This window comes from Sphaerodactylus townsendi, unplaced genomic scaffold (assembly GCF_021028975.2).
Source record: "Sphaerodactylus townsendi isolate TG3544 unplaced genomic scaffold, MPM_Stown_v2.3 scaffold_19, whole genome shotgun sequence".
NCBI classification, from domain to species: Eukaryota; Metazoa; Chordata; class Lepidosauria; order Squamata; family Sphaerodactylidae; genus Sphaerodactylus; species Sphaerodactylus townsendi.
Window position 1 is genome coordinate 1,503,528 of NW_025950352.1, and position 69,885 is coordinate 1,573,412.

The 69,885-nt window shown below is 58.1% G+C and overlaps 1 protein-coding gene across 1 annotated transcript; it reads right to left on the minus strand.

The window, feature by feature from the left end:
• Positions 1-1,636: 1,636 nt before the first annotated feature.
• PPP1R16A (protein phosphatase 1 regulatory subunit 16A) lies at positions 1,637-50,130 on the minus strand. The gene is given in 12 exon segments (XM_048482650.1): positions 1,637-5,274; positions 7,876-8,047; positions 8,288-8,417; positions 10,229-10,304; positions 12,275-12,400; positions 13,358-13,366; positions 13,368-13,483; positions 15,754-15,857; positions 21,853-21,998; positions 26,108-26,178; positions 35,316-36,847; positions 50,056-50,130. Coding segments are annotated over 11 exon segments (1,578 nt in total). The 5' UTR covers positions 35,569-36,847; positions 50,056-50,130; the 3' UTR covers positions 1,637-4,899.
• Between the last annotated feature and the right edge of the window lie 19,755 nt (positions 50,131-69,885).

The window sequence follows — 69,885 nt, forward strand, 5'->3', positions numbered from 1 at the left end:
CCCATTGTCTCTCTTGCGTGGTGATGGCCAATGTGGTATAGTGGTTAGCGTGCCAGACTGGGATACGTGGGACGCAGGTTCTGATCCCCGCTCTGCTATGGAGGCTTGCCGGGCGCCCTTTGGCCAGCCACACATTCCGAGATTAACGTCACGGAGCTGTTCTCGAGATAACATCGAGGGGAGGAGAACGTTGTGAGTCACATTCGCCCCCACTGTGGAGAAAAGTGGAGGGTAAACACAGTACATAAAGAGCAGCCAGAACACCCAGGCAATAGACTCCGGAGGGGGGGGGGCAGCAGTGGTGTAGGAGGTTAAGAGCTCGTGTATCTAATCTGGAGGAACCGGGTTTGATTCCCAGCTCTGTCGCCTGAGCTGTGGAGGCTCATCTGGGGAATTCAGATTGGCCTGTACACTCCCACACATGCCAGCTGGGTGACCTTGGGCTAGTCACAGCTTCTCGGAGATCTCTCAGCCCCACCTACCTCCCAGGGTGTTTGTTGTGAGGGGGGAAGGACAAGGAGATTGAAAGCCCCTTTGAGTCTCCTGCAGGAGAGAAAGGGGGGATATAAATCCAAACTCCTCCTCCTCCTCCTCCTCTTCTTCTTCTTCTTGCAAAGGGTGCCTCAAAGCCAAGCGGGGGCTGCGAGTTCAGAGAAAACTCATCCCAAATAAAAGGGCCCGCCTACGTCTGTTCAGCATTTCTGAAGCGCCCCCTGCGCTGACGTACATGGCCATCTCTTTTTTATTTTATACTTTATGTTAGTTCATCTGTACCCTGCCTTTCTGTCCAATGGGGAACCAAAGACACTATCCCCCTCTCCTGCATCTTATTCCCACAACAACCCTGTGAGGTAGGTTAGACAGAGAGTGTGTGCCCGGCCCGAGGTCAGTATCTTTCGCTGGCAGAGTTTTGTTGATATTTAACCAGGCACGTCCAACTTCTGGTTAACCATCTCAGTCCCAATCCCCAAACGGATAGTCGTAGCTTAGGGGAAATGACTCAGCTTCCCCTCTGAAGTCCAGGAGGACGGCCTGGGCGTGGCTGAATCCAAACAGGTCACTTGGCCAGGCCAGAAGGCCTTGCTGCTGAGGGCTCGCCCAGGTGACATCTGCCTGTCAAGTTCCACCCTCACTGACCTAAACTGGATAGCTTTAAGAAGGAATTGGACAGATTTATGGAGGAGAAGTCGATCTCTGGCTACCAATCTTGATCCTCCTTGATCTGAGATTGCAAATGCCTTAGCAGACCAGGTGCTCGGGAGCAGCAGCAGCAGAAGGCCATTGCTTTCACTTCCTGCATGTGAGCTCCCAAAGGCACCTGGTGGGCCACTGTGAGTAGCAGAGTGCTGGACTAGATGGACTCTGGTCTGATCCAGCAGGCTAGTTCTTATGTTCTTAATCTGCACGATGAAGCAGATCTTCAGAGGCCAATCCGAAGCCCTGCTGAGAAGCAGGACTACCTGGCCACACCTGGGCCGGGCAGGAGAAGGGGTGCAGGGAGCAATTTTCCAGGGCAGCCCACCCGGGGCAAAAGTCCCCACATGTCCTCATGGAAGCTCCGCCTCTGGCAGGCAGGTAGGCAGGCAGGATGCCCAGGGTCGCAGCAGAGGCCTTACACAAAAGGCAGCCACACGAGTTTTACAAGAACACTTTTATTGGTAGAAAAGAGTCCATGAGACACCCCCTGAACGGCAGCCCCAGGGGAGAGGCAGCCCCGTGCTGGGGGCAGCCAGCAGCTGGGGCGGCCCGAGATTTAAGGACAACCCGCATGACGCGCCATCTGCCGGAAAGCTCTCCTTTTGCATCGGCCTCGCAAGCAGCTGAGCGCCTGCTGGGGTTGCCATCTCTGGCCTGGGAAATACTGGCAGATTTGGGGGGGGGGGCAGATCTGGTCTTGGGGGGGGGCAGACCTGGAATTTGGGAGGGACCTTTGCAGGGTATGGAATCCACCCACCGTGGAATCCACCCATCAAAAGCAGGCACTGTCTTTAAGGCAACTGATCTCGGTCGGTTGGAGATCAACTGTAGTAGCAGATCTCCAGGGACTACCCGGAGGTTGGTAACCTTGTGCCTGCCCTGGCTCTAGGTTGCAGGGGGTCAGCCATGTTGGTCTGCAGCAGAAGAGCGTGATCCGAATCCAGGAGCGCCCCAGAGACGAAGCTCCCTTGGTCAGATACGCTGGACTCTCGAAAGCTCCTGCCCTAAGAAATTTGGGGGGGGGGGGGCTGCAAGATGCTGCTGCCGCCGCCCCGGCTCTTGCATTTCCGTGCAGGAGAATCTCCCTAGAGGACTGAGCCTGAAGGCCAGGTCTACCTGCCTGCCTGTTACCCAGCCTTCCTCGCAGCCAGCGTGGTGTGGTGGTTAAGAGCAGGTGGACTCTAATCCGGAGAACCGCATTCGATTCCCCCCTCCTCCACCTGAGCGGCGGACTCTCATCTGGTGACCTGGAGCTCTGGGGGTTCACTTATCCACGGTTCAGCTGCCTCCTGCCACCAAAAGAGGCTGGGGTCCTGCATCCGTTGTAGCGTGGGCAACGTGGAGGGGGAGCACCTAGTCTCCCAAAAACCACAGGTGCGCTGAGATTCCCAACAATGCCAGGCAGGAGGGTTTGGGTTCGGTTCCTGCTGCCTCCAGTTAAAGGATCTCGAGGGAAAGGATTTCGGGAGCAGCCCTGCCATGCTCAGGTGTGGAGCATCAGGGACCGGTGTTTTGGGCGAAGCTGCTTCATGCAGCCACAACATGCAGGAATGGGGAGTGCCCCTGCCTAGGCAGGGGAAAGCTCAGCTCCCAGGGGCCAAATTTCCCATGGGGCATGGAGGGCTCTCCTGGAAAAGGAGCCCATGGCCACAGGCAGGAGGGGCTGGGGTATCCTCCCATTATTTCTCCTCCAAGGGAGTTGCTTTTGGGGGGAGGGTCTTGTCCCCTCTGCCGGAGCTGTGGACCTTCGGGCCGCACAAGCCACAACCTCCCATCAGAGAGGATCCTGGGAAGACAGGCGCTGCTGATTGGGTCTGGCTCCTGCCTTCCTCTCCAAGAGGGAAGCCAGTGGGCCTGGGGGGTGCCCCGTGGAAGCCCTCGTTTCGTTAAGAGGAAGGGGCAACAGGGGAAAGAGGGAGGGGCACCCAGCACGGAGGCAGCCACGAGCCCTGCCTCCGCATTTTCCTTCATGTCGTCTAAACTGGAGGGAGAGAAGACCGGCCCCACCCATGACCCAGAAGGGTTACGCCCCCCACCCCCACCCCTCAATTCTGCTGAGGTCTTGGAATGTGTGAGAAGGTGGGGGGGGGGAAGAAATGCTTACTTTGGTCCTGACTAGATGGGAGTTTACTGCCCCCTCCCCCATTTTCTGCAGCGCGCAGGTGGGAGGGACGTGGTGGGGACGCCGTTCAATTTATTGCCTTATCAACGACAACGAAGTCTCAGGACGAGAAACGAGAGTTTAGAAAACAACACTGACAACATGTTAAGAAAAAGGTTATGCAAAAGAGAATAGAAAATTCAGTGTGCAAAACCACTGGCAGGCGGGGGTGGGGGGAGAGAAAATTCTCAATTGGGTCGGGGGAATCCCATACAACGAGGCCATTTTCACATGATCAGAACAGGAATGCTTTGCGGGAAAGAGTCCATCTCCTGCCTCCAGGAAGAGAACATCTGGAACGGCTTGCCCTCAAGGGAGGCCGCAAACAGCTGGAAACAGAGGACTAGCCTCGGAGCACAAAACTGCTGGACTTCGCCGAGTCCACGTCCCAGGCAAGCCTCTTTGGAGGCGGGGGTGTCAATCACAGCCACGAGGGATACTCCTGGGTGGCTCCCTGCACAGTGGACAGCTGTGGGCTGCCCATTAAGGCCACCATCATGTGGTCCAGAGCGACACGGCCCTAGAGGTAATGGGGAGGGTCGCAGCTGCCCCTCCAAGCTAGAGAGCTCCAGTGGGCAGCCCCAGACGCACGAGACAAAACTGGGCTATTTGGCCCACGGAGGCCAACTGCTGCGGCTGAATTACAGACTATCTCTGCCCTCTCCACTGCTGGTCCCCTGAAAAGCCACCGCAGAAATGCACAGCCCGGCTGTTCCAGGGCTAAGCCCCACGAGGGACCCACTTTCGAGCAGAGAGAGGGGAAAAATCTTCGCCCCACCTTTGCTTCCCAGCAAGCCTCTCTCTGGAGAATAGAAGGTGGGTGAGGCCTGCTCTTTGGAGGGAGAGGCAGTTTGCTCCGCACTGCGCCAGAGCAGCTCACCCGTGTCTAGGGAGGGGCGTGGGGGGAGCAGGGAAGAAGCAAAGAGGGACACCCACAAATCAAACCTGAGAAAACACAGCCGGTGCCGCCAGCTCACCCCAAACGATGCCAGGGAGCAGAGCCGGTTGGCAGCGCTCGACTTCCATCACAGGCTACAGAGAATAATTTTGCCCTCAACCCTGCCCTCCGCCACGCAACCGGGCATCCTTCCTGGGTAGCCCCACCCACCCCCAGCCTGAAGCAGGGGCTGGAAGGCAACGCCAACCCCACAGGGCAGGCCGGCCTGCCAGTGCAGCACCCCTGCCCGGTCCTTCCCTGAGATCCTCGAAGCCTGCAAGGGTAACTGGACAATGGCTCTGCTGGGGAGCCAGCACGCAGCCGAAGAGCGGCCGCCCCCTCGCACAGAGACACGACCCGCTGAGCCGACAGCTCCCAAAGGAGGGCGGCAGGCTGGGAATGGGAGTCTGGAAAGGCACGTTTCTGGGCCTGCAGCAAAAGACACTGTGGTGAGCTTGTGTTCCGCCCGAGCACCGGCTCCCCTCCCTGTGGGTCTGCTCTGGAAGAGGAGGGGGCTGGTGACACCAAAGGCCCCTGCCCCCGGGCGGAGCAAAGGCCCTGTCCCAGCTGGGCATTCACAGCTTGGCAGGGAGGCCTCTCTGGCTCACATCACGGTGCAGCAGCGCTTCTTCTCCACGGGGTTCTCCTCCGCAGGGGCCGTCAGCTTGAGCAGGCCGGGCTCCCCGCTGGCTGCCGTGTAGTACACAGAGTTGGGGGCCTCCCCCGGGCTGGCCGAAAAGTCCTCGGCCTGGAGTCTCTGCAGCTTGGCGGCCGCCCGTTGGCGCTTCAGGTCAGCCAGGGTGTGGTGGGCCTTCTCCGTGCTGAGCTCCTCCTGGGTGGCCAGCTGGTACGAGACGCTGCGGTCCAGCCGCTTGGAGTACAAGTGCTTGGGGTGGGCTGTGCCGTTGCGCTGGGGCGCCGCCTCCTGCCCTGGGGAGCCTCCCGGCCCCGCGGCCTCCACCACAGGATCCTGCTGGATCTGAAGAGGAAGGAGAACAAATCAAGGCCACCCTGGACTTGCGCTCCCCCTATCCTGGTACGCACAGGGCTCCAGGGCCACACGGGCTCAACTGCGCCCGGAGGCAGGGAAGGGTGGAGCCAGGGAGCTCCAGGGGGCAGGGAGCCAGCAGGGAGGAGCAGGGAAGGGTGGGGCTCAGGAGTGGAACTTGGACTGATGCCACGGCAACAGGCAAGCTCCTGGGCTGCATGCCGCCAAGCCCCGCCCCCTTCTTTGTTCCAGGGGAGCAGCAGTGGCATAGGAGGTTAAGAGCTCATGTGTCTAATCTGGAGGAACTGGGTTTGATTCCCCGCTCTGCCGCCTGAGCTGTGGAGGCTTCTCTGGGGAATTCAGATTAGGCTGTGCACTCCCACACACGCCAGCTGGGTGACCTTGGGCTAGTCACAGCTTCTCAGAGCTCTCTCAGCCCCACCCACCTCACAGGGAGTTTGTTGTGGTGGGGGGAAGGGCAAGGAGATTGTAAGCCCCTTTGAGTCTCCTGCAGGAGAGAAAGGGGGGATATAAATCCAAACTCCTCCTCCTCCTCCTCCTCCTTCTTCTTCTTCTTCTCCTTCTCCCCCCTCCGGCCCCCCTGCAGGCCAGCTCCTGCTGTCCCCAGGGCCCGGTGCCCTGACCCGTGACGAAAGAGTGTGCACCCAGGGACATGGGATACCCCACGTTCCCATGAGCAGTACGCCACTGCAGGGCCGCCGGAACAAAGGCAAACCCCATCAGCTTCACATACAGGAAACCCTAAGCTCTCTACCCTGTAGGGCCCACCACAGTGGGGAGATCCCAGTGCCTCACCCACCCCCGCATGAGCCTGGGGGACCAAGGGACACAAGGGCATTTGCACCTCTGCCTCCACTCCCCCCCCCCCCCAGCACCACAGCCAGGTTAGCCTCTTCAGGATGCTTCCCTGTTGGGCCTGCCTCTCTGCTTTCCAGAGAGCGAGTTTACTTTTCCAGCAGTGGCATAGGAGGTTAAGAGCTCGTGTATCTAATCTGGAGGAACCGGGTTTGATTCCCAGCTCTGCCGCCTGAGCTGTGGAGGCTTATCTGGGGAATTCAGATTAGCCTGTGCACTCCCACACACGCCAGCTGGGTGACCTTGGGCGAGTCACAGCTTCTCGGAGCTCTCTCAGCCCCACCCACCTCACAGGGTGTTTGTTGTGAGGGGGGAAGGGCAAGGAGATAGTAAGCCTCCTGCAGGAGAGAAAGGGGGGATATAAACCCAAACTCTTCTTCTTCTTCTTCTTCTTCCTTAGAGGGCGTGACAAGCTCTAGCTGGGAAACGTATCAACTATAGCTTTTTGTTCACGAAATCACCCAATTAAGCTATTTTAGGGTCCTGGAAACTGAAGAAACAAAGAATCCAGGATAAAGCTCTTCAGGTGGACAACAGCCTGAGTCCTCTTAACCGGCAGCAGGGAGCCACCGTCAAATTATTACTCTGGCAAATGACCTCAATCCCTTTGAATTTCCTGAATACTGCAGAGCATTTACTTTGGACCATTTCGGTGTTCTACCTTCTGCTCTGCCGCCAGACAAATATCTAGGTTCCCTTCATTCACACTGTTTGTGTTTTTAACAACTGAAAGCCAAGGGAGAAGTTGAAGATGTCTTTCCCCACTGGTCATTTTATAAGGATACTTGTCCACTGTGTTCTACCCCGATCTTATCCAAATTTCCAGGCAGAGGAAGTAACTTTCTCCTTGCAGATTGCCTTGATGAACTGGTCATTCAGGTGGCCACATTTTGCACTTTGGCACAGCTGATGCGGGAACAGAAACTTCCATCCTTCCGTTCACTGCCAGGTATTGTCCATATTGGAGCTTAACTAAGATTTTTTGAATGGGTTTTGTATGTTTTATTTGTGTTTCGCCTGAGACGTCTGAGGGGGGGATATGATTGAAGTCTATACAATTATGCATGGAGTAGAAAATGTTGACAGAGAGAAATTTTTCTCTCTTTCTCACAATACTAGAACCAGGGGGCATCCATTGAAAATGCTGGGGGGGGGGGAGAGAATTAGGACTAACAAAAGGAAACACTTCTTCACACAACGTGTGATTGGTGTTTGGAATCTGCTGCCACAGGAGGTGGTGATGGCCACTCACCTGGATAGCTTTAAAAGGGGCTTGGACAGATTTATGGAGGAGAAGTCGATCTATGGCTACCAATCTTGATCCTCTTTGATCTGAGATTGCAAATGCCTTAGCAGACCAGGTGCTCAGGAGCAGCAGCAGCAGCAGAAGGCCCTTGCTTTCACATCCTGCATGTGAGCTCCCAAAGGCACCTAGTGGGCCACTGCGAGTAGAAGAGTGCTGGACTAGATGGACTCTGGTCTGATCCAGCAGGCTAGTTCTTATGTTCTTATGTCACCTGATGCTGACTGATTTGGGATTGTAATGAACAAAGCGAATGCTCTTGCATTCCCCAGAGAACCAGCAAGGGCCAGTCTCGAGCCAAGGGACGGAGCAAAGAGGGCAGGCTGCCTGCTAACCCAAATCCGGCAAAAGGGGGAGAGGCGCAGCAACGGGCATCAGGCTCCCCCCTCCCACGGCGAAGTCTGGCCTCTGACCTGGCTCACAGGAACGGGCCGCTGGAGCTCGGCATCCGTCTGGCGGTCCTCGTCCTCCCCCTCCCCTTCGCTCTCTCGCTGCTCCATCCGTTGCCAGACGATGGCTTCCTTCTCGTGCTCCTTGCGGTAGAGGTTGGTGCGCTCCGTCACACTCACCCGCCGCACCACTTTCCTGCGGGGGTGGGGGAGAGCACGCAGTGAGTGGGGTTGTGCTGGCCCATGTCTGAGCTAAGCCACAGCCAAGGGGTGCCGCCCACAAGCAACCACAGGCAGATCGTGCCCCTGGTGCCAACCAGGGCTTGACTAGCCCTTTCCCCACCTCCCCTCCTCGAGGCAGCCCCCAGCCCAGGGCCAGAAGCCCTTGTCCTCCCCCCACCCCCCCCACGCCCCGATATCTCTGCCTCCATCATACCCCCGGCTTCCTGCACTAGAGGTGCGGCGCTGGAGAAGAGACTTGTGCTTGTCGTGCGATTTCATGATGGCGTCATGCTTGTGCTTCAGCTCCAGGAGTTTGGCGCGCACCTCTTCGTCTGCGCAGACATCTTGCAAGAAGAGGGGACACGGGAGGGGACCCCGTTACCCGGCGCATCTGACCCGTCCCAAGCGTTCCCCGCCCGGTCCCTCCTCCAAAAAAGGGAGGGACTGTTCTCGGTCACCCACGCATCTCTCTCTCTTTTGGCTCATATAATCGGGGCCCCGTTGGCTCCCCCGTCCTCCTGGGACCCACTGCAAACATTATTTATTAAAGACATTTCTATCAGAGCTTTCCTGGGTCAAAACGGGCTGAGAAAGGAATCGGCAGGAAGAGACCTGTGAATCATTGGTGGGGGGGAGGGGAGGAAGTAATGGCAGAATCTACATCTGTGGTGGTGAACCTTTGGCACTCCAGATGTTATGGACTACAATTCCCATCAACTTCTGCCAGCATGGCCAATTGGCAGCAGCAGTGGCATAGGAGGTTAAGAGCTCGTGTATCTAATCTGGAAGAACCGGGTTTGATTCCCAGCTCTGCCGCCTGAGCTGTGGAGGCTTATCTGGGGAATTCAGATTAGCCTGTGCACTCCCACACACGCCAGCTGGGTGACCTTGGGCTAGTCACAGCTCCTCGGAGCTCTCTCAGCCCCACCCACCTCACAGGGTGTTTGTTGTGAGGGGGGAAGGGCAAGGAGATTGTCAGCCCCTTTGAGTCTCCTGCAGGAGAGAAAGGGGGGATATAAATCCAAACTCTTCTTCTTCTTCTAGTCCAGGGGTAGGGAACCTGCGGCTCTCCAGATGTTCAGGAACTACAATTCTTATCAGCCCCTACCAGCATGGCCAATTGGCCATGCTGACAGAGGCTGATGGGAATTGTAGTTCCTGAACATCTGGAGAGCCGCAGGTTCCCTACCCCTATTCTAGTCCATAACATCTGGAGTGCCAAAGGTTCGCCACCACTGATCTACATCATATCTGCACAGAAAAGAAGGGGGAGTTGGGACCTGAACCGTTCTACCCAAGACCAACAGAGCAGGGGATGAGGAGCCAGGCTCTGCCTTGGGAGGTTTAACTGGAGGCTCCCAAATTTTGTCCACCCAACCACTGGGGCTTGGATACTTGGACATAAAAAAAAGAAACAAATACACAAACACAAAGGCTTTGAGTGCCCAGCTGCATAATCAAGGGCATAGAAATCTACCGGCTCCCCCCATGAAGGCTCTCCCCACAGAGAGTTGTGTTCACAGTTGTTGGCGGTGCAACTCAGACACACGGCGCCCAGAGGTGGGATCCAGCAGGTTCTCACAGGTTCCCGAGAGTAGGCTACTCATTATTTGTGTGTGCCGAGAGGGGGTTACTAATGGGTGATTTTGCCTCGTGATTTTTGCCTTAGTTACGCCCCTCCTCTCAGCAGTAGCGCGCAGAACTTGAAGCAGTCTAGCAGGAGGTGCACCGGCGTGCATGGCAGCCTGCGCCTGCGTGCATTCATTTCCTGCCCAAGGACCGGCGCAGTGGCTGCCAGCCCTTGCCACAGCCCCCGCCCCAGGAATGCCCGTCCTCGGAATGCCTGGCCACTGTCGTGCCCCCCCCTCAGCCCAGCCCACTGGCTTATGCCACAGTTTGAATCCCACCACCATGGGAACCTGTTACTAAAATTTTTGGATCCCACCACTGACTCGCTTCCCCACCCCCCCTAATGCCTGGAGAAAGGTTTGCCTGACACAAGTGTGGAAGGGCCACACACAGCACCCGCAAGCCAGGGTTTGCCAGGACTTGGAGAAGACCTGCTCCAAAGGCGGCCGAGGCCACAAAGTACCGCTGACCAGAAACCCAAGCGCCCAAACAGCCGCTCCACATCTGCCGCTCTGGCCCGACTCACCCAGCGGGGTCTCATCCAGCACCGACTTCCCGTTGAGATCTGCTCCGTGGGCCACCAGCAGCTCCACCAGATGGACCTGCCAGGAGGAAATGGTTTCAGCAGAGCACGGAGGACGGAACAAACAGAGAACTGCCCCGAGCCCTAAGCCTGCCACAGCAGCCTCACGGAAGGGAACCAGATCGGGGAGGGGAGCAGGGGTGCAGGTGTGGGGGAGGTGGTCTCTCTCCTGCTCTGCCACCTTGAAAGGTGCTGAAAATCTACACTCAAGGGCTGAGCTTCCCTCCCTGGGGGAGTGCGCATTGCCCTCGGGGATATGATTGAAGTCTATAAAATTATGCATGGGGTAGAAAATGTTGACAGAGAGAAATTTTCCTCTCTTTCTCACAATACTAGAACCAGGGGGCATTCATTGAAAATGCTGGGGGGAAGAATTAGGACTAATCAAAGGAAACACTTCTTCACACAACGTGTGAGTGGTGTTTGGAATCTGCTGCCACAGGAGGTGGTGATGGCCACTCACCTGGATAGCTTTAAAAGGGGCTTGGACAGATTTATGGAGGAGAAGTCGATCTATGGCTACCAATCTTGATCCTCCTTGATCTGAGGTTGCAAATGCCTTAAGAGACCAGGTGCAGGAGAAGCCGCAGCAGAAGGTCATTGCTTTCACCTCCTGCAGGTGAGCTCCCGAAAGCACCTGGTGGGCCACTGCGAGTAGCAGAGTGCTGGACTAGATGGACTCTGGTCTGATCCAGCAGGCTAGTTCTTATGTTCTTATGTGAGTCCCAATTGGGGAGGATGTAAATAATGTAAGTAAATGCAAATGCACCTATTTGTACCCTAATGCATTTAATATATTTGCACATAAGTGTGGGAGGTGGGTGGGTGGGAACTCTTTGCTCCGTCTATTGGCACTCCAAGGCAGCAACTATGGCTGCTGTGTTAAAGTAGATGCTGGAGTAGGTCGCCCCCTGGTCTGATCCAGCAGGGCTCCTCTGACATATTCTTGAAGGCTTTCACAGCTGGAATCACTGGGAAAAGAAAGGGAGCCTGAAGAAGGGTTGCACGTTTCCTTGACGCTTCATTTGCATCTGTGGCTTCAGAAGATCTTCTGAAGATGCCAGCCACAGATGCAGGCGAAACGTCAGGAGAAAATGCTACCGGAACACGGCCATACAGCCCGGAAACCGCCCAGTACTCCTCTGATGTGCTCTGTCTGTTCCACACTGACCTACAGGACAAGTAGATTCCCAAGCGCCCTCCCTCGTGCCACTGGCCTGCTCCAGGAGAGTGGCCCAGAGTCTCCCACACTCTCCACCACAGCAGTGATGAACTGTCCCCCTCACTGCTGGCTGGATTAAGGAATCCTTTGCTTGGATCCTCCTGGAACTGAGCAGGGAGGCCCAAGGACCACCTGGTCTCTCAACGGATTCAGATTAAGGAGATGGACTGTGCCAATATTCCTTGAACCAGGAAGTCCAAATCCTCTTGGCCACAAGGGGGCAGCACCCCACCATGGCATAGACCAGGGGTAGGGAACCTGTGGCTCGAGAGCCGTATGCGGCTCTTCTGCCCTTGCACTATGGCTCCACGAGCCGAGCTGCTGGCTGATCTCTTGCCCGGCCTGCAGGTGGCAGGGCGGGCGCATCTAACTGCCCACAGCTGGCTGGGTCAGCGGCCAAGTAGGCTTCCTCTCGCCTGCCCCATTGGAGCGGGGCGGGCGCTTTCCCGGCAGCCGGCAAGGCTGAGCCGCTGGCCCCATCCTTGCCCGCCCTGCAGGCAGCACGGCGGACATATCCATGCGCTTCTCAGAATGAGCAGAGTAAAAGGTAAAAAACCCCAATATATACAGTGTTATCTTTATTTTAAATGTCAAAAATTATTTGCGGCTCCAAGTGTTTTCTTTTCCCGTGGAAAACAGGTCCAAATGGCTCTTTGAGTGTTAAAGGTTCCCTACCCCTGGCATAGACAATCTGGGGCGGCCGGTTTCCCAGGACAAGGACAATGCACAGGGCGGAGGGGTTGGTTCTGCCAGGCAGAAGAACTCACCTGGCCCCAGCAAGCAGCCGCATGGAGGGGCTGCCACCCATCGCTGTCCTGGACGCTCATGCTGGCTTTGTGTTCGAGCAGCAACTCGGCAGCCTCCAGGTAGCCGTTGGCAGAGGCAATGTGCAGCTGCAGGAAGAAAGCGGAAGGGGGGCAGAAGAATATTCAGGTGGGGGGGAGGGTTTTGAAACCAGCCCTTCTCCCGCACGGCCCACAGCACTGCCAAGCGGGGCACACCTTAGCTCACAGAAGAGGAGACCCGGCTATGGAATACCAACCCTATATATAGGAGAGCCTACATGCTGGCTAGATTTAACATTATGCCATCCCCGCTCCATAGAGGAAGACTCAAGGGTCTACCGAACGATAAGAGGCTTTGTCCCTGCAGTCCAGGGCAGTTGGATTCCATTGTGCACATTCTCCTCCACTGCCCACTTTACCAGAATCCAAGATCCAGCTTATTATTACAAATCATTGACTCTATGAAAACCCTCTGGGACAGAGCTTGATAAAGTAAATATGCTCTTAAACTGTAATGACCTTGGGGTGCTGTGTGGTTTCCGGGCTGTATGGCCGTGTTCTAGCAGCATTCTCTACACGGCCATACTGCCCGGAAACCACACAGCACCCCAGTGATTCCGGCTGTGAAAGCCTTCGACAATACATTGTAATGACCTTGACTGTTGTCTCGCAGTGGCAAAGTTTCTGGCTGAGGTTTGCGAACTGAACTTATGATCCAGTGTGAAGTTTTATCTAGTAATTTTAACTGTATTTATATTGTATGTTCTGTATGCCAATAAAGGCTTATTGAAATTGAATAGGTGAAGGGTACCCACTGGGGAGTCCAAGATCCCCCCCTCCCCTACCAAACCAACTTCGGCTACTTCGGATTCCACTTCTGGCCCACTGCCCCAGGAAGGGCTCTGCTTTCCTGACTCCCACTAGATGCCCTCAGTTCCACACAGCCCATTCCTCTGGGGCTGAAAGGAAACCAGTGCCTGCGCTGGGGACAGACCGACCGCCTGAGCCAGGGGGAAGGGGGCAACTCCTCCGCCTCCCCCACCCTCCGCCGGGCGGGCCTCTCACCAGAGTCGCTTCTGTGGTCCAGCGGTGTGTTCAGATCGACCCCCTCCTTCAGCAGCCGGCGGATATCGTCCACCATGGCCCGCTCCACCGCCGAGCGGGCCTCCTCGATGGTCTCCTGCGTTATACCTGGGGAGGGACATGGCCATGAACGGGGAGGCGGCCCTTTGGCTGCCACCAGAGATAAGGGCCCTTTTACGCCAGAGAGACTCACCGCTGTCCAGGGCTGCCCCCCCTCCATCTTCCCCCTTCTGTCCGGCAGCTCTCCTGCTCACTGGCTCAAAGGCCGTTGCCTCGAACATCTGCATGCACTGCCCCCCCACCCCTGCCCCCACGAAGCTCCTTGCTCAGGCCATGCAAAAGGCACAAGGGCATCAGCAAGCAGAGCAAGTCCTCGCTCCCTGACCTGACCAGAGCCAGCTATCGCTCTGCACACTTTCTACGCCCAGACAATGGGTGCAGGGGTTAAGAGCAGGTGCACTCTAATCTGGGGGAACCTGGTTTGATTCTCTGCTCTGCCGTCTGAGCTGTGGAGGCTTCTCTGGTGAACCAGATTAGCTTGTGCCCTCCAACACACGCCAGCTGGGTGATCTTGGGCTAGTCATGGTTCTTCTGAGCTCTCTCAGCTCCACCTACCTCACAGGGTGTTTGCTATGAGGGGGGAAGGGAAAGGCATTGGTAAGCCCCTTTGAGTCCCGTATAGGAGAGAAAGGGGGGATATAAATCCAAACTACTACTACTACTACTACTACTACTCTTCCTCTTCCTCTTCTTCTTCTTCTTGGGCTATTGAAAAGGAAGAGGAGGAGTTTGGATTTACCCCCTGCCTTTCTCCCCTAGAGGAAACTCAAGGGAGCTTACAAACTCCTTTCTTTTCCACTTCCCACAACAGACACCTTGCGAGGTAGGCAGAGAGAGTTTGGAGAGAACCATGACTGGCCCAAGGTCACCTAGCAGGCTTCACGTGGAGGAGTGGGGAAACCAACCGGTTCTCCAGATGAGAGTCCACCATTCTTAACCACGGCACCACGCTGGCTCCTGCTGGACTGCCCACTACAGGCCTTTCTCATCAGCCCGTGGCATCCCAAGGAAGGGGGCGCCCCAGACTGACCTTTTGTGGCCACTAGGATTGGCTCAGAAATCAGTGGGGTGGGGGGTGGGGAATGAGGAGGAGGAGGAGGAGGAGGAGGAGGAGGAGGAGGGAGCCACTGGGGGCCTTTGGAGAAATTCAAGAGGCCGCCTCAGGAATCCCGTTCCTGAGCAAAGGGTGCCTTTTAGGTCAGGGGCTGGTTGCGCAAATTACCGTAGGGATTTAATCCCGTTTTGAGTTGGAGCTTGTCAGCCCTTAATCCGATTCTTCAGTCAGCAAAACGCTTGCCTGGCTCCCGAGGGCAACACTGCCAAGTCTCGCCTGCGGCTTTACTCCAGCCCTCGGCCACCCCTTGACCCATGGGGCAGCGCGGACAGCCCAGCCAGGATTTGATGGGGTAGATGGGGCAAAAGCTGTCAGCTGGGGCAGACTGGGGGCCCTCCAGCTCACCCCCACACACCATCAAATACCACCCTCTTGGGGAGAAAGAACAGCTTCCCGGGGGGCAGGGCTGGGGGGCAGGGCCCAGTGGTCCAGCACCTGACTGGCACGCAGAAAGTCGCAGGTCCAATCTCTGGCCAGGCAGTCAGGGATGATGATGAAGAAGAAGAAGAAGAAGAAGAAGAAGAAGAAGAAGAAGAAGAAGAAGAAGAAGGAGGAGGAGGAGGAGGAGGAGGAGGAGGAGGAGGAGGAGGAGGAGGAGGAGGAGGAGGAGGAGGAGGAGACTCAAAGGGGCTTACAATCTCCTTGCCCTTCCCCCCTCACAACAAACACCCTGTGAGGTAGGTGGGGCAGAGAGAGTGCTGAGAAGCTGTGACTAACCCAAGGTCACCCAGCTGGCATGTGTGGGAGTGCACAGGCTAATCTGAATTCCCCAGAGAAGCCTCCACAGCTCAGGCGGCAGAGCTGGGAATCAGACCCAGTTCCTCCAGATTAGATACACGAGCTCTTAACCTCCGACGCCACTGCTGCTCCTCAGCCAGAGACCCTGCAGAGAGGCTGCCAGCCTCAGCAAGCAAGCCTGACCCTGACGGATCGACGGTCTGACTCGGCATAAGGCAGCTTCACGGGCCAAGGGGCACGCAGGCAGGGGACGATGGGAACATGGACATGTGCCACTGCCTTGCACTGGCTCAGCCCTTGGCCTGGCAAAGCCGGCGCTGCCCACTCCAACTTCTCCGGAGGTTCTTCAGGGGCTCAAGCCGAGAAAGGTCCTTCGCAGCAGCCCCCCGATCCTTTCAGCTGGAGAGGCTGCAGGGAGGGCACCTGAGACCTCCTGCAGGCCAGGCAGGAACACAGGAAGCCTCACCTTGGTCAGCCATGGTGGTCTCGATGTAGTCCAGCGTCATCTCATCCTCACAGAGGTCGTAGGGCATGTTCCCATCGGAATTGACAGCGAGCAGGTTGGCACCTCTGGGAAAGGGGCAGAGAAGAAGTGGGCATCTCTCTCCGCAGCGCCCGACGCATCTGCCTGCACCTCGCAGCCAAGTGAGTTGACGAGTGCCGAGCGTAACAGATACAAGGAGTTATTTTTGTTCAAGAAGAGCCGGGCGTGCGTGGAAAACACAGCGCTCTTCGGAGCAGGGTGCGGATTGGGTTTCTGCCTCTCCTCCTCGTGTCAAAAGACAGTGACCCAAACCAGGTCCGGCCCTCCCCCACCCAGGAGCCTTCAGGAAGGACCAGGAGGAGGCAAGACACCGGCCCGCAAGGAGTTTAGCGTATGGAGGAATGGCACGAGGTTAAACTGGCTCGGGCTTTAGGGGCTCCCTGGAAGTTGCAGCCAAGAGGGGGGTAGCCAGACGCCATCCACATTTTTAAATGGGTTCTGTTTTTATGTAATTAATATTTAAATTATGTTTTAATGTATGTTTTAACCTTGTTGTAAACCGCCCTGAGCCCTCAGGGGAGGGCAGTATATTAAATAAACGAACGAACGAACGAACGAACAAACGAACGAACAAATAAGAATCCTCTCAAAGAGCAGCTGGCCATTAGTTATGCCGAAATGGGAGTTTGGGATTTCCACAGTAACCCACCCAGACTTGTTGCAAGTGGGCGACCACAGGACTGACCGAACGGCTTCTGTTAAATCCCTGAGCACGGACTCCTCTGCAAACATGACTTGGGGCATTCAGGGGCAATGCTCAAAATCTGGCTGCTTCTAGTGCAAAGGCAACCCTTGATTCTCTCAAAAATACAAGGGAGTGCACGACGCCTGTAAAAGCTTTTGAAACATGGCTACCACACACAAGGCAAAGCCCAGGGTGGGTCCAAAAACAGCTTTCTTAAAACCTCCATACCTGTGTTTCCCTTTTTGCTCCAAAGGATGCGTTGGGACTTATTTTCAGGGGATGTCTTATTTTTTCCCATGATTTTGTGCCCCCCACCCACCCACCCACGTGACCAGATCAGCTGCGCCAGGGAAACTGTAAGTAGGGCTTATTTTTGGAGTAGGGCTTATATTTCAAGCATCCTCCAAAAATCCCAAAAAAATCATGCTGGGGCTTATTTGGGGGGGTAGGTCTTATTTTTGGGGAAACAGGGTACTACCGTGTTTCCCCGAAAACAAGACAGTGTCTTATATTAATTTTTGCTCCCCAAGATGCGCTATGTCTTATTTTCAGGGAATGTCTTATTTTTCTGTTTTCTGTTCGTCGAGCATGCTTCCAAACAAAAACTTTGCTACGTCTTACTTTTGGGGGATGCCTTATATTTCGCACTTCAGCAAAACCTCTACTACGTCTTATTTTCCGGGGATGTCTTATGTTCGGGGAAACAGGGTACCAAGTAAGGTTTCATTGGCCAGTTTCAGACCGAAGATGAATCTTAGTGCAACAACGTCCAAAATTAAGTTTATCCACTTGACTTATTTTGCTAAGGCTGCAATCCTTGGAGAGCTCAAAAATCTTGGAAAGTGCAATTGTTAGTTCCCAGCCTCTTTCCAAATTCCTCACTGCTTCTTTTCACAAAACACTAAATAAGGGCCAGGCTAGACTTGACTGCAGTCGCCATCACCACGCTCAAGTGATTTCATAACGCCAGAAGCGCGACGCACAGCCCTCCTTTCCTCCTGCCTGCAACTGCAGTGTGTGTGAGCTGGGGTGGGGGGAGAGGGGGAGGTTTGAGGACGTTCCAGTTTGGCATTTTGGGGGAGCCGATGGCAAGAGTACAAAAGTGGGGCCCCCAGCCCACTTTTTAAAGCAATTTAAAAATCACTCGAGGAGTCCCCACAGTGGCCAAGAGGATGCCTTCAAGTCCAGTTTGGCTCTAAGTTTGGGTTTTCTAGGAAATTTCGGTCACAATAAGATTATTTCGAGCAGATGCACCCGGGAACTTCATCTGTTGGTCCTAATGATGGTAGCCCTCTGCACTCCTAGGGGGACCATCCGGGAAAATGACCTTCCCCCAAGAACACTGTCACACACAAACGCATGCTGACTGTCTCCCACAATTGCACCTTTGTGGCTGCATGCACCCTTTGTGCATTTGTCAAGCTGTTCATTCCTGCAGTATCACAACACCCTGTAGTTATAAGCTGCTGACGTGCCATTCCCTCTTCTCAGTCCCAATGTATCACCCAAACAACTGGGTTTTGAGAGGGCGTGTACCTTGCTCCTATTTTGACCCATTCAGGATTATGCACCCAAAGTCTCGCCCTGTCCCCACTGATGCTCTAAAGCAGGGGTGGGCAATTATTTTTTCCATGGGGCCACATAAGAAACAGAAAATATTGTGGAGGGCCGGGCCAAAAGGCAGGGGGGCGAGGCGCTTTTGAAAGCCCCGCAGAAGCCGGCAGCCAAGGCAGCCGGCTTCTGCGGGGCTTTCAAAGGCGCCTCGCTCCCCAGCACGGCAGGGGGACCAGTCAGGGTCATCCGGTGGGCCGGATGTGGCCCGCGGGCCATATAATGCCCAGGTCTGCCCTAAAGCCTTTCTGAAGGGAATACTGATGCTCGGCTAAGCCGGCCAGTGAAAATCAGCAAGGAGCATCAATCCACAGGCAGGGAGATCCACAGTGCAGGCACAGCAACTGGGGAACTCCCTGCCACAGTACAAATGCTGGCTGCAGCAAGGACTCATCCTGAGCTCTCCCCTGCTGAAAGCTCTCCTGCTGCGGGCCCAAAGCCTGGCTTGCTGGAGAGCCCTGCAGGCACCGAGGACTCAATTACTGATCAACAGTATACCCTTGTTAAATATTTACAGCCCTACCAGCAGGATCTGAGCAGGTACTCAGAGCCAGCGAAGGCGACCTTGATTCCAGGTGAGGTGAGCAGTGGGGCTCCAGGCTGTGTGTTCAGGCTCTGGTGCTGTGGCTTTGGAGGGTTTCTTAAGGATGCTGCCTCCTTCACTGGGGGAGAAGGGGGGGATATCTTTTTTCTCACTGAGGGGAGGGGTGAGGGTTGTGTGAACGGATGTTTCATTCCAGCAACAGGTCAGAAGCTACGAGTCACAGCCAAGGAAAGTCACTTGGCCGAACTTCTTGAGAGGGGCTGGTTAAAAGGTACGGGGATAACAGGTCAGGACACAGGCTGGACACCCCTGGAGGCGGGGAGCAAAGAGAGGGGGTGGGCGGGGCGGGGGGCACTCCTATAAACACATGAATCTGTCTTATGCAAAGTCAGCCCGTCCCAGCCACTCTTTCCCAGAGCCGTGTCTGGACATCCGGAACCACTGTCTGTATGGGTTACAGTGGCGTACTGCTAATGGGAATGTGGGGTAACCCATGTCCCCAGGCCAGGGGTAGGGAACCTTTAACACTCAAAGAGCCGTTTGGACCCGTTTTCCATGGGAAAAGAAAACACTTGGAGCCGCAAATAATTTTTGACATTTAAAATAAAGATAACACTATATATATTGGGCTTTTTTACCTTTTACTCCACTCATTCTGAGAAGCACATGGATGCAGGCAGCAGGGCGGGCAAGGATGGGGCCAGTGGCTCGGCCTTGCCGGCCGCCGGGAAAGCGCCCGCCCCGCTCGAACAAGGCGGGCGAGAGGGGAAGCCCGCGATGCTGCCCAGCCGGCCGCGGGCAATTGGTGCGCCCGCTCTGCTGCCTGCAGGGCGGGCAAGGATGAAGCTGGCGGCTCGGCCTCGCCGGCCACCGGGAAAGCGCCCGCCCGGCTCCAATGGGGCGGGCGAGAGGGGAAACCCACGACGCGGCCCAGCCGGCTGTGGGCAATTGGTGCGCCCGCCCTACTGCCTGCAGGGCGGGCAAGGATGAAGTCGGTGGCTCAGCGAGCCGCAGTGCAAGGGCAGAAGAGCCGCATGCGGCTCTCAAGCCGCAGGTTCCCTACCCCTGCCCCAGGCGCATACCATGGGGGGCGCCAGGCACCAGCCAGTGGCTCCCCTGTGCCAGGGTGTGAGTTGATTGCCATGGCTGCAGGCTGGCTCCCGCACCCCCCAGGGAGGCTGGGGAGGGCAGGAGCCGGCCCGCCGTAATTTTGCCCACCGCCGAGCCCCACCCCTAGCCTTCCTGCAGGCCGGCTCTTGCAACTTCTAAAGGAAAGTGGGGGGCGTGGGGGAGGAAGGGCTGTGGGGGGTACGGGGGGCTGCGGGCGCCCAGAGCAGATGTTGCTTCAGTCACCTTTCCTTGTCGTCAGAGGCCTTCTGTTTTTGCATATTGTTAATCCCATTCTTAATGAGAAATACTTAGGGTGCCATTTGCAGTCAAATTGGCTGTTTGATTGCTCCGGAACTGTTCTGCTGGAAGCTGCCCTAAGCCTGGGTGGGGAAAGGCAGCCTAGGAGCCAAATTATAAATATGCCAATTGGCGCTGGCAACCAAATCCTGCTGAGGTGAATTCCACAAGTTAATTAGCCTGGGACTGGCAGCTGCTGCCACCACCCCTGGGCGAATGGGAGGCCCTCTGGTGAGGGGAGGACTCTTTCCCAGCCAATGGGGCCTCTGCCCTTGGCTACTGATAAGAGGACAGCTGTAGATTCCTCTTCTGTGGGCAGTCAAGACCTCCTGGAACTGTACAGGAGGCTCAAGCCAAGACTGGCTGGATCTGGTGACAGGATCATTTCCCTGAGGGCAGTGGCATACCGGGCCTAAATGGCGCCCAGGGGCATGACTGGGTCCCTGCGCCCGCCCCAGCTCACCCGCCCCCCCTGCTTGCCCCACTTATGAGGGACAGCAGGGAGGGCTGGGCCTCGACAGGCAGCTTGGACAGCCTGCTGCCACAGTGCAGGCCCGGGATGCCCGCCGCTGAGCCCCACCCCCCAGTCTGCAGGGAGACGGGGGGGTGGAGCTCAGTGGCGGGCAGCTCAGGAAGGTGCTGCGTGGTAGGCCGGCTCCTGCCCTCCCTGGGCGGGGGGAGTGAGCACCGTGGCGAACAACTGAGCCGGCGAGCAGCGCCCTGGAAGCCCAGGGTCTGGCCTGGGAACCTGCCACGCACAAGACCAGACGCTGCGTCCGAGCCAAATGCACGATTCAGACCTGTAAGGACCTGGGAGGAGGAAAGAGTGAGAAACACCCGTTTATGACTGCGGGTGGCAAAATACTTGCACTGGCTAAAGGGGGGGAGGGGTTCAGGCCTCTGGGAAGGAGGCTTTTCCATCCAAGCAGAGTTAAGCCAAATGATTTACAATAAGCAAACTTTATCGGCTACCCCCCCCCCCCCGCCCAACTGCTCACCATCATCATCAACCTTTTTATTGGCATAAGTTTAAAATACAACAGGGAGGTTGAGGAGAATCAAGTTAAAATAAGTAGGTTCAGACATTTCCTGCAGTTAAAACCATAAATAAATAAATAAATAAATAAACTAAAATCTGTGGCGAATCTGCTGTGCCAGCGCCAGGAATTTGGCAACGTCTAGGGATCTCTGAGGAGACTGATCACAAAGCAGAAAGAAGGATTTGACCTTGTCTGGTGAGTACGCATAGTTCTCAGTGTGTGGGTCTATATATTGTCTTCTGGATGAAGTATATAGTTCGCAATCTAGGAGGATGTGCTCGATTGTTTCAATGGCTTTTTGTGAGCAGGGACACGTTCTTTGTTGGTATGGGATCTGGAGAAATCTGCCGCTCAGGACTGCTGAAGGTAGGGCGTTCAGTCGGGCTAGCATTAAGGTACGTCGGAGATATGGTGAAGATATATTGTAAAAGTACCTTGGTAGCCCTTTACTGAAGGGAAGAGGGTGGGAACCCTCCGGTAAAATGCCCTTCATGTATTGAGTAGATAGCAGCCCAACTGCTCACACAAACTCATCTGATGGTGTTTGTGGCAAGGTCAGCCCCTCTGGGTCACAGCAAAGTCCAGCCAGGATCCCCACCTCTGCAGAGACTGACAAAGAGTACTCCCACACACACACACGCACGCACGCACGCACAACACTGCCGCCTGGTGCTCAGCATTCTCCTGCCTCCGAGCACCAGCCGTGACGCCATCTGCCTGCCCCCCTTCCTTACTTTTCAATGAGGAGCTCCACCAAATGCAGGTGCCCACAGGTGGCGGCAGCATGCAGCGGGGTCCAGAGCTCGCTGTCACAGGTGTTGACGTCAGCGCCAGCCTCCAGCAGCAGCTCAGCAATGTCCCCAAAGTCATCGATGCAGCACTGGAGAAAGACAGGAGAGAAAGGTGGGCAGCAGGGGGCCAAACAGAGAGGAGGAGGCGGCACTGGATGCCCAAAGCAGCAGTGGAGAAGACAGCCGGGGCTCCGAGGACGGGAGCTGTGTTTAAAACCGGAGCTCAACTAGCCAGCCAACAGGTGCTGCTCGGGAACTCCTGGGACTCTCGTACCTGCGGGACCGTCTGGCCCCACATGTCCCATCTCGTTTGGCACATGTCCCAGTGCCAAACGCAGAGGCCAATTTACTGGTGGTTCCCGGCCCTTCCATAATGCGGCTGGCTTCCACCCGGGCCAGGGCTTTTACGGCCCTGGCCCCTGCCTGGTGGAATGTTCTCCCTCCAGCTGTCTGGGCCCTGCGAGACCTTAATGAGTTCCACAGGGCCTGTAAGACCGAGCTATTCCGCCGGGCCTTTGGGGAGGCCAACCGCTGATGCCCCCTTCCCCCCCCCCTTCTTTCCCCTCTTTTAACAGCGGGGGCTCTGATTTCCCCTCTTAGAGGAGTTTTTAGCTTAGACGCCATCTGTTGTTTGAAATGTTATATTATGATTTGGACACTGTGTTTTAAAATACGCCAGTACTAAATGTACAGCGGTTGTTTATTTATTTACCTGTTGTCATTTTTCTGTTGTAAACCACCCTGAGCCCTCCAGGGGAGGGCGGTATATAAGTTCAATAATAAATGAATGACAGACAGACAGACAGACAGACAGACAGACAGACAGACAGACAGACAGACAGACAGACAGACAGACAGACAGACAGACAGACAGACAGACAGATAGATAGATAGATCTGGTCAAAAGCCTGCCTCTGCCGTTCCCTCCCTTCAAGCAAGAACCCCCCTCTGCCATCGACCTATCCCAACACACCTGTGCCTCAGGGTCCACCTGCCCAGGCACACGTAGAAGCCCTCTGAAGAGAGCCGGCGTGGTGTAGTGGTTAAGAGCAGGTGCACTCTAATCTGGGGAACCGGGTTTGATTCCCCGCTCTGCCGCTTGGGCTGTGGAGGCTTATCTGGGGAAGTAGATTAGCCTGTGCATTCCGACACACGCCAGCTGGGTGACCTTGGGCTAGTCACAGTTCTTTGGAGCTCTCTCAGCCCCACCCACCTCACAGGGTGTTTGAGTCTCCTGACAGGAGAGAAAGGGGGGGGGATATAAATCCAACTCTTCTTCTTCCTCTTGGCAGCTCACCAACAGAAGCCGAATGTTAAAGTCCCCTTTCTCAGTTTATCTCCTTCTTGGCCAGCGGACTCTTCCATGGCTGGCGTTCCCCCAGTCTTCTCTTCCCTGCAATTGGCTGTTTAATTGCCTGGATTTAGCTCCACCCCATTAACCTCATTTACTATGAGGGGGGGCTGAGTTTGGGAGGGGCAGCCCAGCCTCACCGTCATTCATTCACTCTCATTTATTCTCCACGTTTCTGCCTCGCCCTTCCTCGGAGGCTGACAGAGGAAAACTGGGCCAAGACCAGTCGGGTGAGCTTCACAGAAGCAGGACTGTGACTAGTGGTGGGATCCAAAATTTTTAGTAACAGGTTCCCATGGTGGTGGGATTCAAACAGTGGCGTAGCGCCAATGGGGCTGGGCGGGGCACGACGGGGGCGTGGCCGGGCATTCCGGGGGCGGGGCATTAATAATTTCTCTGTTACTGTAAAAAACTCTTACTGTAAAAAAAAAGTTCCTAATTTCCAGCTGGTATCTTTCTGTCCATAATTTAAACTCATTATAGCAAGTCCCATCGTCTACTGCCAACAGAAACAACGACTTCTCCTCTAATTGACTGCCTGTCAAATACTTAATACTTTCAAATACTTAATTTTGTTTCTAGAAATCAAAAGAAGGAAACTTTCCTTAAACAAGGAACTTGACCATATTTCTAAAACGTGATTTTAAAACAGCCCAACAGGGAGAATTATCCCGTTTTCTACCTTCGCTAACCAGCCACGTAGGAAACAACAGGACTTTATGATTTTTGGACCTAATGGAATTTCTAACGGAAAAGCGGACCCAATTAGTAACCCCCTCTGGGGACACACACATAATTAGTAACCCGCTCTCGGGAACTGGTGAGAACCTGCTGGATCCCACCTCTGACTGTGACCCAGGCAGGCATTCTCTGTCCAAGATCAACACCCTGCTGACTATACCACACTGGCTGTGGGCAGGGGAGGAGCGAAGGGGAACCGGGGCATGCACGCGCCCTCTGCCCCTGCTGCGGCGCCTTCCCCCGGGTGGAATGCACCATGTGCTCATGCTCCCCCGCCCATGGGTGCTACACCACTGGATGTGAGTCAGATCTCAGGGATCTGTTCTGCCAGCAAAGGCCCTTTCCCTGGGCAGAAGGAGACTTCCCGATGGAAGACTGTCAAAGTGCGCTCCCAGCTAGAGAAGAAGAGAAGAAGAAGAGTTTGGATTTATATCCCCCCTTTCTCCCCTGCAGGAGACTCAAAGGGGCTGACAATCTCCTTGCCCTTCCCCCCTCACAACAAACACCCTGGGAGGTAGGTGGGGCTGAGAGAGCTCTGAGAAGCTGTGACTAGCCCAAGGTCACCCAGCTGGCGTGTGTGGGAGTGCACAGGCTAATCTGAATTCCCCAGAGAAGCCTCCACAGCTCAAGCAGCAGAGCAGGGAATCAAACCTGGTTCCTCCAGGTTAGAATGCACCTGCTCTTAACCACTACGCCACTGACTCCAGAATGCGGGAGTCAGCCGGATCTCTGCTGCACCACCCCTCTGCATAGAAGACTCCCAAGCTGTCCCTCTTGCAGTCTCCATCAGAGGGTTAATAGACAGGTGTGCTGGGGAATGACAGACAGGGGGCCAAGGAGCTGGAGAGAGGCCGTGGCTCAGCAGCAGAGCACCTGCTTGGTCCGCAGAAGGCGCTACCACAGGGGTCTGCAACCTGCAGCTCTCCAGATGTTCATGGACTACAAATCCCACCAGCATGGCAGGGGCTGATGGGATTTGTAGTCCATGAACATCTGGAGAGCTGCAGGTTGCAGACCCCTGCCCAGAGCCAGGCAGTGAAGGACCTCTAATGGAGAGCTGCCCCCACTTTGACTGGACCACACAGACGCAGATGGACCAGGGGTCTCACTCAGCGTCAGGCGGCTTCACGAGACCAACCCAGGGGAAGGAAGGCAGCCTGCTCTGTGCCAGAGGAGTTCATGCCAAGTTACAGCTCCAGCCGCTCTCCCTCCACCTTCGTTTTGTACGGGGGGGGGGGGGGAAGGGGGGATGAGAGGGCAGGGATTAAAGGCTCACTGGGGGCCTCTTCTGAACAAGGGTTCGCAGCAGGCTGGAGATCAGCGGAAAACAGCATTCCAGCCCTTTGGCACGGAGGGAGGCAGGCAGGCAGGCAGGCGCATTCCGGAATTCCAAGTGGCAGAGGCAGCGAGGAGCAAGTGGGAGAGCAAACAGAGCAGAGAGGGCGGGCAGGCAGGCAGGCGGGCATTCCTCCGGGCAGGACTGGGGGTGGCGGGCATTAGCAGGCTGACAAGAGGCTGGCGGTTGGGCCCCAAGAGTCAGGGGGGACCCCCTCCCACGGCACACACCCAGCCCCGAGCGCGGCAGACACGGCAATCTCTCCTCATGACTTCCCGCTGGTGCCGTGAGAGCTTTTGAGCCCTGCCAGGATGAAAAGTTGTGCATGAAAAGGGGTCACGGCTCAGTGGCAGGGCCTCCGCTTGGCATGCACAGGGGCCCTGGCCATGTGCCTGGCATCTCCAGGTGGGAGGGCATGTGGAGGACCCCTCCCACCCCTGAGACCCTGGGGAGCAGGTGACAGTCTGAGTAGACGGTGGGTGCTGACCTTGATGGACCCTTGGCCTGACTACGGGCGTTTCGTGTGTCTGTGCTCGACCTCGTGCCGTGCTCCTATGCCACACAAGGCTGCCCTTCTCTTCCTCCTGCCCAACCAAGAGAGAACCACACTGGCTCAGCTGGCACGGAGTTCCCTGGGCACTGACTCGGGAAACTGCTAGAGGCCCCACAGACAGCAGCCAGAAGAGACAGAACCGTGCAACTCAGAGAAGCAGAGGGAGCAGCCTGGAACTGGTGCGGAAGAACTGAGAAGGGAGGCTTTTGTGACTCACCTGGTGTAGCGCAGTGAGGCCGTCTTCATTGCACAGGTTGGGGTCGACGCCGCTCAAGAGGAGATGCCGAACTGTGGAAACAAAGAACTTTTCAGAGGTGGAGCCGCGGACTCTCTGCTCAAGTCAACAGGCTGGGGGTCGGGGGGGGGGGGGGGCTGCAATGGGAAAGAAAGCGGAGATGCCCGGCTTTCAGAGACGCTGCACCCTTGCCTGAGGGTGCTCGCTGCAAGGTAGCCTTTCTACCAACACGGGGCCAGGGATCCTCGTGGACGCCACATCAGTTTTCTGCCTCACTCTCCAAAGTGGAAGGGACAGGCCATGTCCACCCAAGCGCCACTGACCTCTGACCCTCAAGTGAAAGACGCTTTTTAAAAAAAAATAACAACCCTGAAGCATCTGGTGATGGCCGCAACTTCATGCAGGTCCGCTTCAGTGAAAGAGGAGCCCTTTCTGAAGGACAGCACCCCCAGCTCAGATTTGCTGCCCCCCTTTTATGGCATCTCGTTGTCCGAAGGTGGCTGCCACCACACTTCAGCCTTCGATAAGGTGGCTCCGTGCTCCAGTTCACCACCCATTCTCTGCCAGGGATCTAGAAACACCCTGCGTTCCCAAAGGGTGCATACACTCACACGCCCTGCACAACCCCATAGTTGTCTTCCCTGCCAGAAGAAAGACGTGGTAAAACAGGGCCTAATCTGCAGCATCTCCATATTAACCACCCCCCGCCTCTCAACATGCCTGGGCCACGTGCTCACAGTCCACAGAAGCAGCATCTCCTAGGTCCAGCCTACCCTACCTTGGTGGCTTTACAGTAGAGGTTTCCAACTCTGGCGCTTCAGATGTTCATGGACTACAATTCCCATCAGCCCCTACTGGGCTGATGGAAATTGTAGTCCATGAACATCTGAAGTGCCAGAGTTGGACACCCCTGCTTTACAGTGTTGTCCATAAGGTCAAACGACCTCACCAAAAAGCCTCAATCCCACTACCAACTACTGATGGCCTGAGCCATCAGGCCATGCCAGCAGTGGGCTGCAGGAATTGTAGTCCATGAACATCTGAAGTGCCAAACTGGCCACACCAGCAGGGGCTGATGGGAATTGTAGTCCATGAACATCTGAAACGCCAGATTTAGACACCACTGCCTTACACACACACAGACACCATTAAAGAACATATGGAAGAGCCATTCTGGATCAGACCCAAAGCCTGCCAAGTCTTGCCCTCTGACCAGCTGCCTCTAGGAAGCCCCAGACAATCCGTCCCCCATGGAAGCCCCAAACAATCCGTCCAGCTGAAAGGTTCTTCTTGGGCCACATCAACATGTGTGGCATTGTGTGTTGTCTCATTTTTGCTGCAATCAGACAAAAAAAAAGTCCTACTTACTAGCACAACGGAAGCCCTGCTCTTCAAGTCAGCATCCAGCACCATAATTTCCTCTGGTTTTGCTCCCCAATCACTTCAGCTGGCACTCACATAGGAAAACATTTTGGATTCCCAAGACCCAGCACTAAATCTTGAATCCCACGCAAGTCAGACAAACCTATCAGTCAACAGCATGAAAGCTTTGGGGCAGCCCAAGTGCCTGGGCAGAACTCCAGCTGGTCTAAACATGGGCCTGTTATTTGTCTCTCCCACTGGCACGGCAGTTCTGGAGAAGAGAAAGCATTGCAGCAAACAAGACGTTTATTTAATCAGGGCTACCAAGTATGGGGTTGTGTGTGCATCCAAGACACCCAACGGGAGGCAGAATTCAACAGCCACGAACCCTCAGATCTGGCCCCAAATCCCACTGTGACCCCATGAAGGACTTCCTCCCTGGAAGGAAAACGGTGCGGCCGGGAAACAGGAAGTGACCGTATTCTTATCCCTCCCCTCCATCGCCACCACCCACAGCAGACTGCTATTAAAAACAGAAATGATTTTGCCTTTGTGCTCTGCAGGCTTGGAATTTAAATATGCTCTTTGCGACCCCAATATGGCAACCAGAATGTAAATTATAACGAATAGGAAAGTAGACATCTGGAAGACAGAGCATCTCGTTTGGTCTGAGCTTTGCTAGCTCCCGGTGGCGCACACTGAAAGGGGCAAATTGCTGGTTAAGGAGTAGACTATCTATTTATTTATTTTATTATTTGAATTTATAGACCACCCCTTGGGGATTCCCAAGGTCTAACTAGGTCTAACTTTTGCCTCCCAGAGGCGTAGCTGGGCTAAAACTGCGTCCGGTGCACACTCTACATTTTCTGCCCCCCCCCCCCCCCACAGCAGTAATGGCGTAGGAGGTTAAGAGCTCGTGTATCTAATCTGGAGGAACCGGGTTTGATTCCCAGCTCTGCTGCCTGAGCTGTGGAGGCTTATCTGGGGAATTCAGATTAGCCTGTACACTCCCACACACGCCAGCTGGGTGACCTTGGGCTAGTCACAGCTTCTCGGAGCTCTCTCAGCCCCACCTACCTCACAAGGTGTTTGTTGTGAGGGGGGAAGGGCAAGGAGATTGTCAGCCCCTTTGAGTCTCCTGCAGGAGAGAAAGGGGGGATATAAATCCAAACTCCTACTCCTACTCCTCTTCCTCCTCTTCCTCTTCTTCTTATCTTAGTTCAGCCTGAAAGTGCAAGCTGGAGAAAGAGGCCTGTTCACTTGAGGCTGAAAATGGCCTGGTGGGAACTACACTTCCCAGGAGACCTTGGGGCAATGACAAGAACTTAACTGTAGAGCACAAATAAGCTGACTCATTTGCTTCCTTGGTAAAGGTATATGAAATTCTGACTGTGTATGGTGGTGATAAGGGCCTTTTGAAAAGACTGTGCACCTGCTCTTAACCACTACACCACGCTGGCTCTCAAAGAAAGATAGAAACCTAATCCAAGGAGTATATTTCCCTGTCACAAGCGGCCAGCTGGCCCAGCATCATGTGTGTACAAGTATGATATATTGTTTCTACAGGAGAGACCTACAGAAACGTCTGTCTCAGTTATGGTCCATGTAGAGAAGGGGAAAGAAGCAATGGCTACTCAGAGAGGAGGAGGAGGAGGAACCAGAGGACAGCTCCCAAGTTCAAACCAACAGAGGATCATCCCATTCAAGAGATAATACTTGTACACTTCAGAGTGATTTTGGGGCCTGCGAGTGTCCAGGCATGCTGAGTTGGTCTCTCCTACAATCAACAAACTGATGATAAAGTATGAGAAAACATTTTTATCTAACAACAAAGATTCCCAGGAAGACAGCACAATGCAGTGGGGCTGGACAGGTTACAGAAATGAGATAACCTATTGAGTCAATCAGCAAACAGGGCATAACATAGGATAAAACAATTCAGTCTGACGGGAAAGATATGGCCAGTTATCGATTTTGTCCATTTGTAGGTTGGCACCTGCGGAAGAACCTGCTGAGACGAATGAAGCCACACTGATGGGTCAGAGCGAAAGAGCAGGAAAGACCCAGTTTGAGAGGGACTGGAAATGCTACCTGAGCAAACAAAAACCCTCTAAGCTAAGGCAACGAAACAATTCATGTCGCTGGCATTTAATCCCTGATATAAAACAATTTGACAGCAGGATTCTTAATCAAACAAAATAATGCAATGGACTGTTGACTATACTGCTAGGTTATAGTACATATTGTCTGTTGCTGTTGAGCGTAACCTGGCTATGTAATTCCTACATCATATAACAGTGATGGCGAACCTTTTTGAGACCGAGTGCCCAAATTGCAACCCCAAACCCACTTATTGATCACAGTGCCAACACGGCAATTTAACCTGAATACTGAAGTTTTAGTTTAGAAAAAACAGTTGGCTCCGAGGCGCGCGTTACTCAGGAGCAAGCTTGGTGAAGCAACCGTGCAACACTTCGAATGGGTGAATCACGACCCTAGGAGGGTTTACTCAGAAGCAAGCCCCATTGCCAGAAACCAAGCTTACTCCCAGGTAAAGGATCATGCCCAGGCCAGCCTAGAAGTAAGTGTGGGGGGTGATTCCCCCCCCCATGATGAACTCTGTGCACATGTGCCCACAGAAAGGGCTCTGAGTGCCACCTCTGGCACCCGTGCCATAGGTTCGCCACCATAGGTTCGCCATATAACGTGTCGTCTTTAAATGCTTCCGCTTTGTTTCGGGTCTGTTTTCAGACTTCTGATTGGTTTCAGATTTCCGAAATCCAAATCTCATCGCTGATTTGTTGGATGTCCCATCCTGTTGACTGTACTGTCATGCTGGCAGGGACTGATGGGAGCTGTCGTCCATGGACCTCTGGGGCGCCAGAGTTGGACGCCCCTGTTTAGAGATAAAGTGGCATTTCCTAAGGGAGGATGTCGGTCTTCGAGAGTAAAGAAACGGCAGCAGCCACGTTCTCATTACTCTGGGAACCGGCGAACGAGCTCCGGGATCCCAAATTCACTGGCCGGCCAGGCCCCAAAACTGAGCAGCAGCCTTGGTTGAGCCAGTCACCTCAGCAAAACGGAATCTAAGGCCGCAGGGCTGTTGTGCAGAAGTGCAAAACACTTCCAGCAAGCACTCTGAAAAGTGGCATAATAGCAGGAGGGGTTTCATGTGTCCACCAAAGAGGCACTAAATGCCCTATTCCTCAGCAGACCTGTGAATTGGGGGTGGGGGGCAAGAAAAGTGGGAGCACGGGAAGCTGTCTTTCCCAAGGCCGGCCAGTCTACCGAGGCCTGTTCGGTTTTCTCTGACCGGCACTGGCGTAGGAGGTTAAGAGCTTGTGTATCTAATCTGGAGGAACCGGGTTTGATTCCCCGCTCTGCCGCCTGAGCTGTGGAGGCTGATCTGGGGAATACAGATTAGCCTGTACAGTCCCACACACGCCAGCTGGGTGACCTTGGGCTAGTCACAGCTTCTCGGAGCTCTCTCAGCCCCACCTACCTCACAGGGTGTTTGTTGTGAGGGGGGAAGGGCAAGGAGATTGAAAGCCCCTTTGAGTCTCCTGCAGGTGAGAAAGTGGGGATATAAATCCAAACTCTTCTTCTTCTTCTTCTCCAGGGTCTTGTGAACACAAGAAGTTGCTTCAGACCACAGATGTCAAACTTGCGGCCCTCCAGATGTTATGGACTACAGTTCCCTGTGGGGGGGGGGGGGGGTGGGGGGGGGGGGGGGTGGGGGGGGGGGGGGGTGGGGGGGGGGGGGGGTGGGGGGGGGGGGGGGTGGGGGGGGGGGGGGGTGGGGGGGGGGGGGGGTGGGGGGGGGGGGGGGTGGGGGGGGGGGGGGGTGGGGGGGGGGGGGGGTGGGGGGGGGGGGGGGTGGGGGGGGGGGGGGGTGGGGGGGGGGGGGGGTGGGGGGGGGGGGGGGTGGGGGGGGGGGGGGGTGGGGGGGGGGGGGGGTGGGGGGGGGGGGGGGTGGGGGGGGGGGGGGGTGGGGGGGGGGGGGGGTGGGGGGGGGGGGGGGTGGGGGGGGGGGGGGGTGGGGGGGGGGGGGGGTGGGGGGGGGGGGGGGTGGGGGGGGGGGGGGGTGGGGGGGGGGGGGGGTGGGGGGGGGGGGGGGTGGGGGGGGGGGGGGGTGGGGGGGGGGGGGGGTGGGGGGGGGGGGGGGTGGGGGGGGGGGGGGGTGGGGGGGGGGGGGGGTGGGGGGGGGGGGGGGTGGGGGGGGGGGGGGGTGGGGGGGGGGGGGGGTGGGGGGGGGGGGGGGTGGGGGGGGGGGGGGGTGGGGGGGGGGGGGGGTGGGGGGGGGGGGGGGTGGGGGGGGGGGGGGGTGGGGGGGGGGGGGGGTGGGGGGGGGGGGGGGTGGGGGGGGGGGGGGGTGGGGGGGGGGGGGGGTGGGGGGGGGGGGGGGTGGGGGGGGGGGGGGGTGGGGGGGGGGGGGGGTGGGGGGGGGGGGGGGTGGGGGGGGGGGGGGGTGGGGGGGGGGGGGGGTGGGGGGGGGGGGGGGTGGGGGGGGGGGGGGGTGGGGGGGGGGGGGGGTGGGGGGGGGGGGGGGTGGGGGGGGGGGGGGGTGGGGGGGGGGGGGGGTGGGGGGGGGGGGGGGTGGGGGGGGGGGGGGGTGGGGGGGGGGGGGGGTGGGGGGGGGGGGGGGTGGGGGGGGGGGGGGGTGGGGGGGGGGGGGGGTGGGGGGGGGGGGGGGTGGGGGGGGGGGGGGGTGGGGGGGGGGGGGGGTGGGGGGGGGGGGGGGTGGGGGGGGGGGGGGGTGGGGGGGGGGGGGGGTGGGGGGGGGGGGGGGTGGGGGGGGGGGGGGGTGGGGGGGGGGGGGGGTGGGGGGGGGGGGGGGTGGGGGGGGGGGGGGGTGGGGGGGGGGGGGGGTGGGGGGGGGGGGGGGTGGGGGGGGGGGGGGGTGGGGGGGGGGGGGGGTGGGGGGGGGGGGGGGTGGGGGGGGGGGGGGGTGGGGGGGGGGGGGGGTGGGGGGGGGGGGGGGTGGGGGGGGGGGGGGGTGGGGGGGGGGGGGGGTGGGGGGGGGGGGGGGTGGGGGGGGGGGGGGGTGGGGGGGGGGGGGGGTGGGGGGGGGGGGGGGTGGGGGGGGGGGGGGGTGGGGGGGGGGGGGGGTGGGGGGGGGGGGGGGTGGGGGGGGGGGGGGGTGGGGGGGGGGGGGGGTGGGGGGGGGGGGGGGTGGGGGGGGGGGGGGGTGGGGGGGGGGGGGGGTGGGGGGGGGGGGGGGTGGGGGGGGGGGGGGGTGGGGGGGGGGGGGGGTGGGGGGGGGGGGGGGTGGGGGGGGGGGGGGGTGGGGGGGGGGGGGGGTGGGGGGGGGGGGGGGTGGGGGGGGGGGGGGGTGGGGGGGGGGGGGGGTGGGGGGGGGGGGGGGTGGGGGGGGGGGGGGGTGGGGGGGGGGGGGGGTGGGGGGGGGGGGGGGTGGGGGGGGGGGGGGGTGGGGGGGGGGGGGGGTGGGGGGGGGGGGGGGTGGGGGGGGGGGGGGGTGGGGGGGGGGGGGGGTGGGGGGGGGGGGGGGTGGGGGGGGGGGGGGGTGGGGGGGGGGGGGGGTGGGGGGGGGGGGGGGTGGGGGGGGGGGGGGGTGGGGGGGGGGGGGGGTGGGGGGGGGGGGGGGTGGGGGGGGGGGGGGGTGGGGGGGGGGGGGGGTGGGGGGGGGGGGGGGTGGGGGGGGGGGGGGGTGGGGGGGGGGGGGGGTGGGGGGGGGGGGGGGTGGGGGGGGGGGGGGGTGGGGGGGGGGGGGGGTGGGGGGGGGGGGGGGTGGGGGGGGGGGGGGGTGGGGGGGGGGGGGGGTGGGGGGGGGGGGGGGTGGGGGGGGGGGGGGGTGGGGGGGGGGGGGGGTGGGGGGGGGGGGGGGTGGGGGGGGGGGGGGGTGGGGGGGGGGGGGGGTGGGGGGGGGGGGGGGTGGGGGGGGGGGGGGGTGGGGGGGGGGGGGGGTGGGGGGGGGGGGGGGTGGGGGGGGGGGGGGGTGGGGGGGGGGGGGGGTGGGGGGGGGGGGGGGTGGGGGGGGGGGGGGGTGGGGGGGGGGGGGGGTGGGGGGGGGGGGGGGTGGGGGGGGGGGGGGGTGGGGGGGGGGGGGGGTGGGGGGGGGGGGGGGTGGGGGGGGGGGGGGGTGGGGGGGGGGGGGGGTGGGGGGGGGGGGGGGTGGGGGGGGGGGGGGGTGGGGGGGGGGGGGGGTGGGGGGGGGGGGGGGTGGGGGGGGGGGGGGGTGGGGGGGGGGGGGGGTGGGGGGGGGGGGGGGTGGGGGGGGGGGGGGGTGGGGGGGGGGGGGGGTGGGGGGGGGGGGGGGTGGGGGGGGGGGGGGGTGGGGGGGGGGGGGGGTGGGGGGGGGGGGGGGTGGGGGGGGGGGGGGGTGGGGGGGGGGGGGGGTGGGGGGGGGGGGGGGTGGGGGGGGGGGGGGGTGGGGGGGGGGGGGGGTGGGGGGGGGGGGGGGTGGGGGGGGGGGGGGGTGGGGGGGGGGGGGGGTGGGGGGGGGGGGGGGTGGGGGGGGGGGGGGGTGGGGGGGGGGGGGGGTGGGGGGGGGGGGGGGTGGGGGGGGGGGGGGGTGGGGGGGGGGGGGGGGGGGGGGGGGGGGGGGTGGGGGGGGGGGGGGGTGGGTGGGGGGGGGGTGGGGGGGGGGGGGGGGGGGGTGGGGGGGCGGGGGGCGCGGGGGGGGGGGTGGGGGGGGGTGGTAGGTGTGGGGGGGGAGGGTGGGGGGGGTGGGGGGGGGTGGGGGGCATGGACTACGGTTCCCATCATCCCCTGCCAGCATGATGCTGGCAGGGGATGATGGGAACTGTAGTCCATGACATCTGGAGGGCCGCGAGTCTGACACCTGTGGACTAGGTTATCTCTATTGTTAAATAATTTGGACCCTGGTCTTGGTGAAGAGGTCGCCAATTTCATTGCGGAGATAGTTGAGAGTTCTCAGCAGAACGTATTTGTTATGGTCCCTGTGGGGGTCTTTTGCCGTTTTTATCTATCGTGTATTTATGTATTTGCTTCTGATTTATGTATTCGCTTCCGACTATGCCAATAAAGGCTTATGTATGTAGTATGCTGTAATGCGGTAATGAATGTTATCAAAAAGGGACCAGTGTTTTCAGTGTTTTAAAGTTTAACAGAATATCCAAACAGGATGGCTGCCGTCCCTCCTCATCACTTTCTGTCAAATTAATGTACAGGGTTTTTTATGACGGAATTTGCTTTCTATCTTCAACTTTAATTTTTCCTAAACGTCAAGTGGCAAAAGAGACTTGTGCTGCCGTGGGGCTGAGAAAGCACTGAAGAACTGTGACTACTAGTCCAAGGTCATCCAGCTGGCGTGTGTGGGAGTGCACAAACTAATCTGGTTCACCAGATAAGCCTCCACAGCTCAAGTGGCAGAGCGGGGAGTCAAACCCAGTTCTCCAGATTAGAGTGCACCTGCTCTTAACCACGACACCAGGCTGGCTCTCCAGCCCCCACAAGCAGAGTCCGACAAGCAGAGGAAAGGGCCCCCACAAGCATTCTTCCCTTAAGTGAACAGGGATCCTTGCAACAGACAGAGGTTTCTGCCCCCCAAGGGGTCTCTCTGCAGCCCGCAAACCCTTCTTAAAATCAACATGTGCGTGCTCTTTTGAGGTTCTAGCCCTCATGGTTGGAAAGCCGGTTCCACAGAAAGAAGCCGCGGGAGCACAGAAAAATAAGTCACAAACTACCCGAACGCATCAAGATTTCCACAACTTTCCAAGGCCAGAGCCCCAAAGAGGTTCAGCTACAGGTCAGAACCCGGCCGAAACAAGTCCAGATGTTTTCTAGGTCAGGTCTGGTCCCATCAGTGCTAAGCAGGCCAGCCAGCCACCTCCCCCAGACGGCCTACCTTCCTCCACGTCGTTGCGGCAGGCGGCCTCCAAAAGGCGGATGTTGTCGGGGAACAGCACGTGCCTCTCCTTGCGTCCCCCCGGTTTTTTCTTCTTGTCCGCTCTGGCCTTCCTGCCCAGCACCTCCTTCTCGAACTGTGCCCACTTCTTCAGCTGCTGGGCGCGACGCTTCTGGGCGTGCTTCAGCCGCTCCTGCGTGCCCATCTGGCCCACCGCCGACATCTCAGCCAGCAGCTCCGGGTGGTCGGCCATGGCTGGGCAAGGCCAGGCGGCCACCTCCTTCTCAGTCAGGGGTTCCCGGAAGGGCTCGAAAGAGAGCTGGAGGGGCAAGGACGGAGGGACCCCGGCTTCCCCACCAGGATCTCCCTACTGCTCCCTCGGGGCTGTTTGCTCAGGCGGCAGCACCCCCTCTGGGAAAGAAGGGGAACCCCCCATAGTCCCTCTCTGACGTGAGTCACAAACGGGTCCACCTGACGTCTCAGAGCGAAGAAACTCAGCCAAGGAGGGGTCCGGAGTGGGAAACCTCAGCCAAGGAAAACACATTGCAAACCACCAGCAGGTTTGTCCACTGGGGACAGGAACCCTCCGCTTCTCCAGCAAACATCCAGGCAAAGAGGAGGAGCAAAGGGAACGGAACGTGCCAGGCCGAGGCTCCTGGCAGCCCCCAGCAAGGGGTCCGACGGGAGGCACTCCCACCACCGGGTCTGCTTTGCAGTCTGGGGGGCCCAGTGATGGAGACCCGTCTTCCAAGGCTCAGAGTGGCAGGCAAGGCTGGTTCCCAAGGAAAAGCCACGCCAATCGGCACCCCAGCTTCCCTCCTAGCTGGCGCAACCCTCTGCCAGCCACTCAGAACCTCCAGAGCAGGGTGCGCAGGGCCGGTTTCCCAGGAGCCCTCAGAACGCGGCAATTAAGGCTCATTACACAGATAGCGCTGCGCCCGGTGCCTCTTCTTGGCACAGAGCGAAGTCTCAGAGGCCGGCTGCACACAGGGGCAGGTCTCTGCAAACTGCCAACCGGTTCCAAGCAACAACTGCCAAGCAGCCCCCTTCCCAGGGCGAGGAAGCTACAGCACGGCGGCGAGAAGTGCGCATGGCCCCACCTTCTTCCCAGGGCACGGCTTGAAGTTCCCCCGTGGATCGCTTCAGCCAGCGAGCAGACGGCCCTCAGCAGCCTCGGATGCCTCCAACCTGGCAGCCGTTCCAGAGAGCATTCCCAGGAGCTGCCGCCTCCCCGGGCCTCAGTCTTAGCTGCTGGTTCTCTTCCACATGCTGCTCATTGATGCTTCCAAGGGGGCCTTCGCTTGGGACTCTTGGCATTCTCCCCGTTCTCTCAGCAAGGAGACTGTCGTCCGCGGGCGCTTCCTCTCTCCATCCCGCCCAGGACTCAGGAGCACGGCTGCGGGAACTGCTGGGGTGTGAGCCACCCTCGTTGGAGACTCCGCCCTCCAAGCAGCAGGAGTTGTGGAGGAGCCACCGGGGAGAAGAAGGGCTGAGCTTCCAGCTGCCGGCAGCCAAGCACGCTCCCGGGAGTCCTGCAACAGAAGAGGGAGCAACTGAGGAGGGGACTTGTGCGGAGAGTCACCCAGCGCTGCTGGCAAGAACCCGACCCTGCTCCCCACCCCACATAAGCCAGGATTAACCTACAAGCAATGCTTCAACAAACCCCCTTGCAGCCACAGCCGTGCCAAGCTGCTCTCTCCTCCCTTCTTTTCCCCCCAGAGGAGCCCGTTTCCCCCCCCCCAGCCCACCACTGCCCTTCCTAACCTTGCTGAGCTGCCTCTGTCCTCTCTCGAGCATTACAAACACCCAGCAGGAAGCCCACCCAAGTGAGCAGCAAATTTTGGCCACCCCAAGGGCAAAGGGCTGGGAAGACCACTCTGCTCCTCTGAACCCACCCCCACCCCACCCCACCCCACGGCCCTCCTCCCCCGGGAACAAAAGGCACTCCTTATCTCTTCCCCTTGGAACCTACTGCCCCAGATGAGCACCCAGGCATGCTGGAGAGGGGGAGGGGCTTGCGGGAAAGGGCAGCCCTTTGTACCCCAGCCTACAGCACGGCTGCTTCCCTCCCACCCAACACCTACAAGTGGCAGGCAGCAGTATTTGTCTGCAAAGCGCTTAGGAGGCTGCTCTCCTTATCTCTCGCCAGGTCAGCAGGACTGTCTGTCGGGGCTTTTGCCTTGTTTCTTCAGCAGCTGGCTAACAGGACTGCCCCTCTGGAGCGGGCCTTGCTCAGGTTAAGGGGGCTCTCCTTTAGCCCTCGGAAAGGGCAAAGAAGCCCCGCTGCAGCTGCCCTCCGACAGGGCGGCTGCTTCTGCCAGGCCCCACACCCAAGCCTGGAGCTGAAGGGGACCATCGCCCAAGCCCCCGAAGTCCAATGCTTTGCCTCTTGGTGGGCATGCGCCCCGGGCCAGAGGCACTCACGTACGCGAGGGCTTGTGCTGCCCCAGCAGCTGAGGCAACCACTTGGGCCGAGTCCAAGCTCAAGTCAACAACCAGGGATGGAAACAGAGGAATCCCCCAGCAGAGCGAGGGCAGATGAGCAGACAAACACAAGGCGACTGCCAGGAAGTCCACAGCCCAGCATTCAGCTGCAGGCTAGACTTTGCGGAGACCCTGTTCACCTCAGCCTCTACAGAGCACGGAAGGGGCGGGGGGAGCTCCACTCCACCTTCATAGAGATCCATCACAATCACATTTTGGGGCGCTGAGTCCCGCGGGATCAGAACCAGCCGGGTCAGCTTGTAAAGCCAAAAAGCCTTCGACTGCGGTGGCACCTGGTTGATCAGCAGAGAGCACAGCCGGCCGCCTTCTGGGCTGGGTCATTCCAAGGGAGGGGCTGGGGCTCAGCGGCCGAGCGTCTGCTCAGTACGCAGGAGGCCCCAGGTTCAATCCCCGGTGTCGCCAGCTAAAAGGACCAGGCAACAGGTGATGGGAAAGGCCTCTGCTCCTGACTCTGGAGACCGGCTGCCAGTCCGAGTAGGCAATACAGACCTTGACGGACCGATTGTCTGACTCAGTACGAGGCAGCTTCATGTATTCATTTACGTTCCAGATGCTCTGACTGCCCCCCTCCCCCCCCGTCTCTGTCTCTGTCTCTGTCTCTCTCTCTCACACACACACACACACACACACCTTCAGTGATGGCGAACCTTTTTGAAACCGAGTGCCCAAATTGCAACCCAAACCCCACTTATTTGTTGCAAAGTGCCAACCCAGCAATTTAACCTGAATGCTGAGGTTTTAGTTTAGAAAAAAACAGTTGGCTCTCTCTTCCGCCACCCCACCTGCTCGAGCAGGGGCCAGCCTGCTCTAGCCTCCAGCAAGTCCTGCATGCACCACTCTGTGCCTCTCTAGCATCTCTGCCATCTCTGCACCCCACCCCCACCCCCACCCCCGGGCAGCAGCCACCTGGAGCACAGGCACCAGGCCCGCCAGCCGAGTCCTCCCTGCTCACCGCGGTGTGCACACATCGTGCTCAGTGGCCCAGGCCAGCCTAGATGAGTGTGTGTGTGGGGGGGTGATTTTCCACCCCCACATGACGAACTCTATGTGTGTGTGCCCACAGAGAGGGCTCCGAGTGCCACCTTAGCCACCCGTGCCATAGGTTCGCCATCACTGCACTACTTCCTTAGTCTGCAGACCTGCTTCTTGCAGGTCCCCCCCGCCCCCCCGGCCCCAGGCTGTCCATCACTCATCACTGCTGCCCAACGTAAGGCTGACACCAGTTTCTGCTGGACACACGAAGCTGCCTCACCTGGAAACAGGCCTTCGATCTGTCTAGATTGGGCCTGACCACTCCGGGGTCTCCGGGAACCATCTTCCACATCGCCCGCTCCCTGACTCTTTTAACTGGAGGCGCCAAAAGGGATGGCACCTGGGATCCACCATGTGCAAAACAGAGGCTCGACCAGGAAGCCTCAGATGCTGGAAAAGTAACAGTGCCCAGCAAACCTCTTGGAAGTGGCTTCCCAGCGTGGTGTAGTGGTTATGAGCAGGTGCACTCTAATCCGGAGAACCGGGTTTGATTCCCCGCTCTGCCGCCTGAGCTGTGGAGGCTTCTCTGGGGAATTCAGATTAGCTTGTGCACTCCAACACATGCCAGCTGGGTGACCTTGGGCTAGTCACAGCTCTTCGGAGCTCTCTCAGTCCCACCCACCTCACAGGGTGTTTTTTGGGGGGGAGGAAATTGTAAGCCCCTTTGAGTCTCCTTACAGGAGAGGAGGAGGAGGAGGAGCAGGAGAAGGAGCAGGAAGAAGAAGAAGAAGAAGAAGAGGAGGAGGAGGAGGAGGAGGAGGAGGAGGAGGAAGAGTTTGGATTTATATCCCCCCTTTCTCTCCTGTAGGAGACTCAAAGGGGCTTACAATCTCCTTGCCCTTCCCCCCTCACAACAAACACCCTGTCAGGTAGGTGGGGCTGAGAGAGCTCCGAGAAGCTGTGACTAGCCCAAGGTCACCCAGCTGGCATGTGTGGGAGTGCCCAGGCTAATCTGAATTCCCCAGATAAGCCTCCACAGCTCAGGCGGCAGAGCGGGGAATCAAACCCAGTTCCTCCAGATTAGATACACGATCTCTTAACCTCCACTATATATATAAATCTCTCTTTCTTCTCCCCACCCCACCCCCCCCGGTCACCACTGAGAACTGGAGGAAGAGCTTCCAAATAGCCCAAGAGAAATGCCATCCAACTACAGCTTAGCCAAGAAGGATTTCTGTAGTGGCACCCTAATCCCCAGATAAGAGGAAGTTGTTGCACCTTGGGAAGGAGGAAGACATGGGGCTACTGCAGTCCCAGCTTCGCTAAGCACGTCACATTTTAACTGTGCCCTAAGCCCCCCGCCCCCCCACTGCCTCCCACAACACAGACAGGCTCACAGGCACCATGGCCAAGAGACAGAATGGCCCCAGAGTCCTGCCCTTATTCTTGTGGCAAACCACATCCCTCACACAACAGCAGGAGAAATCTGAGAAGCCTCCACTCCCCTGATCAGCTCTCAAAAGGGTCCGGGCTGCTGAGAGGCTGCAGGCAGAGGCTCCGGCCTGGACAGGGCCAAGATCCTTCACACAGAGAGGAGCCGCCACAGCCTCGCACGCCTGCCAGGGCTGGGTGCCTTCCGCCTCTCCCGGACCTCACTGCACAAGCCCAGAAATGGGCACAGGGGCCAAAAAGAATGGGGACTGGCAAGCCATTCTCAACCTCCGCACAGTAAACAAGTACATCGTGCTAAGGAAATTCAAGATGGAATCCTTGCGATCCATCACGGAAGCCCTCCGTCCAGGGGACTTCCTCACCTCCCTGGACCTCACGGAAGCCTACCTTCATGTGCCCATCCGACCCGCCCATCGCAGCTTCCTCAGGTTCAATCTGGGGAACCAGCACTTCCCACCCAGGGCCTTGCTGTTCTGGTTGGCCACCCTTCCGAGAGTCTTCTCAAAGCTTCCTCCTAGGGCTCATAACTCTGCTTCGCCACACAAGGGGTGCACATACACCCCCTCTACTCTAGACGACTTACTGATAAGGTCCAAATCCCAGTCGGCAGCCCTACAAGACCTGGACTTCACCATGCAGGTGCTGCAAAGCCACGGGTTCCTGATCAACAGGGAAAAGAGCCACCTTCATCCCACACAGCAGTTGATCCACCTCAAGCCTGAATCGACACGAGACTGAACTCGCTCTTTGTCCCGGAAGACAAAATTCAGAAGATCATCGGCATGGTAGGCACCGCCATCAGGTCCAAGAAACTTTCCCTGCTGTTCCTTTCCAAACTCCTAGGTGTGATGACGGCCACCTTCGATATGATACAATGGGGCAGGTTCCACTCCAGAGCACTACAGTTCTTCCTACGCCCCTTCCAATGGGACATTCTCCAGAAGAGAGACAGAACACTCAACATCCCCCAGTCTCTCAAGACAGACCTGCGATGGTGGACCTCCAGGACCCACCTATCCCGTGCCACAGATTCGCCACCACTGATATAGGTCAATGTTATCTAGTGTCTCAGTCTGGGGTCTTTCATATCACCTGTGACCTGATTCCTTTAACTGGAGATAGCGGGGACGGAACCTGAGACCTTCCGAAGCAAGGCCATAGCCTTGTGATTCAAATTTTCATTTGATTCCCAGCTCTGCCGCTTGAGCTGTGGAGGCTTATCTGGGGAATTCACATTAGCCTGTACACTCCCACACACGCCAGCTGGGTGACCTAGGGCTAGTCACAGCTTCTCGGAGCTCTCTCAGCCTCACCTACCTCACAGGGTGTTTGTTGTGAGGGGGGAAGGGCAAGGAGATTGTCAGCCCTTTTGAGTCTCCTGCAGGAGAGAAAGGGGGGATATAAATCCAAACTCCTCCTCCTCCTCCTCCTCCTCCTATCCTCCTCTTCCTCTTCTTCTTCTTCTTCTACTACTACTACTACTACTACTACTACTACTACTACCACCACCACCACCACCACCACCACCACCACCACCACCCTGGGCTATATAGGTCAGGGCAGAATTCCCATTCAAAGGTAAAGGTTGTTCCCTGTGCAAGTCCTGGGTCATTACTGACCAGGGGTAACATCACATTATGACATTTACAAGGCAGACTATGTTCAAGGGGTAGTTTGCCACTGCCCTCTCCGCTTGTCACTCGCAGCAAGCCGGGTGCTCATTTTACCGACCTCTGAAGGACGGAAGGCTGAGTCAACGCTGAGCCGGCTACCTGACACCGACTTCCATTAGGATCACACTCAGGTCGTGAGCAGAGCTGGGACTGCAGTGCTGTAGCTGAGCACTCTGTACTACGGGACTCGTACAATTCTCATGACAGACAGTTGATTTTATCAAGGAGGTGTTAAAAGGTGGCCGTGTTTGCAGCAGAACGACTAGAAAGGGAGCGTTGACGTTCAGAAGTTGACACCCCCAAATACCCTGTCGATCTCTACAGTGCTACCGGATTCCATAGTAGAAACAACAACCCGGATTAAGTGGACAAAGCAGAACCAGAAACAAAGTCGTATGAATGTATTAAAAAGCAGTTCCTCGTTGAGAGGTGAAAACCAGAGATCAGCAGAAAAGGGCTGCCCGCCAGGTGAACAGCCCCTGTGGGCAACAGCACCCCTTTGACAGACGGCTGCTTCTCCCCATGGCCAGCATTGCCCTTCCCATCCACTGTGCTGCATTCCAGGCTTACTCTCCTGCCAAGGCGTCCACCTGACAGGGGGGAGGAAAGCTGGAGCTCCCAAAACCTCCAAGAAACAAGGAATGCAAAGAATCTCACAGAGTTCAGGAATAACTTTGCCAGCCAAAAAGTTCAGCAGAATCTTGTGCTGCGAACGCGTGTTCATTTGCGCCCTGTGCCAGAGCATGCCTGACATTGGCCCATAAAACCCCAGCAGATATGTAGTAGCGCTTGTGTACGCGAAGGACAGGCATGGGCTGGGGCTCTCAGCTCCCCCAACTCACGGGGAAACTCTCCATCCATGAGTAGCCCCCCCACCCCACAACAGCTGAAGGACCTCAGGGCGGCTCTGCCCCAAAGCGAGAAGGGTAGGACTCAGCAACCTGTTTCCCTCCCAGAGGGATCGAGGGCTCCTCTGGGGCTTCCCACCTCCTCCCCCACACGCCCTCTGTGCACTTCCTTCTCTGGGCTGTCATTTACACATCAGCACTAATCACCTGAGCAAAGATCAGTTTTACAAGGCCCCATAAAACAGAGCTGCCATTCAGCTCATGAGCTGCAGGCTGAAGGGAGGGAGGGAGGGAAGGAGGGAGGGAGGGAGGGAAGGAGGGAGGATTCGCCCCCGCCTCCTCCAGGAGCACAAGCTGTTGAAAAAGAAGCAGCGCTCCGTGGTGGCAAACCTTTGGCACTCCAGATGTTATGGACTACAATTCCCATCAGCCCCTGCCAGCATGGCCAATTGGCCATGCTGGCAGGGGCTGATGGGAATTGTAGTCCATAACATCTGGAGTGCCAAAGGTTCGCCACCATGGTTTGTCTTAGCTTATGTTCAGCTACTTGTAGAAAAGATCCCCACTCCAAGAGTCAAGGCAAGCAATGTTCAATGACTGAAGAAATAAGAAAATAAGAACAAGCCAGCTGGATCAGACCAGAGTCCATCTAGTCCAGCACTCTGCTACTCGCAGTGGCCCACCAGGTGCCTTTGGGAGCTCACATGCAGGAGGTGAAAGCAATGGCCTTAAGAACATAAGAACGAGCCTGTTGGATCAGACCAGAGTCCATCTAGTCCAGCACTCAGCTACTCGCAGTGGCCCACCAGGTGCCTTTGGGACCTCACAGGCAGGATGTGAAAGCAATGGCCTTCTGCTGCTGCTGCTGCTCCCGAGCACCTGGTCTGCTAAGGCATTTGCAATCTGAGATCAAGGAGGATCAAGATTGGTAGCCATAGATCGACTTCTCCCCAATAAATCTATCCAAGCCCTTTTTAAAGATATCCAGGTGAGTGGCCATCACCACCTCCTGTGGCAGCATATTCCAAACACCAATCACACATTGTGTGAAGAAGTGTTTCCTTTTATTGGTCCTAATTCTTCCCCCCAGCATTATCAATGAATGCCCCCTGGTTCTAGTATTGTGAGAAGGAGAGAAAAATTTCTCTCTGTCAATATTTTCTACCCCATGCATAATTTTATAGACTTCAATCATATCCCCCCTCAGACGTCTAAATCATATCCCCCCTCAGTCGTCTAAATAAAGCTCGGACCCAGCTTCCTTCTGCCCTCCTGCCACAGAAAAGCTACAAGAGGTTTAGTTTTAGGACTACCAGGCCAATTTAATGCTATTAAGTCCCCGGGGTCCAGATGGCAGGCTCCCGAAGGTTCTTAAGCACCTCAGAGGGGAAACTGTTGTTCTGCTAACAGTAGATGCAACTTGTCACGACAGTCGGTCTCGGTACCAGAAGAACAAAAAGCAGAGAATGTTACACAGAGTGTGAACCCAGAACCCGGAGGCACTCAGGCAAAGCTGGGCTGGAGGAGAAGGAAGGACGTGGATCTCTGCAACTAAGAGGGCGGGGCCGCTTCCACCCCTGCGGAGCACAGGAAGCCGAGGTAGCAATTTAAACTAGCCAACTGTCTCTAGTATATCATCAGACAAACCAGAATTGCTTTCAAAAACGTCAGACAAACTCAGAATCTCAGAAAATGGTAGAGGAGAAACACAGAAACAGAGCAGGAAGGGTCCCAAGCGAGGATAATCTAGTCCAGTGGTGGCGAACCTATGGCACGGGTGCCAGAAGTGGCACTCAGAGCCCTCTCTGTGGGCACGTGCAAACAGAGTCCCCTCCCCACCCATCTAGCCTGGTCTGGGTCACTGGGCTCGATTATTAGCATTAAACCTAAGACCTAGTGTTGGGGAAGCAGTGTAGGTAACCCTGTTAAGTGCTGTTATTTTCATGCGAAGAACTAAAGCGTGATCCTTTACCTGGGAGTAAGCTTGGTTGCTGGCAATGGTGCTTGCTTCTGAGTAAACCCTCCTAGGGTCATGATTCACCTGTTGGAAGAGTTGCACGGTTGCTTCAAAGCAAAGCCACTGACTTCCACCAAGCTTACTCCCGAGTAACGCACGCCTCGGAGCCAACCATTTTTTCTAAACTAAAACCTCCGCATTCAGGTTAAATTGCAGTGTTGGCACTTTGTGACTAATAAGTGGGTTTTGGGTTGCCATTTGGGCACTCGGTCTCGAAAAGGTTCGCCATCGCTGATCTAGTCTCACCTCCTGCAAGCACAGAAAAATCACAAATACTCCCCCCCCCCCACCGTGACCCTTTGCTCCACGCCCACAGGAAAGCAAAAAAAGCCCTGGCCAATTCGGCTGGAAAAAAAACTTCCTCCTGACCCCAAAGTGGCCATTGGCAGGACCCTGGGCACGCAAGAAGGGGATGCAGCAGCCAAGCATTGCAGAGAGATGATGGGGCACCTTGTCTCTACAGGAAAACATGGGCAGAAAAATCTACAATTCTGGACCTTCAGAGTTGGAATCGGGAGCCTTGCTTAGTGGGCCTCATCCAGCCCCATGAACTGCCTGCAGCTTGCAGCCCAGCCCCACATGGTACTAAAACAGTAACCAAGAACAGCCAGTCTGGCATGACCCCCACCTCAGCTAAGGGGTTCTTGGCTGAGCTTGGTCCAGGCCTGCTGGAGCTACACCTGGCTACCTTTCGCCTTTCCTAAGATGGCTCCTAAGCTGAGGTTTTAGTTTAGAAAAAAAATGGTTGGCTCCCTCTTCCTCTGCCCCACCCGCTTGAGCAGGGGCCAGCCTGCTCTAGCCTCCAGCAAGTCCCTTGCGCACCGCTCTGTGCCTCTCTAGCATCTCTGCTTCCTCTGCACCCCACCCCCCTGGGCAGCAGCCACATGGAGCACAGGCACCAGGCCTGCCAGCCGAGTCCTCCCTGCTCACCATGGTGCACACACATCGTGCTCAGTGGCCCAGGCCAGCCTAGATGTGTGTGTGTGTGCGGGGGGTGATTTTCTGCTCCCCACATGATGAACTCTGTGTGCGCGTGCCCACAGAGAGGGCTCCGAGTGCCACCTCTGGCACCCGTGCCATAGGTTCACCATCAGTGCACTAGAGTGTTGTGGGTTTTCTGGGTTGTATGACTGTGTTCCAGTAGCATTTTCTCCCGACATTTCACCTGCGTCTGTGGCTGGCAAAACGTCAGGAGAAAATGCTACTGGAACACGGCCATACAACCCGGAAAACCCACAACACTCCAGGAGAGAGAGCAGCAGCTGCTGTATTTCAGCCTATGGTCCCGTCACACGCCCTCTTCCCCGGTTCTCAGTCTCGCTCATTCCCCCAGTGTAATCCCGTGGAAGCCAGCTAGTTTCTCCATTTACAAGCAAGGCAGGCCACTGCCCGGAAGGCAGCACAGAACTTCAGAAGACTCCCGGCCTTCTGCTGCTTTCCTTTCAGCCAGACCCACATGGGAGTGCCTCACAAGCCCCGCACAAGCAGGACTTGGCAGAAGCTTCCGCTGGCCCTGCGCTCGAATCCAGCTCCGAAGAACCAGTTTGACCAGGAAGCGAGGCTTGTGTATACAATCAAGGGTTCAGAAGGCATTTGTGCAGCCGTGACTACGTGAAATAACTGCCTCTGGACCCTTTGGCTTCCGATTTTGGTTAACGTGCACATCAAAAGCAGGTGTGGAGGGAATGGCTGAATTTGAGCCCAGAGTAAGTGTAGGTCTACCATCACCTGCCAGGTTCCAAGATCACCAGAGAGGGATCTTGCTGTGAGGATCAAGGAAAGGATCTCATAAACTCCCGGGGGGGGGGGGGGGACACCCTTCAAAGGCCCTCTAAATTAGCTCCAAAAGGGCTGTGCAGAAATTTGATGCAATAACTGGACGATGGTGAATGGTTGTCCCTCTCTTTTTTAAATCACTTTTTAAAATTTTTTTGCTGTATTTTATATACCTCCTTGGCTGATCTTAACAGAAAGATGGTATAAAAGTTCTGCTAAAAAACTGATGCACAAACCAACTGTGCTCTCCCATCTGTTTCTGCACATCCAAAGAAAACAACCATCACCTTAACTGTGGTCTCAGGGTCAGGAGGATTCAGCAAACTTCTGCCTCACCCCCTGAAAATCAAATCAGGGGGTGTAGAGAGTCGATAGCCATTTTCTAAGAATACTTGATTGAGTAAATAGAGGCTACCATCTACGTACTCAGCCCTCCAAACACAAGAGCAGAGATTCTGGAACCTGAAAAAATGCCACCAAGACAAGGGAACACCTGGAACTTTCAGAAAGATAAGCAATTTTCACAGGCAAAAAGAACTAAGTTTCCCACACAATCACTATGGAATTTCACTGAGAAATAAATCTAGTTCCTCAAATTAACATAGCTTCCCCTAGGCGGAGAGCACCGACATGATGACAGCAAGTGAGAGCCAATCTACCCAGTAAAACAGGTTGAATCAGCTGGCTACAGTGCATACTCCAAGCATGTGCCACAAACCACTGTGCACTGGCTGCTATGGAAATAAATGCACACCTATATGGCAGGTAAATAAGCCCAGTGTTTACATTGCAAAACATACAGTACAACCATCAGGGGAGAAAAACTGCAGGAAATACAGTCAGCCAGACAGTTGGAGGAACAGAAGCACGACTCCTGCCTCTCTATGCCCAGACCAAGGCAAGGAAGGAGGAGGGGGAGAGATTCCCAGGGGGAGCGATGTCCTCAAAAAGGGTGTTCACGTTATGAAGGAGAAAACAGTTGGCTGTTGCGATCAGAACATCCATTCCACAAAACTGGTCTTCCCGGCACTAGCAGGATAGCAAAAGAAGAACAACTAGCACCCAGCAAACTGCTCCCGTTCACGCGTGGTCTTTAGACACGGATACAGACTTTTCCTGCATGTACCAACGGGCAGTGCTGAGCAAAGAGAAAACACATCTTGTGTACCAAAGGATACAAAGCAGCCCAAACAATAACTGCTGTTTCTACTTGATTAAAGTACGCTGGCTTGAGACTTCTACAGAACCCTTTTTACTAGATCAGATAAATGCAACTACCCCAAGAGAGCACCTGGCTTGCCCGTGCTCGTGAGCCGGCAGTGGTCACCACAGCTCTCAAGCAAAAGACAGACCACATTCCTCCTCCATTTATCTTTCACCACAGCAGAAACAGCAGCCAACCAAAAGGCCCACCCAGCCTCCCGAGAGGCCACAAAGGAGATTACAAACACAGTACCCCCTGGGCCCCAGTCTCTTTGAGCCTGCAAGCACTTTTGCAATTCCAACACTGGACGGTGGGCAAAACCACAAAATGGCTGGCACAAGAGGCAGAGCCAACCACAGAAACTGAGGGATGACACCAAACTAGGACGTGTAGCTAGTACCCTGGAGGACAGAGTCAGAACTCAAAATGTCCCGGACAGATTAAAGAGCTGGGCCAAAACAAACAAAATGAATTTCAACAGAGATAAATGTAAGATACTACACTTAGGCAGAAAAAAATGAAATGCACAGTTAGGATGGGTGACACCTGGCTTGGCAACAATACATGAAAAAAGGGATCTGAGAGTCTTAGTAGACCACAAACTGAACAAGAGTCAGCAATGTGATGCAGCAGCCAAGAAAGCCAATGCGATTCTGGACTATATCAATAGTATAGTATCTAGATCGAGGGATGCAATTGTACCTCTCTATTCTGCACTGGCTAGACCTCACCTGGAATACTGGCTGTTGGACAGTGGAATTCACTGCCTTGGAGAGTTTGGAGGTTTTAAAAGAGAGGCTGGGTGGCCATCTGTCAGGAGTGCTTTGATTATGTGTTCCTGCATTGCAGGGGGTTGGACTTGATGGTCCTTGGGGTCTCTTCCAACTCTATGATTTTATGAAATCATGTGTAATGCAGGCAGTTCAAGCATAAACCTCTGTTTAACAAGGTGCTTAGCTTCAGGGATGCAGTGAAGATCCATGGGGCGAGGTTGCAACTGCTGCCAAAGCAACATTTACAAAATCTGCACAGCCAATCAGATCTCCGGGGCCAATCTTGCTGGGGGAAAGCCCCTACCCACTTTCTAAAAACAGCAGGAAAGGCCATAATGCCTACGGGCACCACGTTAGGGAATCCTGCTTTACATTCTTACCCTCTTGGCACGGAATCCACAGGTATACCCAGAGGTGGGATCCAGCAGGTTCTCACAGGTTCCCGAGAGTAGGTTACTGATTATTTGTGTGTGCCGAGAGGGGGTGACTAATGGGTGATTTTGCCACGTGATTTTTGCCTTAGTTACGCCCCTCCTCTCAGCAGTAGCGCGCAGAACTGGAAGCAGTCTAGCAGGAGGTGCACTGGCGTACGTGGCAGCCTGCGCCTGCATGCATTCGTTTCCCACCCAAGGACCGGTGCAGCAACTGCGTCCTTGCCATAGCCCCCGCCCAGGAATGCCCCGCCCCCAGAAAGCCCGGCCACGCCCCCGTCGTGCCCCATTGGCGCTACACCACAGTTTGAATCCCACCACCATGGGAACCTGTTACTAAAATTTTTGGATCCCACCACTGGGTATATTGCCTCTGAACCTGGAGTTTCCATTTAAGCAGAGATCAACTTTTCCTCCATGGATTGGTCTTAATTCTACTGAAGTCGTGTAGGCTCACAAGCAGAGTTGCCAACCTCCAGGCAGGGCCTGGACATCTCCCAGAATTATTATAACCGATCTCCAGACAATAGAGATCATCAGTTCCCCAGGGAGGAAAATGTCCGCTTTGGATGGCGTCATATCTGCTGGGGTCCCATCCCCGCCCTGCCCCCCCCCCCCAAGAATGTTCCAGCCTGGTGTTGGAGACCCTGCCCCGGCAGCCATGACCGCATAAGTCAGCGGGGAATTTCCTGCTGCCCCTCCCGTCCCCAAGGCCCAGGGACTCCACGGGGGTGGGGGGGGGGTGTGTGTTAAAAACTCCCCCCCCCATCTTTTATCTAAGCCTCAAAACTTTTTGCTTCCACTAACAGAGCCCCCCCCCCCTTCTTTTGGCAAGAGGCAAGTCGTGCCCTCCCCGGGCCGTTGAAGCACAACACGCCCCCCCCGCCCAAGAAAGACCCTCCTCACCCACCCATCCCAGCCAATTCCCTGGAGACCCCCGTCTTGGTCACATGACCGCCCGGCATCAGACACCCCCGGGTCACGTGACGATGCTGACCCCGTTTCCTCCCCTGCGTTTCCTCCCCGTTGGGCCACCCCCCCCCCCACTTTCCGCCGCGCCGCCCCCTCCCTCAAATCGCCTTTACTTACCCCCTCCCCTCCCGGCGTTTTCAAGCCGGGACTTCACTCGACTGTAGTCTTCCCACTCAGCCCAGCGGCGTCGCCACGGCAACCGGCTACACTTCCGGTACATACCGGAAGTAAGTGGCTCTCGGACGCCGCCATCTTGAGTGTGGTCAAACGGTGGGCGGGAAAGGGGGCGGGAGCGTGCCTTTTTTTAAAAAAAAAGATTAAATTGCAAAACTTTGTGCCCCGCCAGGAATAATTAATTTATTTTTTAAAAAAAACGTTGCAGTGGAGAAAAAATAAAGACGTGATAATCTCTTGCGCAAAGTGTCCTTACATGTTCCTGCATTGCAGGGGGTTGGGCTGGATGGCCCTTGGGGTCTCTTCCCACTCTATGATTTTATGAAATCATGTGTAATGCAGGCAGTTCAAGCATAAACCTCTGTTTACCAAGGGGCTTAGCTTCAGGGATGCAGCGAAGATCCATGGGGCGGGGTTGCAACTGCTGCCAAAGCAACATTTACAAAATGGGCCACATCAAATCCACCAGCACTACTGTTGAGACTAGCCAAACTCAGCTAATCCCACTAGAACCGTTTGTTTCATTTCAGTTTTAGCCCAGTCTTTCTGTTAAGGATTCCCTTCTTCACAACATCCCTGTGAGGTAGGTTGGGCTGAGAAATACAGTGGAACTTCCGTTTTCATTGCCTTCGGTTTTCATCGGTTTTGGTTTTCATCGATTTTTTTCAGCGAAGAATTTGTCTTGGTTTTCATCAATTTGCAGGAAGGTGCAGGGGTTTGTGGAGAAAAATCACACGGGCAAAGCTGTTGCAGGCCATGTCTGCAACTTGTTTAATGACACTGTCTTGCCCCATTTCAGACAAATCTTAAAGAGGTGTCAGAAACAGACCTCTTTGGACAGCTTTTTGATGTGACATTGGTCCACTGGCTCTGAAGCTGGTCCTAGTGTTATTGTTGGTTACTGTTTTCAGCATTAAACACTATGTTTATTCAATGTATTTTTGGTATGCTTTTTTGAGTGCCTAGAACGGATTAATTGGATTTACATTGATTCCTATTGAAAAGTTTGCCTCGGTTTTCATCGGTTTTGGTTTTCATCGATTCTTTTCGGACGGGTTACCAACGAAAACCGAGGTTCCACTGTACTGGTTCAGGTCTACACAGTAATCACTGCGGCCAATCGGGATAGTGAACCCAGACTTCCCTCTGGCCACAACACCACACTGGTTCTTGAACACGGTGGAACCATTTTGATGGCTGCACATAGCTACGGTGCCAGATTTACCCCTAGGCTTGGCAGGCTGAAGCTGCCTCCAAATCTAAACACATTTATGCTTCCCTCTCCCCACCCCCCACCCCCCCGCCTCAATCACGATGGTATTTAACAATAACATTTTGTGTCCTTTAGAGGAAGAATTGTGAACGGAGGAATTTTAAACACCTATCATCATCTTTACTCATCAGTTTTGTTTAAAACACTCTTCCATCTTCCTCTAGTCGTGAGGGTGGGGGATTCGGAGCAGCCTCACAAGTGGAAGAGCCGGAGCCATTCTTCATCTAAATCCGGCACCGGGGAGGATGGAGTTTGGGGAGAGCAGAGAGCTGTGCAGGAATAATACCATAGAGACCAACTGCCATTCTCTCCAGAAGAACTCCAGAGTTTGGCAGCACTGGGTATATAAGAATAGCATCTTACAATACACCCCAAAAGATAACACTGGCACCAATTGGCACTTACGGCTCCCAATCCGAACCACTCAAATGTATCATTAATGAGTTACTCTAAGTAGGCAATCTCCGCTTAACTTTGGAAAATTAGCTGGGAAGGTAGAGCCGGGGTGTGTGGGGGTGTGTGTGGTAAACTGGGATAAATAACCTATATATATATAACCTATATATACCAGGATAGAAAACAGAACAAAAACGATAAATATACTTTCAAGCAATCAACGTATGGAAGGCATGCAAGAGCTTGTCAAAGGCTTTCACTGCCAGAATCACTGGGGGGTTGTGTGATTTCCAGGATATACGGCCGTGCTCCTGTAGCATTTTCTCCTGTCGTTTCGCCTACATCTGTGGCTGGCATCTTCAGAGGAACATCAGGAGAAAATGCTATAGGAACACGGTCATAGATGCCAGCCACAGATGCAGGCGAAACGTCATGAGAAAATGCTACAAGAACACAGCCGTACAGCCCAGAAACTACACAACACCCAATGCAAGAGCTGACTAAGTGAAAAGGGTGGAAGTTGGAGAGGATTTCAGAAACAGGGAATAGTTACCAGTCTTGAAGGTACATCCAGGGAAAGCAACACTGAAGCGTAATACAACTAGCATTTCCAGGAGCAAAGGAGAAAATCCACACGCAAGTGGGGGTACGTGCAGTGGTGGGATCCAAAAATTTTAATAACAGGTTCCCAGGGTGGTGGGATTCAAAATGTGGCGTAGCGCCAATGGGGCTGGGCGGGGCACAATGGGGGCGGGGCATTCCTGGGCGGGGCTGTGGCAAGGACGCAGCCGCTGCGCCGGTCCTTGGGCGGGAAACGAATGCACGCAAGCGCAGGCTGCCACGCACGCCGGTGCACCTCCTGCTAGACTGCTTCAAGTTCTGCACGCTACTGCTGACAGGAGGGGCGTAACTAAGGCAAAAATCACGTGGCAATATCACCCATTAGTAACCCCCTGTCGGCACACACAAATAATTAGTAACCTACTCTCGGGAACCTGTGAGAACCTGCTGGATCCCACCTCTGGGTACGTGTATGGATCCAGAAAACACACACACACAATGAATGACCAAAGGACCAACATTTATACCACAAAATAGGTATAAGTGGAGTGGGCTTTGCAAGCAAGATCAGCAGGTTGTTCTGTGGAAGGAGAGAATCCTGTATGACACACCGCTGACATCACAGTGGCCGGACTCCACCAGCTCCAGCTGGGCACCCGGCCACATTGTTCAGCTGTCTGAGCAACCACTCTTTTGTGTCTTTGGACGGGCTTCAGTCTTTTTATCCCTCTGCATGGACCAGTCCGCACGCCTTTGGAGTCATCGGTCCCCAAAGGCCTGCAGGAACAGCCACAAAGGGGCAGATCAGATACCCCGGTTTCCTCACAGTGCTCACAAGGATGATCACTGGGAGACCGACCCAGATTGTGTCAACAATGCCAGCAGGCAGTACGGAGAACAGGAGGTTTCTACAGCCTCAATTATTTCTGGTAAGCATCAAAAAGCATGATGCTAGGATGCTTTACAAATGTTCTTCCAATGACTGTGACAGTTGTGAATCCTCTCAGGACTCTGACAGATAGGGTATATAGGTTATACGGATTGACTGATTGTCTGCAGTGCTTTGATTATGCGTTCCTGCATTGCAGGGGGTTGGACTTGATGGCCTTTGGGAGCAGCAGTGGCGTAGGAGGTTAAGAGCTCGTGTGTCTAATCTGGAGGAACTGGGTTTGATTCCCAGCTCTGCCGCCTGAGCTGTGGAGGCTTATCTGGGGAATTCAGATTAGCCTGAGCACTCCCACACATGCCAACTGGGTGACCTTGGGCTAGTCACAGCTTCTGGGAGCTCTCTCAGCCCCACCTACCTCACAGGGTGTTTGTTGTGAGGGGGGAAGGGCAAGGAGATTGTCAGCCCCTTTGAGTCTCCTACAGGAGAGAAAGGGGGGATATAAATCCAAACTCTTCTTCTCTTCTCTTCCAGCTCTATGATTCTATGATTCTATGACTGATTTAGGAGATGTATCTCCTGCTCATTCCCAAAGACATGCTCAAGGGTTATTAACAAAGGAAAAAAACCCCAAATATATCATAAAAATCAACAGCATAAAAATCATAAATAATAAAAAGAAGTCATAAATACAAGCCAAGGGCATAAAACAACAGCCTCAAACGGTGTTCATAAAACTCAGGCTGGAAGCAGACAGAAAACCAACCTTCTAAAAAGTCCTTCAATTTTAAAATGCAGGGTTTGGTCTGGCATGTCAAGGAGAGTAGGGTATGCACTAGGCAAGCAGGGCATTCCAAAGGCAAGGAGCCACCACTGAAAAGACCCATCCCTAAAAGCCACCCTCCTCCCCTCAGCAACTGGGGATGCTGAGAGCAGGACTCGTCCTTCCTTAACTACACATTATAATTTACATAGGGTGTGGTCATCCACCAGCAGGGAAGCCCCAATTAGAACCACCCTGGATTGGTCTAGTTCAGTGGTGGCGAACCTTTGGCACTCCAGATGTTATGGACTACAATTCCCATCAGCCCCTGTCAGCATGGCCAATTGGCCATGCTGGCAGGGGGCTGATGGGAATTGTAGTCCATAACATCTGGAATGCCAAAGGTTCGCCAACACGGGTCTAGTTCAGTGATGGCGAACCTTTTCGAGACCGAGTGCCCAAATTGCAACCCAAACCCCACTTATTTATCACAAAGTGCCAACACGGCCATTTAATCTGAATACTGAGGTTTTAGTTCAGAAAAAACAGTTGGCTCCGAGGCATGCATTACTTGGGAGTAAGCTTGGTGAAGCAACCGTTCAACGGTACAAATGGGTGAATCACAAACCTAGGAGGGTTTATTCAGAAGCAAGCCCCCATTGCCAGCAACCGAGCAACCGAGCTTACTCCCAGGTAAAGGATCATGCCCAGGCCAGCCTAGATGTGTGTGGGGGGGGAGGGTGATTTTCCACCCCCCTCCCACATGATGAACTCTGTGCACGAGTGCCCACAGAGAGGGCTCTGAGTGCCACCTCTGGCACCCGTGCCATAGGTTCGCCACCGCTGGTCTAGTTGTTCAAAGGATGAAGCCCTCTTCCTACTCTTGGGAGAAGGTTACAAATTGCTGTGCTGCTAATACGCTGCTTTTAATGGGGTTTTAATGATTCAAAGACTATAGAGCCATTTACTATGATTTATTTAATGATTTGAGATTTATTGATTTTATTTTGTGCTCTATTTGTATATTCATGTTCACCGCCCTGAGCCCTTCGGGGGAGGGCGGTATGTGTGTGTATATATATATATTTATATATGAATGAATGAATGAATGAATGAATGAATGAATGAATGAATGAATGAATGGGAGGGAGACAGACAGACAGACAGACAGACAGACAGACAGACAGACAGACTGACTGACTGACTGACTGATTGACTGACTGACTGACTGACTGACTGACTGACTGACTGACTGACTGATTGGGGCTATTGTTTATTTGAGACTTTCTGTGACTTTCTAGACCTCTCCAGATCCATACGAGAATGTGGCCTCAGAAGATCAGACTCCCACAACAAGAAGCAGTACGCCGATCACCAAAGCCCCCTCTACAGTTATCAAGATTCATCTTGGGCTCTGGCAAAAGACCCCAAAGGGCGGCGGACACCCTTGTGTCCACAGGTACGCTCTTCACCGAGTTTGTGCATCGAGAGGTCCTCCGTGTTCAACCGCAATGCTGCAGAGACTCTGGACACCTTCTTCTCGGAGAAACTCAAGGCCTCGGCTAGCAATGCCACCCAGTTGTCTGACAGCTATGAGAACGTGGAGGCCCCACAAGAGCCCACCAGCCACGGCAGATGCCAGAGAAGAACCAGAAAAGCACACGCAGAACCAGAGCGGATGAGCATGAGGCCAGTCCCTGCCAGAGGGGTGACGGAGGAACGTGCCTGCAATTCTTGGGACTATCACGAGCCGGGCATATACTATGGCCATTGCCTACGGCACGATCCCCTGGGCAAAGGGGAGATGCCCAGAAACCTGCTAGAGAGGCAGGAAGGCAAGAGGTCCTCCACAACAGTGAGCAGTTCGGCCAGGATTCTGCCCCAGTGCCGGATCAGCCACGTCCAAAGCTGCAGGGACTGCCAAGCCTTCAATCAGGAGATGCCAGCAGGGAAGGAGGCCTTCTACGAGTGGCACGAAGAGGACCGGAGCCGAGGGAGAGCCAGCTCGGGGAAGCGAAGGACGGGCGCTTCCTCTCAGCAGCGGCTCTGCAAAGTTCAGCAGTGGCTGGAGCAGAGCCCGGCAGAGGAGCATCCACAGGCAGAGGAGCAAACAAGGACGGTGGTGGCGAGCCCCAAAGCCCTAGGAAGGCATGCCACCTGTGGATCCCCAGAGCCCAAAGCAGGGGATCCCTTGGACAGAGCGAGAGAGGCTGGAGATTGCTGGAGCCTGGAAAACCCTGCAGATCCCAGGCACAGAAGAAAGGCCCACAAAGCAAGGAGTCCCGGGCATCAGGTATGAGGAGCTGGGAGCGTCTTAGCTGAGGATCCCACGCAGCAACCAGAGAGGGGGCTCAGGAGCAGCAGCAGCAGAAGGCCCTTGCTTTCACTTCCTGCACGTGAGCTCCCAAAGGCACCTGGTGGGCCACTGCGAGTAGCAGAGTGCTGGACTAGATGGACTCTGGTCTGATCCAGCAGGCTAGTTCTTATGTTCTTGGGGGGCTCCTGAAGAAATGAGGCAGATGCCGGGGTGTTGGAGAGCATCGAAGGAACCTGGCTGGGGTCTCTGTGCGAACCCTGAGCTGGTTGAAGGGCAGGTTGGGGGGGGGGCAAGGGCCACAAGGGCCACAATGGCCGACAGAAGAGCACAGCAAACTTGACATCCAGACTCAGGATTGTGGTTTTATGAAACCAGGAGCCACCCACGGAAGAGCTGGATTCGAGTCCAGTAGTACCGAGGGGGGGGGGATGAGGGGATGAGACTCAACGTTCATATTTCAAGAAGTTCTTGTGGGTTTCTAAGGTGCCACTGGACTCGAACCTAGCTGTTCCATGGCAAACCTACATGACCACCCTCGGAACTGTCTTCTGGAGCCAGCCCAGCCGCTTTAGGGGCTCGCTAGAGGCTCTTCTGGTCTATCTACACCAGGGTTGCCTGTTTGTGGTACCTGGGGGGGTGGGGGGTGGGCCCAGTGATCACCAGTACTCCCCATAGAGCCCACCAGGGTTTTCTGAAAGTGCGCAAGGCCATTGTGCACCAGTGCTTCTTATTGGCTGCCCTCACTCACATGGAAAGGAGAACCAGCACGGGGTCATGGTTCAGAGTAGGTGGGCTCTAATTTGGAGAACCGGGTTCGATTCCCCACTCCTCCACATGAGCAGTAGACTCTAGACTGGCGAACCAGGTTTGTTTCCCCGCTCCTCCACACACAGCCTCCTTGGTGACCTTGGGCCAGTCACAGTTCTCTCAGAACTCTCCCAGCCCCACCTGCCTCACAAGGTCTCTGTTGTGGGGAGAGGAAGGGAAAGGAGTTTGTAAACTGCCTTGAGACGGGGGGGGGGGGTGCTGTGTGGTTTCCGGGCTGTATGGCCGTGTTCTAGTAGCATTTTCTCCTAACGTTTCACCTGCATCTGTGGCTGGCATCTTCAGAGGATCTCTCTTCAGATCCTCTGAAGATGCCAGCCATAGATGCAGGCGAAACGTCAGGAGAAAATGCTACTAGAACACGGCCATACAGCCCAGAAACCACACAACACCCCAGTGATTCCGGCCAGTGGTGGGATCCAAAAATTTTAGTAACAGGTTCCCATGGTGGTGGGATTCAAACTGTGGCGTAGCGCCAATGGGGCTGGGCGGGGCATGACGGGGGCGTGGCCGGGCATTCTGGGGGCGGGGCATTCCTGGGCGGGGCTGTGGCAAGGACGCAGCCGCTACGCCGGTCCTTGGGCGGGAAACGAATGCACGCAGGCGCAGGCTGCCACGCATGCCGGTGCCCCTCCTGCTAGACTGCTTCCAGTTCTGCGCGCTACTGCTGAGAGGAGGGGCGTAACTAAGGCAAAAACCACGTGGCAAAACCACCCATTAGTAACCCCCTTTCGGCACACACAAATAATTAGTAACCTACTCTCAGGAACCTGTGAGAACCTGCTGGCTCCCACCTCTGATTCCGGCCGTGAAAGCCTTCAACAATGCCTTGAGACTCCTTACAGGAGAGAAGGGCGGGGTGTAAATCTTTTCCTTCTTTCTGCTGGAGGATGAGGAGGACTGCTAAACATCTGGGGTTTCCTTGATCATCATGTGGTTCCATTCCCCTTTCAGGATTCCCTTCTTCCTGGGAGATGTGAAGAGGGACGTAATTGATTTGGGGCAGCCAAATCTTTGGGGGGGTGCTGACCACCCCCTCTCAAAATTCCAAAAGGTCAAAAAGATCAGGGACCCCTGGTCTGCATGCTGCCATAGCTGGGGCTGAAGCCCCACGCCTCATGGCTTGCAACTGTGAGAAGGTACCAGACCCACCACCAGGTGAGGAGCTGACCACTGGCCCACTAATTGGGACAGAAGCATTGGGACCGGTGGTGGGATTCAGCAGGTTTGCACGGGGCAGCAGTGGCAGGAGCAGCAGTGGCGTGGGAGGTTAAGAGCTTGTTTATCTAATCTGGAGGAACCGGGTTTGATTCCCAGCTCTGCCGCCTGAGCTGTGGAGGCTTCTCTGGGGAATTCAGATTAGCCTGTGCACTCCCACACACGCCAGCTGGGTGACCTTGGGCTGGTCACAGCTTCTCGGAGCTCTCTCAGCCCCACCCACCTCACAGGGTGTTTGTTGTGAGGGGGGAACGGCAAGGAGATTGTCAGCCCCTTTGAGTCTCCTGCAGGAGAGAAAGGGGGGATATAAATCCAAACTCCTCCTCCTCCTCCTCCTCCTCCTCCTCCTCCTCTTCTTCTTCTTCTTCAAATGGTGCTGGTAAACAAACAGTTTTTAAATTATTTAAATCTCACCACCGGAACCGGTTGTTCAATTATTTGAATCCCACCACGGGCTGGGACTGGCCAGTTGTGAATGTCTCAGCTTTACTGCTCCTTTCCCCTCCAGCCTGTCGCCCGGATCGTCACCTGCGATGACACGAGTCGCTCTCCGGCTGCGTGTTCCTGCCTGTTCTGCGAGCACCAGAAAGGCCGTGCCAAATCTGCCCCTGCCAAGAAAAGGACGGACCCCTCTGTGCAGGAAGTGGCAGTCCAGCTACAGGCCGAGGAGCGAGTGCCGCGGATCGTGGAGGCTTTTGAGCGACGGTCCCGAAGGGAGGCCAAGATGGCGGAGCGCGACAGGACCTTCCAGCCGTCCCGGCACAAAGACCTGGAAAAGACAGCCCAGGGGGCAAAGAGCCACGGGGGCGGCAAACAAGGCTCCAAAACACGGAAGTCACGATCCAAGGAGGAGCCGGACGAGGACCCCAGACCGGGAGGGGGGCTGGAGGGTCACTCTAAGCCCAGCCACGGGAAAGGGCAGCTGGTGGGGAAGAGACCCAGTTTTATGGACAGGCTTCGAGGGCTGTACTAGTTTCCCAGGCTGAGGGCCGAATGAGCAGTGGGCCAGCCATTTTGGAGCAGTGACGCGTTCTCTGGGGTCATGCCAGAGAGGTGGCTTCAGACGGCCTCACGACACCAGAGCCAGGCCAGGAGGCCAAGCACAGTGCTGGCCCTGAAAGGAGGGAAGTCGGTACCCGAGTAGGGGCCAGAACCCCTGCCCAGAGCGAGTCTCTGGTGGCCTGTCAGGCCCTCCAGAGCGGAGGGAGGGGGGCTTTCTGAAGCCCTCACCCTGCCTGTCACATCTGGATTGTGTTTCCAGGTAGGCAGGCAATGCTGTTGGGGCCCCCGAGGGGACGGAGGAGCACAGCGGGGCCTGGGGGGCACCTGTTGAGAGCTTCATAAGACACAGCCGATCATTGTAAGGGCGAGGTGAAACAGGTAACGGTATCCCAGTCAGATGGATTTCTCTCTGCAGCTAAGGACATTCCGCCAGGGCTGGTCATACGCTGGAAGAGGGCCCGGTGAAGTGTCCCACGGACCAGGCAGGGACCAGATGCCGCAATTGGACAGGAGGGAGGGCCCCCCCAAGGCCTGTCTCAAAAGAAGGGGCCAGCAGGCCTCCTTGGGGGAGGGAGCTGGAGGGAGGGGCTCATTCCAATAAAACCACAAGATGCCTCCCACCCGATGGCTATTCCTGGTCCATTTCTCAGTGCTGACCATTCAAAGTTCAAAGAAACCTTTAATGGCATAATACACTTACAATACTAGAACCAGTTAGACTCATAAGGCAATAACATCACATAAAAATTGGGCCAGAATTTCCAACTTGTCCTTGGACTCACCATTTAAGAGAAATGCAACTCTTCGTTCATCCAATAAGTTCTCAGTCCCTTCCAGCAATGGGCATAGATATATCTTTCTAGACAAATTACATTTGGGGGGGGGGGGCGGCAATATAACAGGACATGCAAAACCCACTCTTCACAGCTGGTAACACAACTGCATATCCTTTCCTTATGTGGAGTTCCTAAGTGACTCTCCCCTGTCTAAGGGTGGAAGGTAAAACATCACATCTAGCTGTCAGGGCGCTCTACCATTTACTCTTGGTCAATCTGTACAGATGCCCAGTGATGGTTAATTTTGTAAATGGAATATTCAAATAGAGAGGGGAATTACCATCACAAAAGCTGATTGGGTACATCATAGGAACAAAGCGAGAGAGGTGAGCAAAATTTCCTGTAACGCTATAATCCAGCGATGGCGAACCTATGGCACGGGTGCCCGAGGTGGCACTCAGAGCCCTTTCTGTGGGCACATGTGCACAGAGTTTGTCATGTGGCGGGGCAGAAAATCACACACACACACCCCCACACACATCTAGGCTGGCCTGGACACTGTCCTTTACCTGGGAGTAAGCTCGGCTGCTGACAATGGGGCTTGCTTCTGAGTAAACCCTCCTAGGGTCGTGATTCACCCATTCAAAACGTTGCACGGTTGCTTCACCAAGCTTACTCCCGAGTAACGCGCGCCTCGGAGCCAACTGTTTTTTTCTAAACTAAAACCTCAGCATTCAGGTTAAATTGCCGTATTGGCACTTTGCGATAAATAAGTGGGCTTTGGGTTGCAGTTTGGGCACTCGGTCTCGAAAAGGTTCGCCATCACTGCTATAATCAGATTCTTTCACAACAAAGGCCACAGATACATCCCAGCCGCTTTAAAGATCTTCAGTAATAAAGTGTGCCAACAACTTCTTTATGGTTGCCCGTTGTGGATCCAAGCATGGAACATTGAAGCGGAGCGAATTCAGTCTAAGTTCCTATACAGTGCTGAACATGACCAAGGTGTAACCCTACCTGTCCCATCTCATCTGTCAACAACGTACATCAGATTTATCTCCCCACAACCCGTTGCCAGGAAGACCCTTATTGTGGAAGTGTCCCAAAGACACAAATGGCCGTGGCTTCTGTGGCAGTGGTGGCCCAGACTCACCAAGTGGAGCTCAGTCCTGTGCAGAGGCGTAGCTGTTTAAAAGAGAGCCAGCGTGGTGTGGTGGTGAGGAGCAGGTGGATTCTAATCTGGAGAACCGGGTTGGATTCCCCACTCCTCCACCTGAGTGGCGGAGGCTTATCTGGTGAACCAGATGTGTTTCCGCACTCTTGCATTCCTGATGAGTGACCTTGAGCTAGTCACAGTTCTCTCAGGGCTCTCTCAGCCCCACCTACCTCACAGTGTGTTTGTTGTGGGGGGGGGGGGAAGAGAAAGGAGCTTGTAAGCCCCTTTGAGTCTCCTTACAGGAGAGAAAGGGGGGAATATAAATCCAAACTCCTCCTCCTTCTCCTTCTCCAAAGGTACCTGAGGCCAGCATTGCCCACCACTGGGATGTGCTCCCCCCCCCCCATGGAGTTTGGGGACAGAGTGCGCAGTTCAATGCTGGACTCAACCAGGAGCAGCAGTGGCGCAGGAGGTTAAGAGCTCGTGTCTCTAATCTGGAGGAACCGGGTTTGATTCCCCGCTCTGCCGCCTGAGCTGTGGAGGCTTCTCTGGGGAATTCAGACTAGCCTGTGCACTCCCACACACGCCAGCTGGGTGACCTTGGGCTAGTCACAGCTTCTTGGAGCTCTCTCAGCCCGGCCCACCTCGCAGGGTGTTTGTTGTGAGGGGGGAAGGGCAAGGAGACTGTCAGCCCCTTTGAGTCTCCTGCAGGAGAGAAAGGGGGGATACAAATCCAAACTCTTCTTCTTCTTATTCATCTCTAAATGTGGCCATGGCCTCTATATCCTCCTTGGAAACGAATTCCACTTTTGACTCATTTGCTGCGCCAAGAAGTGCTGCCTTCAGCCGGCTCAGCCCCTTTGCCAGACGATCCCAGGAATCAGAGTGGGGAGGGGTACCGTTTCCACCCCAAAAGGACCTTCTCCTGGCTATTGAGGGCATCCCCTGGTTGGTAGGGAAGGGTTCCTGTCTGGAGGGGGACCCCCGCAGGCCAGAGAGAGGGGCGCCTGGAGGGACTCCTGAGATGTGGATTGAGAGAGGTCGAGACAGAGCCCAGCCCCAGGGAGGGGAGGGGAGCCCAGATGCAAAGGGGGGTGGGAGCCTTACCGACGCGCCCCCATCAAGAGACTCCCTCCCTCAGCCACTCAACCTGGTTATACTGGGGCGGGCCACGGAGCGGGATTTGGAGGGGGGGGGGAACTATCCTCAATGGATCCGGTTTCACGTGGAAGGAGGCCTTTCACACACACACACACACACAGGGGCGCAGAGCGGAGCAAAGGCCGTTTCTCCGGCTCTCCCGGTGCGCGCCGTCCAGACCCGGCAGCGCCAGTCTTCCGCCCGTCGGAAGAACCGGCTGGGAGGCACGCGCCCGCCCCGTCGGGCGGGGAGTACCGGGGGACGGGGTACCCACACACCTTTGGGTGCCAAGCCAGTCAAGCCACGCGGCCCCCTCGGGGTCGAGCTGCAGCAGGCGGAGGCCCCTCGCAATTCCCCGGGAGCTTCACCTGTGAGCCTTCCACCCCGGGGATCTGCGCTCCCGCGGCCGCCTCCGCCTGACCCTGCGGCCCTTCCAGGGATCCCCGCGGCGCCGGATCCCTCCCCCCGCCCCCTCTTGAAGGACCCGGGAGGCACCGATGCCCTCGCCAGCCCCACGCCCCGCCTCCTCACGTCGGGGATCCAGGGCGGAGAGCGGCTGGGGCCGACGGCGCGTCGCCCGGGGGGGCTCCTCGCTGCCCGCCCCTCCCTGCCCGATGTGAATGGCTCCCCGACGCCGCCCCCGCCCCTGCCGCCCGCCTGGGCCCACCCACCCCCCTGCCCCGGTGCCAGCCGCCCTCCGGGCTCCAGTCCCGGCCAGCCCGTCCGCCCGAGGGAGGCCCGACGGCCAGGCCGGCCCCTGGCCATGTCTGCGCCCCAGCCAGCGCCCGTCGAGGCCAAGGCCAAGCAGAAGCGCTACCACCGCCACCCCAAGCCCCCCTACACCTACCTGGCCATGATCGCCCTCGTCATCCAGGCCGCCCCCGAGCGCAAACTCAAGCTCTCCCAGGTAAGACGCCGCGCTCCTCCCTGGGCCGCCCCGACGGCTCGCTGCGCCGCCACGGCGCTCCTCCGAAGGGCGCAGCCGCCGCCTGGGACGAGGCCTTCCCCGGGGCCGCTGGGAGGCTGCCGGGCCCGCCGACCTGGGCACGGAAGCCCCGTCGGACTCACCTTTAGCCTTCCCGGCCTTCTGCGCAGAAAGTGGCGCGGGGGGGGGGGGGGAAGGAGAGGAGCCTGGCTGGGTCCCGAATGGAACGGTCCCCCCTCTGCCTCAGGCTGCCATCTCTGGGTTGGGTAATTCCTGGAGATTCCTGGTGGAGCGGGGGGGGGGGAGAGATCTGGGGAATAAGGGGGGGAGGACTCAGCAGTGTATGAGGCCCCCCAATGAAGCAGCCCCTTTCCCCGGGGGGGGACCGTCATCAGGAGATCTCCTGGCCCTACCTGGAGATTGGCAACCACGCCTCTGCCAACGATGAGACCCCTGAAATCGGCCCGCTCCCCAAAAAGGAGAATTGCTGAGGCTAGAAGAGACCTCGGGGCAGCTGCCCTGATATGGGCAGGAGCCCTTATGGTCTTGGCAAGGCACTCTGCACATTCTCTGGGGGCCGGTCCTTGCCACAAGGCTCTAAGGCTGCCTCTTGGGCAACTCCTGCTTAGGGTCAGCTCTGTCCCCTTCCTTCTCTGCAGGGGGCGGCATCTTCCCCAATGGCTTCTGCTCCCGGGGGGGGGGGGTTGCATGCCAAGCTGGCGATAAAGACTGAGTGGAAGTATTATCTGGCCCAGGCATCGGTGTGTGCCCCCCTCCCCAATTCAGCCTACTGTATGCAGTGTAAATCTCTCTCCCTCGGGTCAAGGGTCAGCCCAACCAGCTGGGAGATTAGAACCAGCAGGGCGCAGATTGCTTTGCTGGGAAGGGGCGTTGTGGAGAGGGGGAATGAGACACAATCCTACCCAATTGCCTCCCTGTCCCCCCCCCCCCCCCGCGCCACTGTGTCCTCCTTGCATCCAAGGGAAACTTGAAGTCTTTTTCAGGGAGCCAAGCCTGCATTCCAACTGGCTCAGGGCAGCCCGCAGATCTTCTTGGGCACAAAAGCCAGGGGTGAGCGGAAGCCCGGCTAAAATGTTGGCTTAGGAAGCTGGGAGACCTGGGTTCAAATTCCCAGCTCTCCAGGTGACCGTTGTTCGTGTGTGTGTGTGTGTGTGTGTGTGTGTGTGTGTGTATTTTATTTATTTATTTATTTGATTTATAAACCGCCCCATCCCCAAGGGGCTCTGGGCGGTGCACAAGATCAATATATATATACACAAATAAATAAGGGTCTACAATGGTGATCACACAACAACCAATACAATAACTAAAATCCATTAAAATCTATTAAAACAGCGGTTAACATAACAATAAGGCGTCTTATAACCTAGTCCGTTAAAATCTCCCCAAAGAAAAGAAGGAGAGGCCAGACTCCTCTCTAGGAGGGTAACATAGATGGAACCAGAATTAAGATGGTAAATAAATGCATAAAGTGTGTGTGTGTGTGTGTGTGTGTTTGTTTGTTTGTATATCTTCTGCCATATCTCTAGCGACTCAAGGTGGCTTACAATAAAAACACACACAATAAATATATTATTATTATTATTATTATTTATTTAATTTGTATACCACCCGATCCCCGAAGGGCTCCGGGCGGTGAACAACATTCACTACAACATATAATAAATAGAAACATGAAAACATTGTAAAATCTAAATTTAAAACAAATGCAACAGATGGCACAAAAATCCAACACGAGAGCATAAAAGAAGCAAGTGCGTATTTATGTGCATAGTCAGTCTCAGCCTAACCTACCTCATAAGGATGCTGTGAGGACTGAACAAGGAGGAGACCACTTACACCTCCCTGAACTCTTTTGTGGGCTGATAAATTGGTTAGGCTGACTAGAGGTCATTGGCTGCATTTCTGTGGCAGAATGGAGGTTCAGACCAGATCGTAGTCCTAACACTGTAACTTAGGGGTGTCCAACTCTGATGCTTCAGATGTTCATGGACTACAGTTCCCATCAGCCCCTGCTGCCATGGCCAATTGGAATTGTAGTCCGTGAACATCTGAAGTGCCAGAGTTGGATACCTCTGTTCTAACTACTACACCACACTGGCTCTAATAAATACTCCCCAGGACTCTCTGCAACTTTTCAAGGCATTCTAGAGGGGTGCGGTATTAAGTGTGGGCTATGACAGAGAGATTGCTTCAGAATGGCCCTGAAGCTGAGGGCTTCCCCAGTGTGGCCTCCTAGCTCTGAGTTTCTGGGATTGGCTACCTCTGAAGCCTCCACGGCTAGTGGCTACTTAGGAGTCGCCTCCAGCCATGATCCTCTGGCAGCCCAGGACAGCCGATTCCACATTCTAATCACCCACTGTGTAAAGAAGTATTTCCTTTTGTCTGTCCTGCATCTACAGCCCATAGGCTGATGCCCTCGAGGGCTAGTATTTTGGGACGGGAGGAGACCCGGTCAACTTTCTCTGCCCCGTGCGTAATTTTAGAAACCTGTGTCACGCCTCCCCATCTCCTGTTTTCTAAATTCTTCAGCCTTTCCTCATAGAAAAGATACTTAAGCATCAATGAAATAACCCCCCCACCCTCCAAACCCCCCCTCAATGTCTCAAGTAGTTAGGGCAGCAGCCGTTCTTGTTGGGGGTCTGCAGGAAACAGGTTTTCCCAGAACACCCCTAAGAGATCCCAGAGCATCTTTCTCTCCCCGTGAAATAAACGCTTCAAATACAGTTCCCCTTTCGGCCTGGCAGCTTTTAAGAGCTGTGAAAGAGGCAGCAATTCAACAGGAAAAGCCTTCCGTGATCCTGGTTTAAGAAGAAGAAGAAGAAGAAGAGGAGGAGGAGGAGGAGGAGGAGTAGGAGTTTGGATTTATATCCCCCCTTTCTCTCCTGCAGGAGACTCAAAGGGGTGGGGGGGGGGGTGGGGGGGGGGGGGGGGTGGTGGGGGGGGGGGTGGGGGGGGGGGGGGGTGGGGGGGGGGGGGGGTGGGGGGGGGGGGGGGTGGGGGGGGGGGGGGGTGGGGGGGGGGGGGGGTGGGGGGGGGGGGGGGTGGGGGGGGGGGGGGGTGGGGGGGGGGGGGGGTGGGGGGGGGGGGGGGTGGGGGGGGGGGGGGGTGGGGGGGGGGGGGGGTGGGGGGGGGGGGGGGTGGGGGGGGGGGGGGGTGGGGGGGGGGGGGGGTGGGGGGGGGGGGGGGTGGGGGGGGGGGGGGGTGGGGGGGGGGGGGGGTGGGGGGGGGGGGGGGTGGGGGGGGGGGGGGGTGGGGGGGGGGGGGGGTGGGGGGGGGGGGGGGTGGGGGGGGGGGGGGGTGGGGGGGGGGGGGGGTGGGGGGGGGGGGGGGTGGGGGGGGGGGGGGGTGGGGGGGGGGGGGGGTGGGGGGGGGGGGGGGTGGGGGGGGGGGGGGGTGGGGGGGGGGGGGGGTGGGGGGGGGGGGGGGTGGGGGGGGGGGGGGGTGGGGGGGGGGGGGGGTGGGGGGGGGGGGGGGTGGGGGGGGGGGGGGGTGGGGGGGGGGGGGGGTGGGGGGGGGGGGGGGTGGGGGGGGGGGGGGGTGGGGGGGGGGGGGGGTGGGGGGGGGGGGGGGTGGGGGGGGGGGGGGGTGGGGGGGGGGGGGGGTGGGGGGGGGGGGGGGTGGGGGGGGGGGGGGGTGGGGGGGGGGGGGGGTGGGGGGGGGGGGGGGTGGGGGGGGGGGGGGGTGGGGGGGGGGGGGGGTGGGGGGGGGGGGGGGTGGGGGGGGGGGGGGGTGGGGGGGGGGGGGGGTGGGGGGGGGGGGGGGTGGGGGGGGGGGGGGGTGGGGGGGGGGGGGGGTGGGGGGGGGGGGGGGTGGGGGGGGGGGGGGGTGGGGGGGGGGGGGGGTGGGGGGGGGGGGGGGTGGGGGGGGGGGGGGGTGGGGGGGGGGGGGGGTGGGGGGGGGGGGGGGTGGGGGGGGGGGGGGGTGGGGGGGGGGGGGGGTGGGGGGGGGGGGGGGTGGGGGGGGGGGGGGGTGGGGGGGGGGGGGGGTGGGGGGGGGGGGGGGTGGGGGGGGGGGGGGGTGGGGGGGGGGGGGGGTGGGGGGGGGGGGGGGTGGGGGGGGGGGGGGGTGGGGGGGGGGGGGGGTGGGGGGGGGGGGGGGTGGGGGGGGGGGGGGGTGGGGGGGGGGGGGGGTGGGGGGGGGGGGGGGTGGGGGGGGGGGGGGGTGGGGGGGGGGGGGGGTGGGGGGGGGGGGGGGTGGGGGGGGGGGGGGGTGGGGGGGGGGGGGGGTGGGGGGGGGGGGGGGTGGGGGGGGGGGGGGGTGGGGGGGGGGGGGGGTGGGGGGGGGGGGGGGTGGGGGGGGGGGGGGGTGGGGGGGGGGGGGGGTGGGGGGGGGGGGGGGTGGGGGGGGGGGGGGGTGGGGGGGGGGGGGGGTGGGGGGGGGGGGGGGTGGGGGGGGGGGGGGGTGGGGGGGGGGGGGGGTGGGGGGGGGGGGGGGTGGGGGGGGGGGGGGGTGGGGGGGGGGGGGGGTGGGGGGGGGGGGGGGTGGGGGGGGGGGGGGGTGGGGGGGGGGGGGGGTGGGGGGGGGGGGGGGTGGGGGGGGGGGGGGGTGGGGGGGGGGGGGGGTGGGGGGGGGGGGGGGTGGGGGGGGGGGGGGGTGGGGGGGGGGGGGGGTGGGGGGGGGGGGGGGTGGGGGGGGGGGGGGGTGGGGGGGGGGGGGGGTGGGGGGGGGGGGGGGTGGGGGGGGGGGGGGGTGGGGGGGGGGGGGGGTGGGGGGGGGGGGGGGTGGGGGGGGGGGGGGGTGGGGGGGGGGGGGGGTGGGGGGGGGGGGGGGTGGGGGGGGGGGGGGGTGGGGGGGGGGGGGGGTGGGGGGGGGGGGGGGTGGGGGGGGGGGGGGGTGGGGGGGGGGGGGGGTGGGGGGGGGGGGGGGTGGGGGGGGGGGGGGGTGGGGGGGGGGGGGGGTGGGGGGGGGGGGGGGTGGGGGGGGGGGGGGGTGGGGGGGGGGGGGGGTGGGGGGGGGGGGGGGTGGGGGGGGGGGGGGGTGGGGGGGGGGGGGGGTGGGGGGGGGGGGGGGTGGGGGGGGGGGGGGGTGGGGGGGGGGGGGGGTGGGGGGGGGGGGGGGTGGGGGGGGGGGGGGGTGGGGGGGGGGGGGGGTGGGGGGGGGGGGGGGTGGGGGGGGGGGGGGGTGGGGGGGGGGGGGGGTGGGGGGGGGGGGGGGTGGGGGGGGGGGGGGGTGGGGGGGGGGGGGGGTGGGGGGGGGGGGGGGTGGGGGGGGGGGGGGGTGGGGGGGGGGGGGGGTGGGGGGGGGGGGGGGTGGGGGGGGGGGGGGGTGGGGGGGGGGGGGGGTGGGGGGGGGGGGGGGTGGGGGGGGGGGGGGGTGGGGGGGGGGGGGGGTGGGGGGGGGGGGGGGTGGGGGGGGGGGGGGGTGGGGGGGGGGGGGGGTGGGGGGGGGGGGGGGTGGGGGGGGGGGGGGGTGGGGGGGGGGGGGGGTGGGGGGGGGGGGGGGTGGGGGGGGGGGGGGGTGGGGGGGGGGGGGGGTGGGGGGGGGGGGGGGTGGGGGGGGGGGGGGGTGGGGGGGGGGGGGGGTGGGGGGGGGGGGGGGTGGGGGGGGGGGGGGGTGGGGGGGGGGGGGGGTGGGGGGGGGGGGGGGTGGGGGGGGGGGGGGGTGGGGGGGGGGGGGGGTGGGGGGGGGGGGGGGTGGGGGGGGGGGGGGGTGGGGGGGGGGGGGGGTGGGGGGGGGGGGGGGTGGGGGGGGGGGGGGGTGGGGGGGGGGGGGGGTGGGGGGGGGGGGGGGTGGGGGGGGGGGGGGGTGGGGGGGGGGGGGGGTGGGGGGGGGGGGGGGTGGGGGGGGGGGGGGGTGGGGGGGGGGGGGGGTGGGGGGGGGGGGGGGTGGGGGGGGGGGGGGGTGGGGGGGGGGGGGGGTGGGGGGGGGGGGGGGTGGGGGGGGGGGGGGGTGGGGGGGGGGGGGGGTGGGGGGGGGGGGGGGTGGGGGGGGGGGGGGGTGGGGGGGGGGGGGGGTGGGGGGGGGGGGGGGTGGGGGGGGGGGGGGGTGGGGGGGGGGGGGGGTGGGGGGGGGGGGGGGTGGGGGGGGGGGGGGGTGGGGGGGGGGGGGGGTGGGGGGGGGGGGGGGTGGGGGGGGGGGGGGGTGGGGGGGGGGGGGGGTGGGGGGGGGGGGGGGTGGGGGGGGGGGGGGGTGGGGGGGGGGGGGGGTGGGGGGGGGGGGGGGTGGGGGGGGGGGGGGGTGGGGGGGGGGGGGGGTGGGGGGGGGGGGGGGTGGGGGGGGGGGGGGGTGGGGGGGGGGGGGGGTGGGGGGGGGGGGGGGTGGGGGGGGGGGGGGGTGGGGGGGGGGGGGGGTGGGGGGGGGGGGGGGTGGGGGGGGGGGGGGGTGGGGGGGGGGGGGGGTGGGGGGGGGGGGGGGTGGGGGGGGGGGGGGGTGGGGGGGGGGGGGGGTGGGGGGGGGGGGGGGTGGGGGGGGGGGGGGGTGGGGGGGGGGGGGGGTGGGGGGGGGGGGGGGTGGGGGGGGGGGGGGGTGGGGGGGGGGGGGGGTGGGGGGGGGGGGGGGTGGGGGGGGGGGG